The sequence below is a fragment of the Crotalus tigris genome, unplaced genomic scaffold (genome assembly GCF_016545835.1).
Source record: "Crotalus tigris isolate CLP2741 ecotype Arizona unplaced genomic scaffold, ASM1654583v1 scf7180000017853.129334, whole genome shotgun sequence".
In the NCBI taxonomy this organism is placed as follows: Eukaryota; Metazoa; Chordata; class Lepidosauria; order Squamata; family Viperidae; genus Crotalus; species Crotalus tigris.
In genome coordinates, this window is record NW_024096675.1 from 16,283 (window position 1) to 88,371 (window position 72,089).

Sequence of the window (72,089 nt, forward strand, 5' to 3'; positions counted from 1 at the left end):
GAAATACAGTTACAGCAGTTTCGTGTTTGGAACACAGAATTTTTGAAATTTCAAGCTCAAAATTGAAAATTTTGCACATTTAAAATTATGAAGAGATAAATTACCTGAGGGAAAGCAGCAATTGTCCAAAAATAATTTTCATTCAACTTCTGTATTTGATGCAAAAATGAGAGTCCTACATTTCTATAAAGTATAATTTAACTGAGCCATGAAACATATTGCAATTAGTAATAATGTTCATTTTCACAATAACCATAAGCTCATATGTTTGGAATTGAAACAAGTAGCAAACAGGTAGGATAAATGCAACACCATAGTATTACACCAAAAATGGAACTATCGATGAAAACTCCAAGATCTGTAGAACTAGATGTTTTAAATACCAGCCCTGCTGCACATGATAATTCTGATATTTATTTCTATGTCCTAGCTCGCTAGTTGTTTATTAGATTTTTATCCCACCTTTATTACTTTATAAATAACTCAAGGTGGCAAACATACATAATACTCCTTCCTCCTCTTATTTTTTCCACAACAATAATCCTATGAAGTGGTTTGAGCTGAGAGAGATGGACTGGCTCAAGTCATCAGCTGCCTTTCATGCCTAAAGCGGAATTAGAATTCACAGTCTCCTGACTTCTAGCATTGCCTTAATCACTACACCAAATTATCATCCACTCTCTGAGCAGTTTTTTGTTGAATCTTGACTATCCTGTATTTCACCTACACTTCCCTCTATTCATGGTTGAAAAATTAGGGCTGTCCTCTTGTATTTTTTTTTTCTTCTACAGTACTTGGATTCCTTTTCTGGTTATGATAAGAAGAGGGTATCTAACAGCATATTAGAATTTGAATCTCAGAAGAAGCAGATGAAACACATTTACCTCCTTTGTGTTTAGTTCTCTAATAAGGCCTATCTTATCCTGGGCAACCTGCAAACCAATACAATTAGTGAAACATTATAAACAATGTGTAAATTATTCAGTAGCCTACAAATGACATATACGATAGTTGTCATTAGCTACAATCAGCTCTAGTAGATGTAGCATGCAAGTTCTTTAAGTACAAAGGAGGAGAATCCATTAATTCTGGAACCTCTAACTGAAGGTTCATGTCTACAAAATACTATCTATTATCCCTAGTCTAAATCCAAGAAACAAAGGGTAAGTTTTATTTGTCAAAAAAAAGAACTTGTAAGCAAGGCAGTTCAACCTGCTGATTCTCTACACTTCAACAGCTCTGAGAAGCACTCCTCTAAGAGAACAAATTAATGACTAGAAGAGTCATGCAATAACAGATCTTTTATTGTATTGTGTAACAATACACAAAGAAACTTTATCATTACCTATAATATTCATACAGAAAGAAAAACATCTTTCTTACCCAATGCTTTTTGAAAAAAAACCCTATTTTTAAAACAATAACACATTATTTAAAATGTTGCAACAAAAAATAAAGACTGCAGATTTTGAAGTTCAGTGCTGAGGCCAGAGAACTGTTTGAGATTTCAAAAATGACAATAACAGTTCGAGATATATTTAAGAAATCTGCAGAAGCTGTTCACCCAATTCACAATTTCCTTCAGTTTTGAAAATCAAACCCCCCCCCCCATGGCGGCCAAGTTTGCTTCCAACAGAGGATCTCAGAGCTTGTAGATAGGGACACCGCTTTGGACTCAGTATACCTAGAACAAGCACTCTCTCCAATCAACAGTGTGTCCTACCTTCATGACAAAAATCAGAGGAACATGTTTTCTGGTTCCTGGCTAAAAGACCCAGGAAAATGTTAGATTCCCTACATACAGATCTGAATAGATTGTTGAATGGGCAATTCTCAGGGCTGCTGACCAAGCAAGCTATCTAACTGCCATTCAGAAGTTGAGTTTTTAATTCTAGCACTCTCCCAGACGATGCTTTGCTCTGCCTCTTTTAAGATAAAAAACCCCCATAAACCGAATACTTGATTTTCCTGTTACAACTCCGCGATTTAGTATGAAATCCTTACCCCATGATGACCGATGAAGACGTGCTGGGCGCGTTGCTTAGCAGATCAATTCTTAAAAGGATTTTTCCCCCGTTTCCTACGTTGCGAGTACACCCCAACCAGTTACAGGATTAATCCTGGCAGGTCTCTCCAGCCAATTTTCTGCCTTTCCAGAGTGATCTTAACGTGCCTTCTTCGGCCGGATTTTAAACACAGAAGTCTGCAGGCATTTGGGAATGTAGAAGAGATTGGGGGGGGGGGCTGGAGGGGGGGGGGAAATCGCAACCCTTTCGAGGGGGAGGAGGAGAATCGACCTAGGGCATCAACATGAATAGCCTTCCAGAGCCCGTCTTCTTCACCGAGCCCCCTGCATGAAGGGGGCCAGGGAGAGCTCCAGCTCCCTGTCAGGAGGAGGCGGATAAGAAGGAGGTAGTAGCAGAGGCAGCACCAAGCCAATCCTCCTCCTGCGGGGAGAAGGGGAGGCACTCGCCCGCCTCTAGCAGGAGGATTAAAAAAAAAATCCACAGCAGCTCGGGTACCTAAGCAGTTTATTGAAATGCCCGAGAACCACAAGCGCCCAGATCGCGGTCCGTCTCAGGTACAGATCAGGCTCTTGGGGCTTGCGGTGTGCGCAGCGCTCCGCGCCGCCCTTCCTTCTAACACCTCCGCCGGTAGCAGCAGCAGCAGCAGCGAGAGCATGGGGGGTATCGCTTCATTTTTCCAAGCAGTAGCAGCAGCCGGCAGAAGCCCCCTTGCCGGCGCTGACATCGGGCTCCGTTAGACCGGCAGCTGAGGCAAGGCACGGGCCACGCATCCCCTTTAAGGGCGGGAGCGGATGCGGGCAGAAGATGAAACGCGAAGGCAGTGGATACAACGCGGGAGGCGGCAAAAGAGCCGCGGTCCTTCCCACGGCAAGGCAGGGCAGGTCCCTTCAATCCCGCCCGCTTCTGCAGCGGGGCATCCTCTTCCTCCGTCTCGTGTCCGGCAGATCAATCATGCTCAGCAGCAGCCAAGCAGGAGGAGTGGCAGCAGCGGCGTTGGCGCCAACAGCAGCAGCGCCCCTTAGCCCCTCGCTGCAGTAGCGGGGCCAAAGCGCGGGCTGCAGCGGCAGGAGGAGGGGGGGGGGGCGGTTGCTTCTCCAGCACCTCGGACGCGGAGCTTCCCAGTCCAGGGCCGAGGCGCGCCAGGCGGCTCAGGTTCTCCTGCTCCTCCTCACACCTCCTCCCTTGCCCGCGCACACGCCACCGCGCTCGGCTAAGCCACCACTCGCTCCCTTTCCAGGTTCCCTCCGCAGGGCACTGAAGAGAGCGCACCCTACTCCCCCCACGCTCGGGGCCTGAGAGGGCAGGAGGAGCTGAAGGCGGAGCGGAAGGCGCCCGCTCTCGCTTTGCCTCACTCCGACCCTCCCACCGGCCCCCGCAGCCACCCAAAAAGGGGAGGAACGGGAGGGATAAAGGAGGGAGAATGGAGCCAACGATCTCCGCTTATTGCCCCACTCAGGCCCAGCACTCTCGGCGAGGGTGCACGGTGCAGTCTCTCTCTGCTACTCCGCAGCCACGGACCACAACGCGGTAGCAGCATTTGCTGATTCTGCCTCCATCCTCTACTTCGGGACCTTTAAATAGGATACGTCACCACGTTCCCCTACGCACTGTCGTCACACACTGCTCCCGGGGCTGACGTCATTGGGGTGCGGGGGGGGTGATGTCAGAATGCTACACGCCGCCGGAAGCGCTTCTATAATAAGAAATAGAAAAGAAGAATGCGGGGAACCAAACTAGAGGGGTTTGGTCCGTGTTCTACAACACACCTCCAGGAATTGGATAAGCTCCTGCAATTCGTCCGTCTGCCACTTCCGTAACTGTCCTTCAAAAATGTGTGTGCTAAGAACGATGAGACCTATTTTATTTTTTATGTAAAGTTCCCGAAAATGTACCCCCCCACGCACAAAAAAAATAGCAAATGCTAGAATAAGCTAAACTTGGGCTCAATCAACTTAGATGCTTACTGGTGTTCCCATTGTGAAACCCACTATTGAAATCTTAACTGTTTTATGCCACTTTGAAAATTTGAAAGAAAATTAACTCATATATACTTAAAATGAGAAATTTTAAGTCATTCAATGAGAATAACTGAAGAATAAGGAGATTCAGTGACTTTGGAGGAAAACATGTGAAATCACAATTACAAGTAATTTAGGAATATATTATCAATGATATTGATATTGTAACAAACAAATATTTAAAGTAAAAATATCAATCCATTTAAGTCTTTATAGTTATGATTTTTTTCAAGAAAACTCATCCAGCTAGTTGACAGGAGTCAACACTGACTCATTTTGAAATTTGTTTTTGTGTTGGAGCACTGTACGTATCTCTCAAATCTTTTGGCTTTAATTCTCTTATTCTGCTGTACTCTAATTCCCTCAGTTCATATATTGAGTAGAAATACAAACTACAGTGGTTCAACATTCAGAACTAAACAAACTACATTATGGCTCACTGCAGTGTGTGAATCCAGTCTATGGAAGCCAGTGGTTTGAGCTCTCAGATTCAAATCTGTTTGTAAAACTGATAGCAGAAGCCTTAGCCCATCACATATAAGTATCCTTTCAGAGAAAGGTGGGATGATAGAGCTTCACCAATATCTTGGTTAGGGTAAACCGCTGTTGTGGAACTTTTCCAGAAATCCTTCTGAGAAAATCCATTGCCTGATTGCTTTCAGGATGGGTACCTGGAGTATCCTTTTCCACCTACATTGTATAGCTTAGATAGGTTTTACATGAAGAAGATTGTCCCAAAGACAACAAGAACCCAAGCTATACAGGACATAGGTGATCACCAGCACCTTGTATTGGGCCCCAAAACTTCTTGGTGATAATTGTAGAAAGCCACAGAGATGGCCATGAGGTAAATATTCAGAAGCTATCATGTATTGTATGGTAAACAAAAAGGGCAGAAGCATTCAAATCAAATCAAATCAAATCAATCTTTATTTGTTCCTAGACCAGCAAATAAAACACAAGAGACACAATTAATTATGATAAAGGGAAAATATATTCTAAAATATCTGAAAAGAATTAGAGTTAATACTATAAAATATTGTGTGGCCTATAGAACAACTTTCTACTGGGGTCAGAAGCATTCCTTAAATCCTGGCAAAGGAAATAGCATTTAGAAGTGACTCAGACTGATTCCTCTATGATTCATTGTGGAATAAGAGGGAAGGGAAGCAAAGCATAAGCAAATTTGCAAGATTGTGTTACTATAGTCTTTCTCAATTAATAAAGTCTTCCTACAGAGTTCTAGTCTACCTCGTAGGTCTGATACCAATGCAATTCCTGAAGAACAGATGTTATTTTTGTAAACCCATTAAGGCCCGGCACCGAGTAGGCGGCTGTGATTTGTGCCAGCTGTAGGTTCTGGGTAATATAATAGAAATAGTTATAGAACTTTTCTACTGAGAAAATGTTTGACTCACTCAACTTTCTCTCCTTCATCTTTTGCACATTGTAATAAGCCCAAATACGGTCTGATTGATTTTGGCTTCACCATACACAGCTTAATGCAGTATGAGAAACCAGTTACTCTACTTCAGAAGTAACTCATAAATGACCAGACATCTATAGTTATAGCTTATCCACATGAACACCTTGATACAACTGCCCTACTGACCGTTTCTCAAGTGCCGGAGTGCTTGGCATTGTCCTGTATCCACCATAGCCCACTTTGGAAGGCAACACCACCCACTAAAAGTTGTGTTTTCTGCCTTGAAGCAGCTCAAGTGATGCTGCACTACATTTTATAGTAGGCAAAATGTTTGCATTCTGCTTGGCTCCTATGTAGTGTTGCAAGAAGTTTGCTCTCCTCTAGTACTGGACCCTGCCCTCCATGGCAATTTTTTTTTGTACTTATTGTATTTGTACAATTTTTTCACTTATAAAATAATGAAAAGCTGAGTGTTTTTTTTAAAAATCAGGTTAGATGAAATTGGCAACAGTTCTGCCCTTTTCTCCTTCTACCCAGGTTACAGGAAAAAGATAAATCAGGTATGTTTCCTTTCTTTTCTTGATTTACTAATCCAGGAATAGATACCTATGTATCGGTATCTATTCCAGGGTATATGCCAGGAGGGTTAAAGATGGTGAATTTGCCAACCAGTGGCGGTGGTAAAAATGCAGTCCTGGTAGAACATCAGGCCATCATGGGGTACAAGGCAAAGGAAGGGTTTGAAATTTGGGGAGAGTCGGCTTCTTTTCCAGCAGATTTACATGCAGGAGTCAGCAGTTGAGACTGCATTGTGGAAAAATATGTATTTCTACATATTTAAGACTGTTTCTTCTCTGCCATACTTTTATTCTTACAAAGAATTATCTGTAGGGCAGAAGAACAGACTGTATTGGGCTACTGAGAAATGAGTTTGAATTTCCAGTCTTTAACCAGAAGAGAGCCAGTTTGGTGTAGTGTCAAGTCATCAAGCTAGAAATTAGGAGACTTTGAGTTCTAGTGTTCCATACAGGATGACCTTGGGACAGTCACTCTCTGGCAGCTTTTGGAAGGATACAGTGGCAACATACTGCAGGGACTAGTGCAGGCACTTGACAAGAGTCAACACTGACTTGAAAGCACAAACAACAATAAGGACAATAGCAAAAACCCTAGAATTTCTAGATACATGCCTTTCTTTGCATAATCTTCTTTGTCTCTGAGCATCTGATAAAGAAGCCAAAATAAGCTATTTTGCAAAATCCCAAGTGCTTTCCTTTGACAGTTATGTCATTTACTTTTTATTAGAATTTAGACCCTATGTAGTTAGTTAATTTTATGTTTCATATTATTTTAAAATCTTGATCATTCTAACCTTCTTCCTCCTTCCTCCACATTCTCAGTTGGAGCTGCTTTCTATTTCTGTTTTCTTACCTACTTTGAGAATGGCCAATACACCTATTGGTACTTTGTACTGTGATTGTACTTTGCTTTTCAGAAGAGTGAAGACCTTCAGGGAAAGTTGAACTGTTCAGCATGTGTAAGTCTTAAACCTGAAATCCTGTGTGTCCATTTTAACAATTATGATCTATCCCTCAGGCAGTGGCAAGTCTACTCTGAAACAATGGCAGATGATATTCAGACAATTCTGAAATTATTTAAACTCCAAATAAATGACATAAAATTATTGCCCTGTGGATTATTATCAAGGTCCACCTATTAATTTGCATTGAGCCAAATGCCCTTTTGTTCCAAAAATAACTTTTGTAACTACTTTTTCTATCTGATTCCAGCAGAGGAATTGATAGGCTTTCTTTGTCTACTGCCTTTTCTCCCCTTTTTCTTTATCCAGAAATGTTTTCTTTAGTGGATATTCTAGTACGTCATTTAACATTTCTGAGACAATATCTAGAGATGCTTGTGCTCTTTATCTTAGGTCTACTGTATAGATAGGTATTACTTTGTTGTTTCTTCATCTTTAAACATTAATGGTGATGATGCAGTATTCCTACATCTAATATTTTATTTGTCTTATTATTCCAAAGAACTATACATCTAAAAATAAATTGTTATTGTTGTTCATCAAGAATTTACACACTGCTATAATAACAGCATAATAATGTGGAATTTATTCTTTCTTCAGATTTCTTGAAAATTCAATAATCGAACAGTCTCAAGGCTATACAATGGAAACCTTTTCAGCAATATCCAGAACTCACGTTATTTCAGATTTAAGAACCACACATTCCTGATGTGGTAGGAAAAAGGCTACATTGTTCTTATAAATGCCATCCAAATGGGAAGTAGAATTCACGTTATTCTTTTTAAAATTCTGATTACGTCTCAAAACCACATCTCATAGGAGCCATTTACATCACTATTTTTAAACCTTCATTCTCTGAAATGTTTCAAAGACAATAAAGTGGGAATTTAGCTTTTAAGTTTCAGCACAATTTGATTTAATGATCCCATTTAATTGCAGGTGATATATGCTTCTTGACTTTCATTAGGCATTCAAATCCAAAAAAATGTCTGGATCTCACCTATATAACCAAAAATATGCTGAGGTCATATTTGTTGTGAACATGTCCTTTCAAGCAACTACATTGAATAAGTGTATTCCAATACTTGTAACACAGTAGAAACAAATATTAATTTTAATCATAAAACAAATTACTATTTCCCAGTATTACTTCTGATGTTAAACATTGTAGGTTTTATTGTTTCTCTTTACTGATATTTATGTTGCAATTTGCTGTATTTCATCCATGTGAAGCCAGGAAAGAAAAATCTTTAGGAGAAGTTATAAAAATTATAGCAGATAAATATTGATGATTATTACTTCTTAAAAGTTAGTAAGCATGTTATTTGCAGTCTCTATGACTGATCTCTTTTCAAACCTCTGCAGGTTGATCTCTCACATAGCTAAAAGCTCCTTCCACTCCTTTTTATTTTACAGTCAAGTTGAGACTCCATCTTTTGCAGGTTTATTCCTTTTGGGGGCATGCCTATTAAGTGTGCCTCTTCTAACTCTCCAAGCCTGATCTGCAGATCCTTATTGTCATATGCCTATTACTTGGGAAATTGTTTTAAAATCTTTGTCACTCAAGACTCAAAGCTATATGGATATGTGAAACTTAGTGCATATTATAAATTAACATAATAAAATACTGGTAAAGCTACAAACAAATATTAAACATCCTTAAGGAAAAATAATAAAAATAATAAAATGATAGTGACTGTTACAAAATTCTTGAAAAAAAATTCATTAAAGATTTCATAGATACAGCAATCCTTCTCTTATGACAACTGAGCCCCAAATTTCCATTGCTAAAGCAAGACAGTTTTAAGTGAGCTTTGCCCATTTATGACCTTTCTTGCCACAGTTTTTAAGGGAATCACTGTAGTTGTTAAACTAGAAGCATGAGTTGTTAAGTGAATCTGACTTCCCCATTAGTTTTTCTTGACAGAAGGTTGCAAAAAGTGATCTCTACAGCGGTCATAAGTACATTCCAGTTGCCAAGCTGAATTTTGATCAGGTGACCATGGGGATGATGCAATGGTCATATGAAAAATGGCCATAAGTCATTTTTTTCAGTGCTGTTGTAACTTTAAACATTCACTAAACAAAGGATTGTAAATCGAGGGCTACCTGTATGTCCTATCCCACTTAAAAAGCAGCACTGGTAGAACTGTCATATGTTCATACATTATGTATTTTATTATTTATATTTAAGCTGATTTCTTAGATATGATGCAAGAAAATATTCTCTGTGATTTTTGCTTTTGATTTTTATTGTCCTCTTCTACCATGGTTCACAGCACATTCCCTCACTCCTTACATTAATGGCAGATCTTGGGGTTCTCCAGGGAAGCTGAACTACAACATTCAGTAACCCTCTCTTGACTGACTAAGATAGCTGCTGGAAGTTGTAATTCAGCCATGTTGTAATAGACCATAGCTATTTAAAAAGCTAAGCAGAGTTGGTCCAGATTAATAGTTGAATGGAAGCTATCTTGGATATTCAAAGCTGTTGGCTAGATTGACAGGTTCAAAAAAATTCCCAGGCACTTATCAATAATACCTGTCTCATTCCAAGAAAAGTATGTGTCCATGTCTATTTAGTTACTAAGAATTTAAATGCATTCAGGGGTGAACAATGTTACTACATGCACTGCAAGCTGCTTTAGCAACTCATCTAAACAATTAATCCAAGAGAATAAGTCCAGCATATATACTAACCCAAATTCTGTGCATCAAACAAATGCTTGTGTAGATTTTTAACAAAATGTGTTACTTATAGCAGCAGAAGTTATATAATATTTGCATGTCTGCAATAGTTCTGGTTAAAATTGTTCTTAAATTGAAGGAATGGTACCCTATATTACCACTCGGTGAGTGATAATTTTAATATTCTGTCATTATAGAAATCAAAACTGTCTTCCACATTATTAAAAATGAATGTTGCAGCCAAACTTTCAAAGGTAAATGTCCACCTGTGAGCTTCCAACTTTGTTGAAATGCAATTCCTAACTTCCTTTATTATTGTTAGTCATAGGGTTTGGCATTGTTGAGAATTCTAGTTCTAGTACATTTCATGTGATAAGCTGCCTGGGAAAGCCAAGGGAAATCATAAAAACAATTAAAAAACAAAAATTAGAATATTTCAGACATGTGATGCGACACTTAGAAAAATATGGCATACTCCATTTAATCTTCCAGGGAAAGATTGAAGGCAAATGAGGTCCAGGCAGAAGAAGAACATCATGGCTTCAAAATCTAAGGGACTGGTTTGGACAAAACTCAGCAGCACTTTTTCGTGCGGCTGCTGATAAAAACAAGATCGCCAACATGATCACCAACGTCCAATAACGGATATGACACAACAAGAAGAAAGTACATTTTAAAGATCTCAGCTTTATGCTATAAAGAAATCTATTCATATGTAAAATTCTGCTAAAAGTCCATCTTAATAGTTTACAGTCTTTCAATAAACATTTTAATAGATAATAGTTCAGCAGAACTATCACAAAATATCAAAACAAAGATGAAAGAGGCTTAGGCAGAATTTGTTTCAGAATTTGTTTCAAAAGTACAGTGGAACCATTACTATAAATTTAGGCAGTAATGTATATATAAAACTAGCTTCAGAACTATCTTCATCCTATTACATTGGCCTATCACCTGGTCAGGAAGGGGAAGTATGTTGCGAACTCCCATCGGTGAAAGAACTCTGACTCACTAGGTCTAGGAAGAGAGCCTTCTTGGCCGTTGCCCCTGTCCTATGGAGTTGAGGGAAGCCCCCTTTCCTGTTCTTCCAAAAAGATATCAAAACATGGCTCTTAGGTCTGCTTGATAAGCAGTTTACTTCCCCAACCATCGCAAAATGAAATATGACATCTCAAGAATTTTACCTTAGAATTGGCTCAAGAAGAAAGCCTATGGATAACATTGAAGTCAGATGTTAAAGCTGTGAGCCAAATTCTCTCGATGACTTCTTTCAGTAGCTTCATGTAGACGTTAATGAAATTAGAAATAGGATGGGACTCTGCAGTATCCAATAAACCAAAAGCCTTCTAATGCAATTTCCTGCAACTGACCATCAAGAAGCAACATATTGAAAGATACTGCTGTGTTCTCCTTTTTAAGGCTCTATCAGGCTGCCAGTGAAGAGTATAGTCAGCATGGTCAATGATGAAAAATAACCATGTTTGGAGGATGACACCATCTCCCCTAAGAAAATAATGGAACAAGGTACCAACTTCAAAATTAACAGACTATTCAGTTAATGTACTTATTCTTTATTGATTGTAAGTTTCTTGAGTAATTAAATTTATTACCCAACAATTATTATAAACTACACAATATTGTTATGTTGTTGCTATAGAAACTTTGATTTTAAATCATCTTCTGTTTTCTCATTTAAAATTTAGCACTCCTTAACACTTTTTTCGCACTGGTATTTTTGCCAACAAAGGAATATTTAGGAGCTTGACATTTCTGATGTGGATAATGCTATAATTAATTTCCACAGCAACACTGCAAATTTTAAAAAGTAGAAATATTAATCCTCAAATAAAATGCCCAAGATGATGTATATTTAAGATGGTAGCCACTTTAAGCTTTCTATCAGACCAACTTCAAGAAGGTTCTTCCTTCATATCCATCTGCAACTTTATGGAGGAAGTGTATAAGCTTAAAATAAATAAAGATCAAAATAAAGTGGAAAATTAATGCACCATAATGGACTATAACTCCAGTAAATGCACAAACAAACACATTCCAATAAACAACAGTGCAGGAAACTTCTCAACAGTTGGCACTTGCTTAGAATTAGATAAAAGTCAATGGCAAACAAGGGGGTTGGACTTAGTCCTCTTGTGGCTACATAGGGATTCTAGGCTCAAGCCCCTTTTCACTCCACCCTCAGGTTCTGCCATCCCTTTTCTTACAAGAACCACAGACTAGGCAATCACAGTTTAGCCTAGCATATTGTAATTAGCCAGACACTCATAACAGAATGGAAAAGGTTAACACGCTCTGCTATCTTATGATATGAGCTTTTTGACATATAAATTGTACTCGTGGATGATAGCCTTTTTAGGAAATGAATCAGATAGCAGTTTTCATACACAAAGAGACTCTAAAGCAGGGAGGTGGAAAGTTGAAGAAGTTAAACAAAAATGATGTGAAGTAGTGTGCTGAGGGAGAGAAAGAACAAAGACAGTTAGTAAACTAAGGAGAAATTGGTGAGTCCCAGGCAGCTAATGAGGTATGGGTTCCAAAATGGCTTAAAGCCTTCAAAGAGGAATTTGCATAAGGATCATTATGCAAGAAGGATGACATATAGTGTGGCATCTGTCTACTCTAAATCGATATCCAGAAGAACTGAATCTGAAGATAACAAAAAAGAAGGTTTGCTAGCCATAAGAGGTGGTCAGATAAGTTTTAACTGGAGCTCTTGATTTTAGAATGGTCTCAGCACTTATACAAAAGGACGGGGCTTTGATTGCATAGTTGTGAGTGTCATTGTGCCTTTTAAAATGCTCCTTCCCACAGAAACCCCTGCCACTGTTGTATAAAATATATTATAATCTCTAAAGTCATTACTGTTATCTGGCACTAGTGATCACCCAGGAAATAGGAGAAAAAGCATACTTCCTATTGAGGATACCCAATAAGCACACCAGAATTTAATTCTGAGTTCACATATTTAGATTGCTGTTAAAGAGCTATAGTCATCAGAATACTATGTCTTTCCTATTTTATAAGGAAATTTTTTGGCACAATCTAGCCTTGTCCTGCTATCATTGTGGTACAATCAGTTTCTTTGTCTGCAGTTACAGCATAATTCCAGATCAGTCAAACACAGACAAACTTGGAAATAGGTAGTCCTTGATTTACAACAGTTCATTTAGTGACTGTTCAAAGTTACTATGACACTGAAAAAAAGTAACTTATGACCTTTTTCACGCTTACGCCTGCTGGAGCATCCCCATGGTTAGGTGATCAAAATTCAGACACTTGGCAACTGACTTATATTTCTGACGGTTGTTGTGTTCCAGAGTCATGGGATCACCTTTTAAGATCTTCTGACAAGAAAAGTCAATGAGGAAGCTAGATTCACTTAACAACGGTGTTACTAATTTAACAACTGCAGTGATTTACTTAACAACTGTGGCAAGAAAGATGGTAAAATGGGGCAAAACTCACTTAACAACTGTCTCACTTAGCAAGAGAGATTTTGGGCTCAATTGTGGTGTTAAGCTGAGGACTACCTGCATTCCTGTAATTTTTTTAGTAAAGGAAAATCCTGGTTTGTCTTTTTTAGTTATTCTGAAATAGTTTAATCTGATCCTATATTTTGTGCAATATATACGATCAGATATTACAATTATTGTTTCAACTTCTACCTCTTAGAAATGTTTTAACATTAGATTACATTTCATAGCTTTCATTTTTTTCATGTAAAGTTCTGTTTCTAACCTTTCTCTTAAAATTAATTATAGAATAATAATGTCTTGGTTCCGAAAGATGAAACTCTTTAAAAGAATTTTGAGGCATTGTTTACCTTAAAGAAAATTTTATTCGAGAAACAAAGCATCAGCACTACATAGTTAAAGCCAAAAACCAAACCCCCCCTGGGCACAAAGCAGCAAATCACAATTCCCTCCTCAAATTAACAGTCATAAATCACATTCCCCAATTAGCTTGAAGTGGGGGCTTTCTCCCCAGCTCTCTAGCCCACCAAATCCTTATCAGCTCTGGTGCAATAACCTTGATTCCCACAGCTGAGTTATTGTTGTTATGAGTCACTGGACTCTCATCCACATCTCCCCTCCCAGCATCATCTAACTCTAAAAGCGAAAGAGAAAAGATGGCTACATTGTCAAAGTAAGAACATCCGATGTTAGTAGCGTTGACAGATGGTTTGCAGTATATTATTACAGAAATGTTTTCTGTTTTTTAAATAATGTTTTGTTTAAAGCTAAACTGATCTTTTGGAGTCCATCCCATAGTTCAAAGTAATTTTTAAAATTAATTATACGCATGAAGTTGATATTGACTCTTAACAACCACATAGATTTTTCTCCATGATAATTTGTCACTAATATGGTCCTTCAATCTACTAACCATGCACCTATTGCTACTGTAACTGAAACTACCCACCTTGCCTCTGATCATCCTCTTCTTCTTTTTCTTTAAACTTTCTCCAGAGAGCTAGATCTTTGTCTGATGCTCCCCTAGTACTATAATTTGAATCTTATCATTTGTGCCTCAAGTGAGAATTCTGGATTGATTTGTTCAGTGTTCCATTTTTTCCCCTTGTTTGTCCATGGTATTTTCAGGATTTTTTTCCAATATCAAAGTTCAGAAGGGTCAATAGTCTTTCAATCATGCTTCTTTGAAGTCCAACTTCTAAATATAATTTTCAATATTTTTCTCTCCCAGCTGATCAGTAAATAAATTAGTCTATAAAGCTATTTGCAAATATGTTTTCTGGCAAACTAAAAAAGACAGAGGTAACATAATGGGCCCTACACAAATTCTGGAGCGGAAGGTCCAGTACATTCTATTACACATACGACTTGGCTGCACGGCTACAGTTCCTAAATCTCACTAATCAAATGCAATAGGTAAATACACTACATAGAACAACATAAGGAAGTATTTCTTAATATGCATGCTTATGATTGTGCTGAAAATATTACAGCAAATACCAGTAGATGACTAGGTTCATACAGGTTCATACATACTAAATCATAATGTGGTTTGTTTGATTTTGGCTTATAGTGCATTGTGACATCAGGATGCAAATACAAAGAGCTGGTGTTTGCATTGTGGTATCATTATATTTGTTTCATCATTCTTTGGTCATAACAATTAAAGTGGATGCCTTTATTTAAGTTATCTATATCCAGTCACTGTACTTGTAAATCATGGTTTGCAGCATAGCATATGAGTTTATGTAACATAATGAGCCGTAATTGATTAGGTGAGAAACCAGAAGGCTAAGAACACCCAATATGCTAAATGAGACTAAATAAACCTTTCAAACTAGTCCCCACATCTAGCCTTCTGTTGTCTTCTTGTGTGCCAAATACCAGAGCACGGAAAGCCCTGGGCTCCAGCTGGTGTTTCTAAATGTCAGATCTGCCCATAATAAATCTTTCTTCATTCACAATTTGAATAAGAACAAGAGGCAAACCTGGTACATACAATCTAGGTGGCAAAGGAATGTGTGTGCCTTTTATGGAGATGTGCTGATTTGGATTTTAGGTTTTGCACTAGAATGACCCCAAAGCAGGAGAGATGAAATAGGGACAATCATGCAAGAAACTCTGCAGGTAGTCAAAGATACTGGCTGTGAGGCCTTATTTGCGAGGTTCAGTTTTTACGGTTACTGAGGGGACTGGTGAAATGTCAGCTTCAAATGCTGACAGGCAGTCAGTCAACTCAGGTAGACAGAGCACACAATGGGCATGAGTACTGTAGGTGAGGATAGAGTTAGATGCTGAAGGGGCAGTTCCTTGCAGGGTGCTTGGCCCTAAGACATCTTGCAGCTTCAAAGAACAGAGTGATGTAAATGAGCTGTGCTCACAGATGTAGCTACATAGAAGCAATTGCCAAGACCTGATTCTCTACTGGAAATAACAATTAGCCCTGTATTACTTATCCTTGCTCTACTTGTGGAGTCTAGGCTGTACAACTCAGACTAGCTTTGGAACTTTCTAGTGTTGAATCTTGAATTGAAATAAACTACCTGTTTCTCTGTTTGTCTTCTTTCTTTGTCTTGCCCCATTTGTCTGAACCTAAACACCATTAGTTTTCCACATCCTAACCCTGCCTCTTGTCTGTTATACCTATAGGACTGGACTGGGGTCTTTGGACTCTTGGCTTTGGATTCTTGAACTCTTAGTTTTCACCTATATTGGCTCTATGAGTACTGTACCCTAGCTACCATACAAGAACTTGTATTCCCTGTTTCTCCTGAAGTGTATATGCAAATACATTCAGTCTGCTTTTTTAGTTGCAAAATCAACATCAGACTAGTTTCATCTTAGATTAGTGTGACTGTTCAGTCTAGGAAAGAATAAAAGCTGGGATTGTTGTTGCTGTATTAGTTTCCCTGTTGCACAGTAGCATCACTATCCAAACTCAAGTTTTCCCTTAACCATGAAAGCCAGTGGGATGGCTTTGGTCAGTCACTGTTTCTTAGCTCACCTCACAGGGTTGTTGCTGTGGGAAAAATAGGAAGATGAAGGTATGTTGTATATGTTTGCCACCTTAAGTTATGGAGAAATAATAAAGGTGAGATTAAAATAAAATAAAGTAAATTGCTGGCCTCACTGGAAAGGTGATGTTGGGTGTCCCAGTCTTTTGTTGCTTGGGAAGTCCAATTTATCTTTCCTAGGAAGAGCACATCTCATATTCTTGGCCACTGGGGACTTGTTTTAAGGGATTACAGGGGATTATCCATCAGTCCTGCCTTGCAGCAGTTGAGATGAAATCTGAAAGTGGAGGACATTAGCATCAGTCCTTTTTTTTTTTAAAAAAAAATTTAAATTAATTTTCTGTTATTACAATTCATTAGTACTTAATGAACATGTTGTCTGGGTTAATTTTTTGCTTAGTAATAGAAGTCCTTTTTTCATGGATACATCATTGTCCAGTATTTATAGAATTTTCTTATGCAAGGAAGAGAGACCTATCAATCAATCCATCCCAGGGACTTAATGGATTAAAAGAATTTCCAAAGGGAAATTCCTGGAGTATTTATGAGTGATTCTGTAGAGTGCTTAGTTGACCTCTGAAATAAATGATTCACAATAGCTCCTTAGAATAGGGGTGTCAAACTGCCGGCCCACGGGCCGGACCCGTCATCTGGAAACCACACCCACCCCACTGTCGGCAATGGCAAAACTGTCTCGATACGTTGCGTGACGTCACGTGACGTTGCGAGTTTGACATGTCTGCCTTAGAAGATTGCTCCTGAACAACCTCTCCCTGTTTGCTAAGTAGGCCACACCCACCCTGGCCACACCTACCTGGCCCCCTGAGGGCAACCACAATGCTGATGTGGCCCTCAATGAAATTGAGTTTGACACCACTGTACTAGGGCATCTCTAACAAACAACCTCCACCTGTTTGAAAAGTTCTAGCCAAGAAGAACTCAATCCACTACCAGCTCATATTATAGGAAGCACTTCCTTATACCTAGCATGTAGTTTTAACATCACTGGTTTGGATATTTTCCTTTTTCTGTGTGACACCTTCAGATATTTAAAACTGCTATTGTATCTCCCCTTGGTCTTTTTTCCCTGAAGGCTAAACATAATAGGTTCTTTTAATTGTTCCTCACAGGACTTGATTTCCAGGTCCTTCACCATCTTGATAGACCTCCTCTGAACCTCCTCATGTTCCAATTTGTCACTAGTTTTGAACTGATGCTCAGAACACAGTATTTCAAAAGGGGTCTCACCAGGGCAACATAAAATGGAATAATGACTTCTGGTGATCTGGACTCTGCTTGTATTAATGTACCCAAGATAGTACATTTTAAGTAGCTACATTACACTGCTGTTTAGCTAAAAAGATTGCCCAGATGCCTTTTATATGAACTGTTGCCAAGCTTGGCTCCCTGAAGTCATTTACTTACTTACTTACTCACTCACTCACTTACTTACACACTTTCTAATCTAAGCTACCCAACCCCCATGCAATATTTTAAAATTAAAAAGTCAAAAAAAGTAAAAAGGTCAAAAAATAAATTGTGAATGACTCAAAGAAAAAAATCATATAATTCCACCCATCCTATTCCCTGGTCAGGAGTGGGATAGATCTGAGGGTCTCTGGCAGAAGGGGGTGGGACCAGGGCAAGTGCACAACCTTCATCCTGCCCCAAAGTTTTCACTAACTTCCTGAACATCATTAGTTTGAGCCATCCAAATCTCTAGGGAGTATCATTCTAGATTACAGGCACTGTGACAGAGAAAACATGCTTCTTCGCTTCCCCCAAAATAACACTGATTCAGTATTTCTTTCTGTTAAACTACTTCCTATTTATTTCATCCCACTAAGACACCTACTGTATTCAGTAATGGTATATAGAATTTACAATACTGTATGATTTGATCTTCTTAAGATGTTTATTTCTAAGTTGCTCATTGCTCCTGTTGTTCATCCTAAATGCATTTAGCTATGGTAGTTTGTTGTCATTTGCCAAGGGTAAATGACTTAAAATTGTTGCTAATTACTGTGATTTGTGCGAAATATATTATTTCAACATCAGTAAAAAGTGATTCAAGGCCTTCTCATATTGGGGCTGAGATGAAGGCAAAGCAACAGGGACACAGAATAGAAATGTTGCCAAGGGATTGGGGGAAGAATCCAGAGAAAGAAATATTTTGGGGAATATTAAAAAGGCAAAATATATTTCTCCAAAGGAATAATGGAGATCTTTAAAAAGGCAGAAACTTCTCTCTCCCCCCCACAGCCAGAAAACTCAGCAGAAACCAACTTTTAGAAATGCCAATGTAATAATCCATTCAGGAAGGTTGGAGCCAGGAAGCTAGAAACTGATATTAGGAAGACAAAGACCCCTAAAATCTACATACCTCACCCAAACTGTTAAAGACATGACCTTCGGGGACATAATAGGATTAACCCACCAATACCAAAAGGGCACACTCACTCAGGTCAAAGTACATGACACAGGAAATACAAAGCCTTGTTAGAAGTAAGGTCTTCATCCTGGTTCATCCAAGCCAGGAATAAATAAGCAAACATGGTGACTGCTTTGGGAAGAAGGTTACAGTTTATTGCAGAAAGATGGTTCTTCAGGAAAGTGCAGAGGAGAGAAGGAGGAGAGAAGAAGAGAGAGATTGAGCACATGGGCAGTAGGTTTTTATACCCCCTCTAGCCTTGTTTGGAATAGTTTCCTGTTCCTGTGGCATGAACCTTGAGTCTGTTTCTGAGTGTTTGTCTAGGCCTTGATATCTGTGGTTTAATTCTATTATCATATCCTGCTTCCCAGGTGATGGGGCTGATTCCTAGAGTTTGGGTGGGGTATGCAGATCTTCTCTTTTGTCTTCTTGATTGCTCTGGCTCCAACTTTCTGATGGTTTTACATCTGCATTTGTATAGGGCTAAAGTCTTGCTTGGGGCAGAGAGATAGATTTGGGGCCAGGTTTGGTTTTAAAAAGTCCTTTTGAGGAAAAATATATTTTTCTGCCCTTTTTAATATTTCTTCTCTGGGCTAACTTTCATCAGCCTCAAACAGGAACAGGAATCACTTCAAAAGCCCAAGAAGGTATAAAAACCCACCACTTCCAGCTACATGTGGTCAGCTTTCCCAGAACTAGGCTCCTGTCTGGCTTTGCTCTTCAATAAACTCCAACCTTCTTTCTAAAGCAGTCTCCATTTTGTTTATTCCCAGCTTGGACTAGACCCTGATGATTTTTCTTTCAAAAGGATATTGGCACTTTCTGAACAGCTTTATAGAGTTCCTACTCATCATTCACTTACTTACTTAACCACGTGACACATTTCAAAACAGTTGATGAAAGATATTAGAAAAAATATCAATCATTATAAACCTTATCATATCTCTGAACACGTGGAACCTATTTCTCAATAATTGCCTAAAATTGGACTGAAGTTCAGCAATCTTGCCATTTTGAAATGAGTGGAATTTTCTGCCCAATGACAATTGTAATCTGTATCTTCAAGAACTAGTTTATTCTATCAGAGTAGTGGGTCTTTATGTCGCTCCCAAACGATAGTTATTTAGATGGAAACTCATGCTAATCTCTTGTAAGGCAAGTCAAGAGAAATCATTCTCCAGGAACCGGGAGGGTACAACCGCCTCAGCAGTCCGATCCCAGTGCTTGAACAAGGGACCAAAGGCGCATGCGTAGAATCGTATGTCAAATAATTGCGAAGAGCGGGGAGGGAGGTTACCGAGGCTGAGCATAAGCGTGGGGGCTTTGGAGCACTTCCGGTCGGAGCGCTTTGGATCCGGGGTAGACCAAAGCCTCAGCCATAGAGATGGTCTTGTTTAAGGAATTTCCGGTTTACTTCCGGCGAATTCTACCTGCCTTTCTCTTTCTCTCCAGAAAGGAAGGGAAGAAAACAGAATAGGCGGTTGGCCTCGGAAAGCGGTGGGCCTCGACCCTCAGCCGCTCCTTTTGCCCTCCTGAATTCTACGCCCTCGTCGGAGTAAGTTAAAGCAACCTTCGCGCAGGTTGTAGCCCGGAGCGGAAGAGATGAAGAGAGCGCCTCTTGGGCTTCTTCTTGGCCGAGCGGGGATCCTGCTGGGTCTTCCTTTTCAAGCGAGCGGACTCTTGGGCCTGGAGGGCTTTTAAGAAAAGGCAAGAGAGCTTGTTTCTAGGCCATTGGTTAGGATGCCCTAGGGTCCCTGCCAAGGCGAGTAACTTTCGGCGGGGCATCTGGGAAGAGAGAAATCTGGAGAAAACCAGCCTCAGAAGTGGGGATCTTCACGAGAGTCGGGGGTTATGATGCCTTGGCAATTCTCGGTGCCCTACACCACTTATTGTTATTATTAGGAATAACAAGTCACACGTCAATTCATGGTGGTTTGGGTATAAACGATACTTTCCTTTCAGGTACAGTATTCTCCTATACATAGGTTATGTCGTCTTTACAGTTTGGCAATTACTTCTAGATTGTCTTAAAAGGAGATGGAGGTATATTTCAACCTCACCTGAAGAAACTCTTTCTAACTTTGCAGACTGATTCTTTAATCCAAGAAAGATTGGAAGGTGAAGGTGAATGCTTTGCCAAGCCAATACTTGGAAACTCCTGAAAGTTGGTGTGCTGCATCTTTGATGAATTAGTGCAAAAAGGGTATCTACTAGCTTCTCCTGCATTTTTGGTTTATTTATTTCTGAGGATGTCTCATTTGGAAAGATTTGGTTCTTCTGGATGTTAATGGAAATCTATAAGAAAATATAAGCAATTTTTACTTAAGAAAAAAATTAAAAATACTGTTGATATATCCCAACAGTAAATGTCAGTAAAATGAAATCAAAGTGATTTGGGAAAAGTCATTTATAGTAATGGTATCTGGTAAGGAAGAGTATTAGTGTATTTATTGTTTTTAACCTCAGTTGTATGCAACTGCATAAGAAGGCTTTATTCTTATGAACTTCTCCACAGTTCATCTCCTATCAGTTTGTAAAATTTGATTTTAAAGTTTTCTGAATTGTTAACTATCAACAAATTTATAACAAATTCAATAATTTCAGTATGTGTTATGTAATTAAATATTTCTTTTTGTCTGACAATTGTTTGATAAATTTCAAATGCTATAAAAGAGAATAAAAATATGCTCCCCTTTTCTAATCCATTGTCCGTCAAACTAGCAAACTTCAGGGGATTTCAGTTCCTGTAATTCCCTAACAGCTTGACTATTTGTTAGCTAATCTGGGATTATGGAAATTGAAGTCAGGACACCTTGAGAACATGGGTTGGGTAAGTGTTTTTACACTATATACAAATATATGAATCTCATCACATTTCCTTTGTCATTTTTAAACTTATAGAATAAGTGATGTTCCTGCATAATTGCGGCAACCCCTTGATAATTTTGATTATTTTGAGATGTTATGATCAGAAATATATTGGAAGTCATTTCTACTCTTTCTTGAGCTGGCAAATTGCCAAACTAATGGCCTTAATGTCCATCATCTTAGAACATGGATGTCAAACTTGCCGCATCGTGTGATGTGTTGCGATGTACGTGACTTTTTTTGCATTGCCAGAGCTGGGGTGGGCAAGGTATGATGCAACCAGCCCACGGGTTGGCAGTTTGACACCCCTTTCTTAGAATAAGCTTTATTGAAGATGAATCAAATGAGAACAGTTACCAAAGGGAAGCATTACTTCATTTAGCCATTTGTGTACGGTGAGTGGGTCGGCAAGCATGCAAATGCAAATTATTTGCAAAGCTGTTAGCACTACAAGTTCCAGAAAAGGTAGTGAAAATAAATACATACCTCCTTTCCCTCATCATGGTAGAAATTATAATCAGCTGTTAAAAGTTCAAAGATATTAAATCAATGACATATAGCATATGGTCATCTTGTTTTACACCTGGTATCCCTGCTATTGGCCATGCAACATTGGGCTGGTGGGAGTTGTATCTCAGAATAAGACAGATCCATGAAGGCAATCCTGTTAATGATTCTTCAATGTAATGCTGAAATTGCCAGGCTGCTGGAAGACAAGCAATAGGAAAGGCTCTTGCTTCTCTGCCATGTTTGAGTTTTTGTGAGCAGTCCTTAACTTACAAATATTAGTTTTTCAAAGTTATATTGACACTGGAAAAAGTGACTTATGGCTGGTCGCAGCATCCCCACAGTCATGTATTTGATGATTGTCGCAGCATCCCCATGGTCATGTAACCAAAATTCGGATGCTTGGCAACCAGCATGTATTTACAATGGTTGCAGCATCCTTCGGTCATATGATTATCATTTGCAATCTTCCCAACCGGCTTCTGATAACAAAGGGGGGGGGAGCTGAATTTGCTTAACAATTGCAGTGCTTCATTTAACTGTCAAAAAAAAAGATCATAAAATTGGGAACAATTCACATAAAACCACCTTTCTTAGGAACAGGAATTCTGGTCCCAGTTATCCTACATCGAAGATTACCTGTAGTCTATTAAAGTTCTGGATAACATATATTGTTTGTATGAACTATTTTCAGTGCAGTATATTTTAACTGTTTGGTTTATTGCTTATTTTTAATTTTTTGGCAACTGCCTTGAGCTATATAGTAAATGGGCAGCCATATAAATTGGTAGAATAAATAAATAATATCAACTTCATTACAGATTTCTTTTGTATGCAGTGCAGATTATTTTTGATTGTGTTTCTGATACATGCATGTGCTAAAGAACTGAATGAAAATATATTTAAGATCTTGCTTGATCATATTGATTACCATATGCTATTTTCTCAATTTCTATAGTAGTTTGATGTCTATTTTGTAATCAGTTAGAGACTAATATAGTTGCAATTCTTTAAGTAGTCCTTTTATTTTTGGTATTATTATTCTGGATATCTATGAAAAATAGAAATGCAGCTTACTAAAGGGATATTATCACTGAAGGGATTGTATATAAACTATAATAAAGGGGGTCTGCTTTGACTTCATACAAATATAATACAAAAGTATTTCAATATTAATAAGTTATAAAATATGCAATATTATATAACTGTATAATTATATAATACAATATTATACCATACATGTTAATAGAAGTATTAATACCAAAAATGGTGAATATTATGTACACTTTTTTTGCTAAATATTAATGTAAATGTTTTGAGAATATATTTGTCAAAAATCATATCACTTTATAGTAATTATGAATAGAGTTTTTTTACTTCAGTTTCATTTAAAATTTATATAGGTAGAAGAATACATGTTCACTTATAGCACAGAAGAGCATGTTCCCAAATTCTTCCACTTTGAGTCGTCCACCTTTTCCACTAGAACACCAACGATATAATCTCTTCATTAATCTTCCAGTAAATGTACCTCCAGTTGTCTTTCCTCAGCCATTTCGGAGTACAACGTAAGTTTGGTATCATTTTAATACGAAGTTTATCAGATGTACATTTTCAGAACAAATCATGTGGGGTAGCACATCTTGAAATGTTGAAAATGCAAATCATTATAGAGAAGTAATTTTATATATATGTATATTTGTCTGTTTTAAAAACTGCATTAGAAGACAAAGTTGTGTAAGCAGTTTAAATAGTTTCTGATTCTTTTATAAAATAGTTAATACTTGTAATTCTAGGGTAGATACTGATGTGTTAATTATTTAAATAACAGTTTCACTGAATATGTGTGTGCAAATAATGTTTGTTCATCTAGCAAGCATTTTACAAGTAGGGAAATCCGATTGTAAGTCACTAGAGTTGTAAGTCGAGGTATCCACATGACTGGAAGTGATATTATGATCTTTTTTGCAGTGGCCATTAAGTGAACCTTGTAGTCGTAAGTGCAAATCTTTTTAAAAGGGGATTTTTTGCTGGCAAAAACCATTGTGAATCGTGGTCACATGATTGTGCAATGCCACAATTGGTCATAAAGATGACTAGTTGCCACGTACCGCACATGCAGTCATGTGATCATGGGGGGAGGGTAGCATGACCATAATCAACAGCAGGGAGTGCTTCATGGGCTGTAATGCACCTGTTCTATGGCTATTGTAAATGTGAATGATCAATAAGCAACTGGTCATAAGCTAAGGACTACCTATAATGGAAAAAGAAAATGAAAAAACAAAAGAAGAAAAAATAATAATAAAAGCGTGAAATAAATGGATTAGAGATTTAGAAGCATAATAAAACTGAGTAAATTAAAATAAATTATTAGAGCAACTTTAATACAGTTCTGGTTTTAAGAGCTTGGTAAGTTTCATAAGCAGTAATATTGCACTTTAATATCCTTAGAACTCTAGTGAATGGTACTCTTTCAACCATCCCACCTGTTTCACCACCACACTTTGCCTGTCAAAATGATAATCCATCGCATGGATCACCTACACCTATGTTATTCCGGCGCAGAAAGTAAGTAAGATATATAAATGTGACAGGAAGAATTTATTATATTTATAGAAGTTGTGGAACCAATGGCTTGTTCTGTACTTGCTTTTAACTTAAATTATTGTATTTTTATTTATGTATATATCCCGTTTGGAAATCAAATCAACAGCTTAATAATGTATGAAAATGTGCTGGGCAGTGATGAGTTTGAAAATTTTAGTTTCCAGTTTAGATTAACGATAGCGTGTGTCATATGAAATGAACAAATAATTAATATTGCCTAGTAAGTTTGAAACTAGCAGATATCATAAGGTGAGCCTCACATTTCATGTGACACTGGGTTAAAGATGAACAACCTGAAGCTGCAGAGTTTCCACCATCTCCAAAGATTGGAGGCAGCCCATCCTAATCTCTTTCCAAAAATTGCCACTGAATTATCATTTTTAATACAACAGAAGTGAAACATTAATTATCATTTTTAATACAACAGAAGAGAAACATTAAATATAAGTTACTTTGAAATGAGAACAAATTTACTTCTAGCTAGAAGTAAATTTTAAAATGTTTGAATACAAATAGCAATGGAAATTTTCTGAATTTACTGAGCTAAAAAAAGTTCAGAAAAAAGTTTAGAAAAGTTTAGAGACTCAGCGCACACTGGGACTTAGATATGATGTTACTGAACTAGATCCAGTGTAAATGGAGTTTTATCACAGAACGATTCTGCTGTGAGAATTTTTTTCTTCCCCTGCATTCCTTGGACTTAACATCCTCACTGTTCTGAATGTGTTCTTGGATATTCAAAGTACATAGGGAATCTAGGTTAGTTACAGGGAAGAGTGGTGGTAAATTGATTAAATGTTTTTCCATTCCATTTGTAAAAAAGTTTTGATGGCTCTGAAGCTATCTCCAAATAGAAAGTCCTTCCATTTTTAGAAAACAAACACTAAATCCAAGCCTGCTTTATTTTTAACTTGGTGCTTACTTTACTGGATAATGGAGGTCTCTCATGTTCAAAATCTGGAGATTTTCCTCATTGTTATATGTTTCCGTCTGAATGGGATTTATTTTTCAAATGGCTGTATACAGTATGTGTGGCTTGCTTTGTGTTTCTTGTCTTTCTACTTACAATATCAAAAATGTCAGGAAAAGAGTATCAACTTCCCAAAACCACAAGTCAAAAGTGGTTAATCACTTATTATACTGTGGGAAATACATCAGCCAAACTGTATAAGAGGAACCTGTGTGTGGTTTTTTTTTTTTTAAATGTGTATTAGTAAGATAACAGCTTCAAATTATATAATACAGCCTATATTTTTGTCTAATTTGGATGATAGTAATAGCAAAAGGAAATATTTAGAACATAATGTAGGTTAAAGTGCAGTTTGTATCTAAACTTGATACTTTCATCAAAAAGCTGAGAAAAGAAAACTTTGGCTTCGATTTATCAGCTTGTATTCAAAATGTAGCTAATTAAAAATATTTTTCTTGCTACAGTGTTTAAAAAGTATCTTTATGTTTCTCAAATGCTTGTGCTTTATCTGTTACATTATCAGCAACATGTACATGGCATTCAAATTAAGTAACTGAATGATTTGATTGTTACCACTGTGAGATATCCAGAATATTTTTTCCAAGGATTCATTTAGCTTTTAATTGGCCATTTGAATGCCAAGAAAGCCAAACACCTGAACATTCACTTGGCTGCAAATCTGTTCTTTGCTTTGTATCAGGGATTGTAGAGCACTAGCATTTTTATCTGCTACTAAATCAGGGGTGTCAAACTCAATTTCATTGAGGGCCGCATCAGCATTGTGGTTGCCCTCGGGGCCAGGTGAGTGTGGCCAGGGTGGGTGCAGCCTACTGGGTGGGCATGGATGCAGTGAGTGTGGCCTACTGGGTGGGTGTGGCCAGCTCCACATCATTCACGTCAAGGGTGCCTGTGGGGGCCTGGGCAGGAGTGGGACAGATCTGAGGGTCTCTGGCAGAAGGGCATGGGACCAGGGTAAGTGCCAAGGCATGGTCCAATGGAGGAGCCTCACTGTTCCTCTCAGACCATGCCGGGGGGGGGCTGGATGCTGGTGCGGGCTACCCAGAGCCCTGGGCAGCAGAGGTCAAGTGCCCAGCCTGGCCCTTGAGCACCCACAGCACGAAGCCCAGCCCCACTTCCTCAAGGCAGCTGCTCAAGATTCTCCTGGTTCCTTGCTGTTTTCAGACAGCCTTGTGGAGCTAAGATTGAATGCATAGATGGCCACCACAAAATTGTACATTGGCTCCCAGCTGGCCTGGGCCAGGGCTAAGGCAGAGGGGGCCATTTCCTCATTGTTTCCAGGATAGCTTCGCGGGCCACATGAAACCACTTCACGGGCCGCATCTGGCCCCCGGGCCGTGTGTTTGACATGTCTGTACTAAATAGACATGATCCATAATATTCTTGCTCTGAAATTTCACTAAAGATCACCTTAAATTACTGATCATCTATTTTCAGGGGAGTATTCCTTTTACATAACATTGGTGCATTTTCACTTTTTCTGATAAGTAATCCTTGTAATCTCACTAGAGGCCTAATGGTTATTATGATTTATTTGTGGGCTACTGCTTTGTCTCCTAGCGTCACATCAAATAAGCTTTTTTTCAAAGAGAAGCATCCACTGAAATCTTTGTATGGGCATAAAACTTATCTTGTATGCGGTGACTGCTGCTTTGTTTAAAAAATAATGGCAAGATATCCTGTATGAGTGGCAGGAATGTTTCTCAGTATTTCTGGAATTGAAAGTATGTGAATCTTTATTTTCAGACCACAGCATTCATAATTAACAAGATACTTGCTTGATTAGTATTAAACAAGTGTGTTGCTTATTGTGAATATTGTAGTTTAAAAATAATAAAATCATGTCAAACTTACTGAGGCTGTTGAAAGCAAGATGTTTTGTAATACACAATTGTTGCTTTCATATATAAATATTGTGAAATGAAATAGAGGTTCTTTTTTGCCCAGATCAAACACTTTACTGTCTGTACAATCTAAACCTACACAGACACTTTCTACATTTTGAATGGCTGTTGTGGTAAGTTTTTCCATCTGTTCTATCTTTCTTATCACCCTTATCACTGGGTACACATTGGACACAATTTCTCACTAAAGTACACTTTATAAAATGTGAACTTATTCTCTTGGACAAGGAGTATTTCAAAAACAGTATGGTTTGTGTAAGATTGTCTTCATCAGATCAAACTTTCAGTAACAAAACTTGTATGTATTTAATCTAGCACTGTTTTCCATGGGGCACAATTGGGTTTTCTGTTTAAAAGAATTTGGCAAATCCTTATAAAGCATAATGCACAGTTTTGTTGGAATATTCACGTTAATCAGAAGTATTTACAATTGAGGTTTTTGTTGTATATTTTAAGTGGAAAACTGGAATAATCATATCTTTTATGTTTTTAGGAGGTTGAAAGAAGAGGATGTTCCTTATGAAGTAAAGCGTCAGCGATTTCATTCACCTCATCGTGAATTAACTTCAGCTAACCAATTAGTGCCTTTAATAGAAGATCATAGATATTCATTCTCTGGATCAATTTCTTCGCCATTATTTCAAGCACATTACATCTCAGATTTAACAGGATGTGTGCCACCATTACAAGAACCTTCCTTTAATAATGCTATAGAAGCTACACTTCCTGTAGCCAAAGATAAGGTAAGATTGAAAAGAATATTGTTTATAATATTACAAAATAAGTGTTATAAGCACAAAGTCTCAGGTTGGCTTGAAGAAGAGGGAGTCAAGCCATTCTCCAAAGCCCCTGAGAGTAGGACAAGAAGCAACGGATGGAAACTAATCAAGGAGAGAAGCAACCTAGAACTAAGGAGAAACTTCCTGACAGTTAGAAAATTAACCAATGGAACAACCTGCCTCCAAAAGCAGTGAATGCTCCAACACTGGAAGTTTTTAAGAAGAGACTGGATAGCCATTTGTCCGAAATGGTGTAGGGTTTCCTGCCTGAGCAGGGGGTTGGACTCGATGACCTCCAAGGTCCCTTCCAACTTTATTATTGTTGTTGTTGTTATTATTATTATTATTATTATTATTATTATTACTTCTTCTTACAATTATGAATCAGTTTATAGAAACTCCACATTTCTATAGATGTAGAAGAGAAAATGCATTTTCTTTAAATTAGAAACTTGAAAATTAAAAAAATATATACTGTCTTCCTACAGAAGCTTTTTGTCCCCTTCAGTAGATTAAACACTGCCTCCAGTCCTAATCAAAGTGGGAGGAAGGAGGCTGTGTTTCATGCTGCATTAATCTTGTCATCCAGGCTAAGAACTATTACAGTAGCAAAGGTTTTCCACTACTTATTGCTGTATAGCAGTAATTTTAAAGGTAAATCTACCAGATTATCCAAAATGAGTATTCAGTTAAAACAAAATCCAATTTGCTTTTGACTGTCTCCAACTTCCAAGAATAATTGTTTCTTGTGCTGCTTAACTTCATAGACTTGAAATAATCAATCTCACTCATCAGGATCTAGATAATTTGTTATTTGCAGACAGATCTAGTATGAACTAGATAAACAATGTGGGATTGATGACTTTTTATCCTAAAAAGGTCTATGTTCAATAAGAATTAAAAAAAACATGGATTAATATTTTATATTAAATATAAGTTTTATATTTTTTATTCATAAAGTTAAGTCAGCAAGTACTGGAGTTATTTCAAGCATGTCAACAACAAACCTATGACTTGAACAAAAAAGAGCTTTGCCGTACTCAACTCCAAAGGGAAATTCAGCAGATCTTTCCAAGTATGTTATAATTCTGTATATTTATTATTCCGTACTTAGATTTTTGGTGTTTGAGTTCTTTCAAAAAAGAACACAATTTTTAAATTATTTTTGCCTTGCAGATAGTAGGCTATTTTTGGTTGGATCTTCATTGAATGGATTTGGTACTCGTAGCAGTGATGGTGATTTGTGCCTAGTGGTTAAAGAGGAGCCAGTAAGTACAGGAAAAATATTAAATCTCAATATCCATATGTTTTTTTAAAGAGAGAGTACTGAAAGGGAGATAAATATAGAACAACAAGTAAAACTAGTTTTTAAAAAAATCAAATTTAGCAATAAGGTGCAAGTTGAGCGTGTGCAAATTATTCATTGAAAATAGCTATTCATTCAAATGAGTATTCTAATATTTCCATGTAACATTTTGGGCAATAAAATAGAAAAATAAAAGCAATGTTAATATAATATAATGTAATGTATTACCCTGTCTTTATTGGATATACAGTATAAGAATTCTCCATAGTTATGCTTGCATGATTTGTATAAATTTTCTTGTTTACCTAATGGAAATACTTTTCCATCTAAGAAAAATAGAGAACTGCCTATTACAGCCATAACTTTTTTAAGATCACAAGAAGGACACATCCTTCGTGCAGTTTTTTCTGTAACAAAAATAAGACAATTAGTGGGGTGAGCTTTGCAATTTTAAAGAAGCTGTGTCCTTGCAAAAATGGAAAATAAAACCCCACCAGATAATTTGAAAGAAATCACTTTAAGTTAAAAGGGTGGCTTGCTGCATTACATGCTACATTAGTTTTAATAACATTTTTAGAAGGCATTTTACATCAGTAGTAAAAGCCACTAATAAGTGACTTTTGAAACAATAATTATGCAAATACACATCATATAGAGAATTCAGTTCATATGCTAAGAACTACTGCCTAACTACTGGTTCTGATTTAATTCCATTTGTCTGTTTTGTTGTTTGGATTTTTGAAATAGTGTGTGAGTGTGACTAATAGTTGGAAGCAAATTTGGGAGGAGACTGAAATACCACTTAAATGATTTATATAGTCATTAGCCTTATTTTGACGGAGACATTGATACTATTATTAACAAAATGAAATGCTTGGAAGAATTGAGCCCTATTCTCTATTTACTGTTGCTCTAAACAATTGCTGTAATCCCAATACAATTGAATGTGGCAGAAATTACCTTTCTTGAATGACTCACTTTTATAAGCTTCTATATTTTGATACATGAAATTATTGCGTGTGTGTTGGGAATTCTAAATGTATTGCCCATAGTTCTAAATTTCCTTGGGACTTCACATGATGGAAGAAATACCGCTGGTATAGTAGCTGAGCTTTAGCACATGGGCTGCTCTAAGCCTTGGACATCTGAGCTTGTTCCTGCTATCCTGTAATGAACAAAGGGCTTTCTTCTTGTGGGTTTACTCCTTTTCTTTCTCATTTTATGCATTCATTTGATAAAATGTTTCCACTTCAGAAACTACATGTCCAAATAATTCCATCTTCAAACATTATTAAACATCATTAAAACATTAGTGATTAATTTATTTCAGATGAATCAGAAGACTGAAGCAAGACACATACTCAGTGTTCTCCAAAAACACTTCTGTAGGAAGCTTTGTAAGTTCTAGACTATGTTTAGTGAAATGAATATTGTTAATTTGTTTATAGTTTTCATTAACAGAAATACACTCAATGTATTCTTGAGTTAATGACCCTTATTTGAATTCGAAATATATTTCTTGTGTGTGTGTGTGTGTGTGTGTGTGTGTGTGTGTTGTCAGTAGCATGTATTTTACAATTTAAGAACATTTCAAGAAAACATATTTTTGATGAAAATTTGTATGTTATATTTCTAGGGAAGTAGAATACAATGCCTTACAGCCAAAGTAAGTGGTAGATATTACGATAGGATAATATGCAGATTAATTTTCTGGTGTTTTAGTAAATGAAATTTCAAGCTAAAACAAGTTTTTAAACTCTGCCCATTTCAGGTACAATCCCAAAGACATGTTTTGGAGCTTACATAAGATCATCACATTTTTTCTGTTCATTAAAGCAGACAATCTCTTTTTTTATGTCAGTTCCAGAGAGAAGGCGATGCTGTCTTAATGAATTGAGTCATTAAAGTAACATGTATTTACATTGTCTCTTAAGGCAGAACCCTGTACAAAATCATGTTTTTATGAATAGCAGGGATGCACTGAGCTCTCACAAAGTTATTTGTACACACAGACACACACACACTTGTACACTGTACAGAGTCTCTCTGTGAGGAAATTGGCAGTTTCTAAATTAGATGGATAGTCTGAAGCACTTCTGAATATTTTTTAAAATATAAGCAATCCAATTCTGCAAAGTTAATTTGCTATATTTATTTATTGATATTTCTATCCTGCTTCAATGATATATTCTTTGATAATCAAAAAGCATACAATTATAACAATTACAATAATGATTAAGTTAAGAACCCTAGTCAGTAAAATACAATAGCAGCAACCCACAATATCTAAAGATACAAAGGTCTAGCAACAGAATATAATTTCAAGTTTCCTTTTAATACTCAGTCAGGAAAATATCTATTTGGTGACTAAGATTCAATGATTTGATGACACATAATCCAGCAATCAAACTGAATGTCAGCTGAAAGGGAGTCATCTGTTCATATAGAAAATCTCTATAAATTGAATAAAAATCCTGCCAGAAATGATGTAGCATGGCCTAAGAAGTTCTGTGCAATAAAATCACTAATTAGATTTTATCTATTTATTTAATTACATCTGAGCAACATGAAACTGTATAGGAAATATGTTCTGATAAATTTACTGCTGCAAAATAGCATTTATATTAGATGTTACAGGAGGTTTTTTTTGTTTTCTTTATAGCAGGCTACATTGAGAGACCTCAACTGATCCGAGCGAAAGTGCCAATAGTAAAGTTCAGGGATAAAGTCAGGCAAGTAACTGCAATTACCATTATTTTTTTTTCATATATTACCATTTAGACAGGGTGAGCTTACTAGTATGGGACATGTTTCTTAGAGTTTTCTATCCATCTGCCATTTGTTTTCTCATTGGTACAGTAATGGTGACAATCACTTACAAATATTACAGTGAATAGCGCTATTCAATTATTTCAGTGAAGTTTAAATATACTTTTTTCTGATATTTTATCTCTGTACATGCTTTTATTAGTAGAGAAGTGGCTGAAGTTGTAATGATTGATCTAGTTCAGGGGTGTCAAACTCAATTTCATTGAGGGTTGCATCAGCATTGCAGTTGCCCTCGGGGGGCCAGGTGGGTGTGGTCAGGGTGGGTGCGGCCTACTGGGTGGGCGTGGATGGAGTGGATGTGGCCTACTGGGTGGGCATGGCCAGCTCTACATCGTTTGCATCAAGGGTGCCTGTGGGGGCCTGGGCAGGAGTGGGAAGATCTGAGGGTATCTGGCAGAAGGGAGTGGGACTGGGGCAAGCGCCAAGGCATGGTCCATTTCTTCATTCCTCACAAAGGGTGACACTTCCCCAGCATGCACCCAGAGGGCAGGGCTGACGCGGCAGGGTCTGGTTCCTCGCTGTTTCTAGACAGCCTTGTGGAGCTAAGACTGAATGTGTTTCAGCATAGACGGCCACCACAAAATTGTACATTGGCTCCCGGCTGGCCTAGGCCAGGGCCAAGGCAGCGGGGGCTGTTCTCTCACTGTTTCCAGGATGGCTTTGTGGGCCATATGAAACCATTTTGCGGGCCGCATCTGGGCCCTGGGCCTTGTGTTTGACACGTCTGATCTAGTTCAAACAATAAAGCTAATTCCATTTACTGTTTTAACAGAATTAAAAAAAAATGGGGAACTTGTGGCCTTCCACCTACTACTAATTCCCACTAACCCAGTATCATGGCCAGAAATACACTGTCCTGTACAGTGAGAGCAGACTAGAGAGGGAAACTATGTAGCAAGAAAGCTTTAGGGTGCTGGATGCATAACCTGGTCAGCCAGTCCCTGAGACAAGCCCAGAGACCATTGCTGCTAGGCTGATCTTTTCTGTATTTCAGCCTATGTGTGGCAGTCAGCACCTTGGTTTTTTGGGTAGTGGAGAATTGATGGACTATAGAAAATGACTTGAAAGGTCACCATTTCGGTTTTGGAGAGCAAAGAATTGGTATATATCTTTCCATTATCAATTATTTTAATATCATGTATTTATATTTGGTGAGTCCTGGCTGCTTGTGTGAATAAGGAAGAGATTGTGCTACCACACCTATTCCCCAGTATATCTGTGTCTATGATCATTTTACCAATTAAATGTTTTTCCTGCTGTTGCTCAGGAGTTTACAGGCTTGGCCAAATTATCAGCAGAACAATACACTGAGCGTATTGAACATTTTGGCTATTTCAGAGTTTGCAGGATTTCCTGATAGTCTCACTAGCAGATTTTGTATCTTTCTTATAACTTGCTATTTCTCAAAAGGTTTGATTAGCAACTACGATCAATGCATTGCACTCACTTTAATTATATTCAGTTGTTCAAGCTCTTCTACAATTCATTAGAATCTGTTTTCCCAAGACCTTGATAAATGATGTGTCTGCTTCAATAAATGGCTTCTTAAGGAGCAACACTTAATTGTTGCTTGTTCTCAGCAGTAGCACATTTAAAGCTATAGTGCCTTTGAGCAAAAGCCAAGTGCATTTCGTTTACCACTCAGTATCAGTGGTCCAATTGTGCAGTCTAGAATTCATAGGCAGAACAAAGAGTATCTAAGATAGGCTGCCACACATGCTAATTTTACTATAGACCCCACGTGCTTACAGAAATAGTCACTTACTTCAATACCTAAAATACAGTGTTTTGCAACTGGACATGAATGGAGGACTTCATGATATATTTTTTCTCCATTATGCTTGTGTACATAATCAAATAATGATGTTGACCAAAAAGGGAATGCAAAGATACACTTAAGTGGACAAAACACTGATTTTTTGATTTGCCTTTGGAATGCCAGGCTTTCCAATACTATGCTTTTTCCAACATGGGGGCATCCCTGTCCAAGTGCTTGAAAGAAAATGTCATTCCTAGTGAAGTGGGAAAATCTAACATCCTAATAAATATATGGAAGTTGTTGCTCAACTCCAAATAGGCAGTACAGGGAGCATGCCAAAGAATTAGAGGGTTTTTGGGTTGCCAAATGTTGAAAAGACTATCTTTATTTTGTGTATATGTACACACATACAAAAGGTATTGTTATTTTACTACGGAGAATTATCTTGAAAATGAGGTTTTTCCATCATTGTTTTTAATGTAATTTAATTTGGATTTGTTTATATAAGTACTGGTGCAAATTAAATTTGATTTTTCTCCTAGCTGTGTAGATTTTGACTTGAATGTAAACAATGTTGCAGGAATAAGAAATACATTCCTTCTGAGAACCTATGCATACAGTAAGTAGTTTATTGATTGTATCATGGACTGGATTCCTTTTGGTATCCTTACTTTCTTTGAAAACTGAGGATACTCAGTACCTAAGATGTTTGGGGCCATACATGCAAACTTGAGAGAAACCATTGTACTGAAAAACCAAGCAAACATGATGATGGTTGTAAAAAACACGTCAGAATTCTGATACAGGTAGTCCTCAAACTTACAACCATTCGTTTAGTAAATCATGACTTCTCCCATTGACTTTGCTTGTCGGAATTCCCCTGGGAAAATCACAAATAGTGATCACATGACCCCAGGAAGCTGCAACCATCATAAATACATGGCAATTATCAAGTGCCCAAATTTTGATCATGTGACTGCAGGGACGCTGTGGCAGTCATAAGTGTGAGACTGTTGTAAGTCACTTTTTTTACTACCATTGTAACTGAACGGTTGCTAAATGAATGGTTGTAAGGACTAGAATAGCAGAATGTGGCAGGTAATATAACAGATTTTTTTTTTTGTCCCAAAATGCTCATAATTCCTAAATTTAAGTAGTATTAGGGGATGGCAAAAAAAGGTTTGTTTCTGGATAAATAAAATTTCCTGTGAGAGATTTTGGGTTTTAGCTGTTTTAGCTCAAATACTTTGGCTGCCAAATGAGAAGAGAGGATTCATTGGAAAAGACACTGATGTTGGAAAGATTGAAGGCAAAAGGAGAAGGGGACAGCAGACGATGAGATGATTAGATAGTGTCATTGACGCAGCAGACGTGTGTTTGAGCAGACTATGGGAGACAGTGGAGGATGGGGGGGGGCTGGCATGCTATGGTCTATGAGGTTGCAAAGAGTCGGACATGACAGTGACTGAACAACAACAACAAACCTTTAGTTAAGGAAAAGTATTTAGAGGTGAAGCTATGAAAAATGTTAATGATAAAAGGAATAGATTCTCATAGATAGGAAGAATTTCAAGTGTAATAAGTAAGGGCAAAACTATTTTAAAAAAAAATCTGTTAGTATACACAACCCTAGTAATGATACATGAATATGTACTCTAGTTGAGATGTCAGTCTTTTACACTGTATATGTCCATTGAATAACCATGTAAGTGTTCTGTCTGTCAAAATTTTATTTCTTGTTTATAGTTGAGAACCGAGTACGTCCATTAGCGCTGGTTGTAAAAAAATGGGCAAGCTTTCATGGTATAAATGATGCTAGCCGAGGCACTTTAAACAGCTATAGTCTTGTGTTGATGGTTTTGCACTATTTACAAAGTAAGTACTTGGTGAACTTTTCAAATGATTTTTGCCCTGAATATAACACTTGTCAAATTGTCTTCTTAGAATCAGTTGTTAAGAAACTGCTAGCAATGTCTCTAGATAAAATACTTGCTTTTGCTTTTACTTCTTTCACTTATGCCATGTTTTTGATGTATGAACGTTCTTCTCTGGGAAACATGCATATTTATGAAAAATACTGAAACAGTCTGTAATATAAACAGTTCTTGCTGTTTTGTAAATACAGTAGAGAACAAAATTTTAAAAATCAGTCATTAACATTGCTTTATTAACTGCTAACATTAATATTAACTGCTAAACTTTAATAGTTAACATGAACTATTTTAACGTTCTGCTAACTGACTATATTTTAAATGGATTTGAATATTTAAAAAACAATTGCTGCCACAAATTATTGTAATTTTCTGTTTCAAGCTTTGTTTATCAGGAATTCTATGATGAACAAAAACTGAATGCATGAGGATATACAGTGTAACCATCATTAAATGTTTATTACAGACAAGAAAAGCTTGATCTTATGTGTAAATTATTTCAAGAAAAATATATGTGCACAGATCCTGAGCTCATTGCAAAAAAGGATAAGATGAAATTATGCTAATCATTCTCAGATTCTGTTTGTAGTTGTGTATTTTAGCGATGGTAATTATAATTAGTCATTAGGGAAATAAAAATGGGGATTCTTTTTTAAAAAGTTATATTTATATTACTGTAGAAACTTCTCTTAGAGATTATAATGTGATAAGCTATTACCATTAACTTTAAGCCATACTTTATACTAGTATATAAGTAGTCCTCAAGATAATCAATGGTCACTTAACGGCTGTTTGAAATTATGACCTCCAAAAGCTACTTAGAACTATGTTTCGAAGTTACGGCTGTTGCAGTGTCCCTGCAGTCACCCTTACAATTGATCACAGGGATGTGTAGCGTCCCCGCCTTCCCCCTCCCATCCCACACTGCTGGTTCCCTGTAGGCCTTGGCCTATTCCCCACAAGCCTGTTACCCAATGCACATTTACCTTTTGAAGATCTCCAGACTTCATGATGGGGAAGGAGGTCAGGCCACTCATTCCTGGGCGGAATGGGGCTGACTTTCCCCAGCTGTTTCACCATGGCTGACTCTCTGCATCTAGTTTGCCACAGGACAACTCACTGGAGGACAACCTGCCACACGACAATTCAATGCGGGATAACTCAAGAGAAGGCCAAGTAGAATTGGAACTCACCCCAGCCTTGAATACCTGTAACTTGAGAAGGTTCAAACCCTAAAAAGCAAGACAAGACCCACTGTAATGGTCCCTTTCTTGAGTTATTCTATGTTGAATTGTCCCACAGTGAGTCAGATGTGGTGAGTCAGCCAGGGCGAGTTGGCCAGGTCAAGATGGCAGGGGCAAATCAGCCATGGCGAGTTCTACCTGGACCATATGGCCACCTCCCAGTCATTTTCAGCATCTCCGCAATTGCCTGGCCCTTGCCTACATGGCAGTGACCCAGAAGTGGATGCTGTTTGGCCACATCCACAAGGAATTGTGGGTGCGCTGAAAATTATGGTTGCTTCCAGAAGGCAGCTACACAGCCAGGGATGTGTGGCCTGCCCTCCATTCCCAAATGACTGGAGATTTTCAAAAGGTAAATTAGGGAGAAAGTCTGCGGCCCAGTGGGGTGGGAATCAGGCCTAAGGTCTGCAGGTAACTGGTGAAAGGGTGAAAAGGCCTCAGAGACCCAGTGTGAAAGAGGAAGGCCTGCAGAAACCTGGTGGGAGAGGGAAAGGCCTGCAGGGGCCGATAGGAAACAGAGTATAAGGTGTCTCAGGGATGGGGGACGCCTGAAGCAGGTGGACCTGGGTCTCCATTTTAAGTATAACTGGGGCTCCTGCACTCCTAAAGCACTCTGTGCTCTGCTTAACCTGCACATTTGTTTAACAGTTGCATCAGAAAGAGAAAGGGATGGGGTCATTGAGTGATACTATCTCACTTATTGGGCATCACCACTTGTGACTGTAATGGGCAGGCTCCATTATAGCCATATCTTGAGAACTATCTGTGGTATAGTAATTATAAAGTACATATTTGTTATCATACAGGTATCAGTCCAGCTATTTCATGTATCTGATGAAGTTCACAAAAGCCTTTGCCTTATAATAAAATCATTAACCAGAAAAGATTACTATAACACTCCTGAGTTTTGGCTACTATAATATATCACAATTTTTTGCCTTTAATCTAATTAATTATATTTTTTCTTTAAGTATAAATATAAGCATTGAAGTAAGACATTGATGGGAAACTGAGCCTTCTATAGACATACTTTGTTCATTTTCCTTTTGAGACCAATTAAATATGTTGATGCTCCAAATCATAAATTCTCTGACCTAGTGGAATTATATAGTTCACTCAAGAGTTTTGCAGATAAGGAGAGAAGGAGGGAGGGAGGGAGGGAGAGAGAGAGAGAGAGAGAGAGAGAGAGAGATATTCACTGATACATTCTAGAAGAGGATCAATTTGGACAGATTGGCTTTTTAGTCAAAGAGTTATAAAATTGCATATAAAATAGGCCTGTTCTTTCATGAGCATTTTCAACTTGGGAGTAAGGAATTGTTGCCCATTGCATGCCCTCAGGATTCTGATAGGTATTTTTTTTTAAAGATGTACAGGTAACCTTTCAAAGATCTCTGAGCTCCAGAACTCATGTTGGGGAAGGAAGGCAAGCTGCAGCATACCTTGGTGTCCTTGAGCCATGTAGTGTGGTTCCAGAAAGGGTGCCATTTTCAGAGTGGCCAGAATTCATTGCAGTCGCTTCTGTGATGAAGCCATGCAGCCCAGTCCTTCTCTAACACAAGCTCTGGAACAATTCATTGGGCTGCTCCACAAGTGGCATCTGCTTCTGGGATGAAGCATTTGTCCTAGGGACACTGAGAACAGAGCGCCCTGCTTCCCCCCTCCCTGTCCCCAATGCAAGCTCTGGAGCTCCAGAGATCCTCAAAAGGTAAGTGCATGATGGGTGATGGGGGGGGGGTCGGATGGAAAAAAATGGATCTAGGGCCCAGTGGGTGAGAAGTAGGCCTCTGGTCTGTGGGGTCTTGAGGGGGAGGAAGATGTGTCTTGGAGGGGAGAGGAGGCCCTGGGAGGCCCAGTGCAAGTGGGTTTGGCCTATACTAGGCTTCTCAGGACCTCTCCCCTGTGGTACCCGGTTCTCTGCTTTACAACTTATGCGGTGATCTAATGACCGTATCACAGAGAATTGGGTTGGAAGATGTTAAATAATGTGATCATATGGTCACTTTGCTTAATGACCATCAAAATTTGCAACTTTAATGGACAAGCTCAATTATAGTTATGAGTTGAAGAATACCTGTAAATAATTAGAACACAAGTTTTTATTCATTGTTAATATTGATAGTGGCTATTTTTAAATAAATTACATTTTCCATTCATTGAAAGCTAGATATTATTCCAGATATTATTGAGAAAGTAATTTACACCTTAATCCAATGTTGATAAATTAGAACTGCATAATCTGCAAAACCTAAAAACATTAATGTTTATAATTAAATAAAATGTCTTCAGTGTTGAAAATTTCACATGTCCCTCGATAAATTTATATTACAACTTTAGCTTAAATGAGTGTCATATTCTTGAATGTTTAATCAGTTTTCTCACACATGTATGTAGGTAATATGTTTAATTTAAAAAGCTAGAAATTTGAGTTTTGGGATAAGCATTTGATCCTAAACTTTCAGTTCACAATACTAGTGTAGCTGGTATGTTGTTTTCTGTGAAATATATGAATCACAGTGACTTTAAACTTTTTTTTTATAGCCCTACCTGAACCTATCCTTCCATCCCTCCAAAAAAATTACCCAGTAAGTGCTTCTTATAAATTACTACATAATATGTTTATTAAAATGATTACCTTCCACATGAATGTTGCTGTTACTTTGGGATGACAAAATATTAGACCATGTTTGTTAGAACTCCACAATGCTCCAACATGTGTATAGAAAGAAAGCAGACTGACACATTCATCCTTTTCAAATACAAATAAAATTTTAAAAGCCAATTCTGATTATGACATTTGGCTGAGAAATATGAATTACAGTATTTATTTCTATAAGTTGTATGCATGCCTTTTTTGTTAGCTGTGGAAAAGGCAATACCTACAGTTGGATTTCTCTTCTTTCAATGTCTTATGCACTATTAGATTTGTTCCAGAGGTTTGGGGAATCTCCCTGGGAAGATTTGGGAGGCATATGTTGGGAGAAGAGTAATTGGATGTACACCTATGAATCTAGATTGTATTTTGTGTTTAGAACTGCAGCATATTATCTTATGAATTTTGAACTGAATACTTTATTAGACACACAAGAAATTTGTCTCCAGTGCAGATGCTCTCAGTGTACATGCAGGGCAACAGAATAATGATAATCATCATCATAATAATATCAATAAGGGGGGAGTAAAGAAGATAGTAAGAAAGATAAATAATAATACTACAGCCTACTACATGGGTAAATACACATAGAGATGATCCATTCTGCATGGCAGTACTGTGTTATCTCACCTTGCCCTGATGGTAATCTACCTTTTAATGTTTTACAGGTAGGCCTTGACTTACAACAGTTTATTTAGTGACTGTTCAGACAACAGCATTGAAAAAAGTGACTTATGACCGTTTTTCACACTTACAACTGTTGCAGTATCCCCATGATCACTTGATCAAAATTGAGATGCTTGGCAACTGACTTATATTTGGTTGCATGTGATCATCTTGTGACCTTACAAGCAAAGTCAATGGGAAAGCCAGATTCACTTAACAACCATGTTATTAACTTAACAACTGCAGTCATTCACTTAACAACTGTGGCACAAAAGGTCGTAAAATAAGGCAAAATTCACTTAACAAATATTTCACCAAAAAATTGAGCTCAATTGTGGTCGTAAGTCGAGAACCACCTGTAATATATTCACTTTGAACTTATTTCCATAATGATTTTTTGCTCTGCTTCTGCCCAACTATTTTTTAAACATTCTTGTGAAAGTGATGTTGCTGATAAATTTTGATGCTGAAATATATCAAAACATTGATATAATAGAAAGATGTAAACTAGCATGCAGGACACTAAGAACAAAGTGGGTGATTAAAGTATGACAGTTGCATAGAAAATGTGGAAGCAATTTAAAACTAACTCTGCTCCTCTTATATCAAAATAACTAATTAAAAGTTCCTGATTTCAGGATAATGCTTGGTAAAGTAACGTAGTAGGGTCACTCATTTTTATTTTATGAAATTGTTATTGAAATAAAAAGTTGAACAAAATTTTTCATTGAAATTAATGTATAGTATAAAGGCTTTTGATATTTAAATACTTAATTATTAAGGTTCACCGTATTGGAATATTTCCGTTTTCAGTTATGTTGAATCATTAAAAGATCCACACTATATATGTTTATAATCTCAGTGGAAAAAATGCTTTTTAAAATGCTGGACATGCACAGTTATATATCTAAAACAAGTAACTGCACATTATTAAAAGACTGTAAAGATCAGTGGATAGTTTTTTGACATAGCAGCATTTTAAAAAAGTAGTTTTAGCTGAGATGTGAGAATACCAACTCTTAAAGTAATATTTAAGATCAATAAAACAATATTTGATTTAGCAATTGCAGTTTGCAGTTATACATGTCTTTCTATATAAATATTTTCATACTGCAATATATTTGAAATGGTATTATGTCACCTGTTTATCAATTAACACTGCTTATTAATATGTAAGGATTAGAGGGCTTTGGATATAGTTCAGAATACATTCTTTGGATCATACAGAAGTATGAAAATGGCACCTTGATTCACTAAAACAACCATGTCATTTTCCAGACTTACATAGCTGCTGCAGAAGCTACACATTACAGAAATCAAATGTGGCTGCCTTTATATGATGTTGGGTTTGTGTTTCCATGGTTTTGAACCAAAGCATTGCATAGCCAAAGCACTGCACAGCCGTAATAACTGGACTGCTTTAAATATAGTTTATTTTGGATATTTAGCTTGGATCAGTCTGCCGATAGAATAGGACTTTCAAAATTAATCCTACTGAAAGGACGGAGAGTTTTTTTCAGTACAAACACCAATTAAAACTGGATGTTATCCTCCTGGGAATTTTTCAGTGTTGGATAAAATCCAAATAGTGTATGCCCTCAAGAAAATATCTAAGAGGCATTAATTGCTAATGCATCGTTGTGTTTAAATCAGCATGTAGGTCTACTTAGAATTGAGTTTAGAATTCTGTTCAAAATCACAGGGAGCACTTCTTGAAAACTACTTCTTTAGGCATGTTTAACCAGAAATAAAGCAACAATTGCTAATATAGCTCTATTTGAGAAGCAATTTGTGACTGTAATATTATACACATCTGCTGAGATGTACATTTTAAAAATTCAGAAGAACGGTCCAGTATATTTTGTATATTTATCAAGGGGTAAAGTAGTGTGAAAATATTGCTTAGTTGCAAAAATCATGATAGCACCTTTAAGTAAGCAAATGTTCCCAAGGACTTTTTTGTTGCAAGGTGCCTGGAAATGACCAGATGCCAGAGCACTTGGGAGCAAACCACAGAGGAAGCAGAATCAAAGGTAAGGGACTTGCTGCATCAGATGCTATGTGGGACACTTTGGGAATTGCAAATGCCAGATTAGGTAAAGACTGGAATACTTTAATTTAACTCATTGTATAATTTAGCTTTGTCCATAATCTGGCAAGATTACTGAATAATCGGTGTTTATTTAAATGATTTGGCCTTGTATATGTTTTCTTCATTTATTTTTTCTCCTTAATGTGGTCATTGGCATTTCCTGGGATAGTTTTCATATTGCTCCATTTTTTAGGGGCTTTTTTAAGCTTTAAATTTGTAAGCTGCCCAGAGTTACCATGTGATAAGATGGGCAGCCAATAAATTAAATAATAAATAAATAAAATTTAACTTAACCATTTTGCATTAATAACTATAGAAATTCATGTTGTCTTTGTTGTAATCACTGTATGCTCCTGTGTTAGTCAACATAACTAGTTTAGAATATCTGGTGTTTTCAGCAACAAAAAGCAGAAATTATGTCTTTCTGCCAAGGGATGGATATTGCTTTTTTTTTTTTTTTTCAAAATGGCATTTTTACATACTCAGAATTACACAAGCATAACAGCAATTTGGAGAGTTTTTTTTGGCTACTGTGCTGTTAGGAACTAAAAGGGTCTTTTAAAAAGAGTTAGGTACTGCAAGCAAGACTGCAATGATCCATTCAACCAACTTGAAGTTATTTGTTTGGATACACTCGATTTGGGCATTCAAAATGAGATTTCCCTATGAGTATTCCCAGGAATACCTCTTCCCTTCCCCACATCAATATTACTCAAATTACATTAACTCTTTCCATCTACATACAGTACATAAGGTAGATTTCTTAAGGAGAGGGCAGGCTTGTGTGATTGTTCTTGCTCACATGGAAGTCAGTCACCTGAAAACTGAATAGAGCTACATATTTCTGGTTTCTGATGTCTTCAGGATGAATTTCTGTTTGATCCAGTTTGATTAACAGAAGTGCAGTGCTTTAGTATAAGGGTGAGATGGTTTAAGGAGGAGGGATTTAGATGCATTGAATTAGATTAGGATAAAGAAATGTCAGAGGACATTGGGTGGGCTATTTCAGGAAAAAGAAGGTTGCTAGTGTCAGTTTCAACTTTTGGTCTGGGGAATCTTGGCTTAAACTGTTGGTAAACACCAAATTTATATGGACAAGACCATGTTTATCTATGAGTTGGGGGGGATGAGTAGGTGGACCTGGTTTGTGTTACCCAGACATGATTTGGACAGCTAATATTGCTAAAAACTATTCTCCTGGATTTCAGGTTAATAGCAATTTCAGTACCAGGCTGGGAAGTGGAGATGCTGTGGTTGACCTTCAAAGACATTTGTAGCTAGGGACTCCTGCTGAAATAGTAGGCATATATGTTTAATTTAGCCATGACTTTATGTTAATTTAGGGTTTAGTTTAGTTATACTTTATATACATATAACTAAACTGAGCTATATAGGGTTAATCTATATGTTAATTTAGGTTTAATTTAGGCTGCATATATGTTAATTTAGGCCAGGGGTGTCAAGCTTGCAACGTCATGTGACGTGTCATGGCGTATCGCTACTTTTTTTCCATTGCCGGCAATGGGGTGGATGCGGTTTCGCTATAATGCATCAGCCCCGCAGGCCGGCAGTTTGACACCGCTGATTTAGGCAATGGGGACAGTCTAGGGATTATGCTGTTATGCTGATTATCTTGCTATCTGGGATAGCTTCCTGGGCTCTGGACTTGATGCCAAGACTGGGTTTGGAGTTCTCTTACCTGTTACTGCGGGATAATTCCAGGTTTCATATATTGGGTATTTGATCCAAGAGAGACCAGGTTTTTATAGTAATTGTGGGTTTATTTCAAGTATTAGTTAACCGGACATGCATATATACTTATTCGTAAACTTCTGGGAATCCTAGATTTGTGTTGGATCAGATTTGTTTTGTATTAAATCTGGAGAAAAATGAATTGCAGATCTGAGTTTAAAACATGAGCTATTTCTATCACATGAAATTTCTGATTAGGTTCTACGAATTGTCACACAAATTATCTCTTCCCCTGTTTTGCACAAGTGCATTTTTAGCAGTTACAAAATTATGACTCCATTGAGGCTAAGGCTTTATGTTATAACCACTGCCCCACCCCCAGTCTTATCAATTGAAATGTTCTTAATTTGACTGTATTGTATGCCTCCTTTGGATAGGCATTTAACTAAATGCATTTGCATTTTAGAAATTTACAAAGAAAGGCAAATTTGCATCTTGGCTTGGCTAATTGCTGTCATGATTAGTGCTATGTCAGAGCTCACAGGGTGGGTTTGGGTAATAATTCCCTCTGTGCAGCCCATTTTATTGTTTTATTATGGAGATAAAAGGTGGTAGCTGCATTTATACAAGCCTTAGGTTTTGAAGAGATACAGTGCAATATAATGCAAAAAAATTACAATTCCCCCACCACTTCCTTGATTTGTATTTTATAACAACCTTGAGCATCTAAAGAATGCTTCTTACTACGCCCATTTCTCAAAATGGCGAGGTAAATCCTTCTGAATCCCATCAGAAGTGTTTAAACAAAAATACCCCTCTCACTACCACATAGCAACCTGCATTATTTATATATTTGGAGATTCATGAAATGGTCTGTTTAATCCTTCTGAAACTGACAGAATCTGTGTCTCTAACTTATGTAATCTAAGTGAATAGGGGGTTTTTATTACACTTTTCTATCAGTTTTCCCTGAGGGGCCTCAGTTACACTATTTTGTGTGGAAACTTAGAAATGGGATTATTTGCACTTTTTTAGAATGCAAACTGGCACAAAATGCAAGGAGACTCATGGAGGTTTCCTGTATATTTGTAGAGATTTCCTATATATATTAAAGGAAATTTATTTTTCTGGCCACCACAGTAGAAGAAACTGTTCAGCTTTACTTATCTTGATAATTATCAGCTTCAAGAACAGCTGCTGTTTCCATTGTTTAAAACATATATATTGAGATGCATTTAGCATCATGTGTACTTCCTCCTTGAGAGAGAAAAATAAACCCATGCATTCTGTACATCAGACAGATATTAATGTCCATTTCTTCTATTGAAATTGCTTGGATACATTGCCTTATATATTTTTCTTCATTGTATCTTTCTGAAGTTCATGATGTTTTTTTCTAAAGTGATTGACCAAAACTATGATTTTTCAAATTTATGGGTTCATAAAACAGTAATTGGTGACATGGTATATCTTTTCACCACTTGGCAGAATAACATAAATAAATGGCTGATGCCAAAATGATCAGTTGTTAAGCTAGCATATTATAGATAATTTTATATTAATCGCCAAGCAGGAATAACTTATGGATGATCACAAGGTCAACAATTTGGTGTTGTATCCTTACTTCAGAATGGAATGGCATAGTGAAAGGAATAGCTCTACAGCAGAGCAAAGATGTTTATATGAAAGCAAAAAATCTGTTTTCAAATTTAGTTACCTTCTTTCTTTGTTGGTCTTGGCTTTATCACTCCTTGCTGTAGTACATTGAGATTAGTGAAGAATGTTTCAGAAGTGTCAGAAGACATAAAGGCTTTACATCTAGAATGCTATGTAATTGATTAATAACATTATTCAAGTAATTGCTTAATTTTTCAGTTCAGCTGAAACAATTGTTATGAACATTTGATAACAACTTTGATTTGTTACATGCAAATGGACCAGAATGGTAAAAGTCTAGAATTGATCCTTCCTGTCACTACCTTTTTCAGAAAAGCTTATATGTGTAAGATTTAATTGAGGATTGATGACTGCAAGTGAAATATTAGATTGCTCAATCAAAATAAAAATGCATTTATTGCCTGGGAAACATATATGGGTACCTATATGGCACAGGACCAGGTTTTTATTTATTTTATTTTGTTTATGTATTTAATTTCTATAGCCACTCAACACAACCAAGGGACTCTGAGCAGGACCACGTCTCTATAGGAACACCTACCTGTCCTACCAGATCAGATAGGATGACCATGATCCTACTCCTTCCTTTAAACATTATCATCTTATGGGAAGTGGCCTTTTTCCATGGCAGTCCCTGCCCTGTGGAACATCGTTCCCCCTGAGGTTTGGCAGGCCTCTACCTTCCAAGCCTTCCAAAAAGCACTTAATATTTGAGTTTTCCCCCAGGCGCTGGAATAGGGTGAAGCAGAAGAGAGGATTTAACAAGGAATTGCAAGTGGGAGCTTAATTTTGGTGCTAGATTTTTAATGTGTATTGTTTTCATACATATAATTTGTTTTTATTATTGATGTTGTTTTAATTATTGATTGGGAGTCACCCAGAGTTTGATATAAAATGGACAGCTACGTAAATGTTTCAAATAAATATTAAAGCTTTAGCTACCCAATACAGAAACTAAATATTGCAAGAGATTCTTAAACTATCTCTTTCCTCTATTTTTCTTATCCATGTTTTAAGCATGTTATTTAGTTTTATTCAAATCAGAAAACAGGATATTAAAGTTTTTATTTTAATGCAGTTAGTCAAAAGAATTAACTGAAGCAAAATCAATAAACAAGCCATCATCACTTTCTATAAATATTTGTCACTTGTATCCTACTGCTCTGCAGAGAAACTCAGATGCGCATATATGAAGATTTCTTGTTAGGGTGGCTGCTTGGTTGTATTCCAGCACTTTGCTCTCCTGTTCCATTTTATGGGACATTTTTAATTATCTGGCAGCATGACAGACCTTTTCCTTACTTGCTATAAATTAACAAAAGAATTAGATTAAATGTGTACAATTTTCTTTGCATTAAAAAAAGAAGTAATTTAGGTTGGCAGGTAATGGTCAAATGCCTGAAGATTTAGGAAATTTATGAATGGCAGAATGATAAGCAAAAACAACTAAAAGCTGATATACCAAAACTTTTAGAAATCTTTCAACTTCTCTCTTGCACAGACTTTGTACTTTTTTCTACAGTGTTGTGTAATATGAAGATTTGAAAAGAAGCAGGCAATAACCTGCTCAAAACTATTAATATTACTTATTTTGTAGACGAGAGGCTTGCACATTGAATTTTTAAGAGACTGATCAAATTGGCATATTAAAGTAGGAGTTCTATATATGAAAAGAACGTATTTACTTTTGAAAGTATCTGAACAGATTATATACAGCATCACTTCTGGTCCATAAATAGGACTTCAACCTCTATTTTTGTTTCTTTGTCTTTACAGGAATCTTTTGATCCTACTATGCAGCTACATCTTGTACATCGAGCACCATGCACCATCCCTCCTTACATTTCAAAAAACCAATCTACACTTGGAGAGCTATTACTAGGTTTCCTGAAATACTATGCTACAGAATTTGAGTGAGTGATCAACTTTTCATTTTAACAACTTTTCTGGTTGCTTTGTTCTACTCTGGTTGCAGTTTATAGATGAGTTCCAATTCTTCTCTATTATCATTTAAGGAGCAAAGGGTTCCTTTTTAGTAGCTTGTTTATAATGGAAAAAGAAAGCTGGATAGAGATAAGTTAAATGCTTACGTGTAGAGACAGGCTTAAAATGTATGACATAATCTACTAGTTAGATTTGGCAGTCTCTAGTTCACAGTTGTTCAAATGGGTACAAACCATATTTAAAGGAGCTCTGTTATACTTATCTAGGTAGATGGTAATGATGGTGACACAATTATTTGGTATTATCTGCATTGCTATTTTATCCTGCTTTTCTATATCTAGAGAGGTACTATATCTTCTCTTGTAGTGTTTAAGATGGACTCATTAAGATCTGGATCATTCTCTCTGGCACTGTGATACTGGAGTTCGTTTGTTTTTTCCTTTAAGGGTATCTTATTTTGTTCTGGTGCTCTGTGCTTCTCGCTGCTATTCAGCACCAAGTGCCATTTCTTAATTCACAAGGCAGTTTTCAGTGAAAGGATTCATAGGAGTCTTCTCCATCATTGACACTTTATATGTGGATTTCAGCTCCCAAGATTCCCTGGTCAATATGGCCATTGTTAAGAATCCCAGGAGATAGTTCATACATGTTGAGAGCACTTAGATTAAGCAATGCTGTTTCAGAATGAAGTTGCTGCCTGATGTTGCTATGCATTTAGTTAATTGTGATTTCTTCATGGTGATTTGGCCTTTTGGTTAAGTTTGCAGTATGTAAACCTGAACTGTTTGGCAGGATTAAAAATAACATCATAGCAGAACTGGAATTAATTGTACAGTGGCATCCGTTAAATACAAAGTAAAACATTGAAGCATGATGATTTAATTTTGCTTTCTTGTTGCATTTGAATCAAGTTACATGAGCTGTGTTTCTGCTGAGTTACATGTGGGTGTTTGGAACAAAAACTGTTTCTAGTTCACTGCCATTCTTTTTATTGCCTGTAAATAAATTCTGGAGAATAGTGTGGGAAGTGACCAGTATTTTCCGAGATAGTTTTAAGTTTATAAACTCCTTGGAATTTGCAACATTCATCTGTGCTTTGCATAGGTGATACGAAAACAATGAGTTCTGTCCCCTATAAGGATTTTTATCAGATTTGAGGGAGACAGCAGTCTTTGCACTGCTCAAGTTTCTAGAGAAGTCAGGAGGGTAGAGCATGTGTTACATGAGGCTAACAGAAAGTGCCCAGGCCCATACAGGAGATTTTTCAAAACAGGGATGAGAGCAGAGCCAAGCTCCTTACTTTGTGTTAGCTGCTGGTAAAATTAACAGACATGCTTGGCCACTTGAGCCTGACAGCTAACCAGCCTACAGTCCAGACAGGACAGTTACTGATGCCACATCTTTACAGGAGAAAATGCTCTCTACCTTGTACACAAAGCGATACCCTACCCCCTCCCTGTGTTAGTGGGATAGCGAAGTTTTCATCCTTTTAAAACTGATCCAGAAAGAAAACAGGAAACTGGCAACAACTCTCAGACCCATGGATTAAAATCTGGATTTTCCAGGAAAAAACTCATAAAAACTAGAACAAATGCTTTTGAAGGAATTCATAACAAGTTTAGGGAGGGATTTGTATTAGATATTGGTGTTTTCATTTCTGTCTGCAAGTACACCAGTCATGTATATTTCAATATATTATAGACATCTTGGGTTGTGCTTGAGGAAATAGGTACCTTTTGTGATTTTAAAATAATAACTTGAAATTTCATTCTATTCTTTTTAAAGTTAGTTTTTAATTTGTAATACATCAGATCAGTGGTTCTCAACCTGTGGGTCGGGACCCCATTTGGGGTCGAACGACCATTTCACGGGGGTCGCCAAACAACGTAGTCCGCCATTTTTTTCCCCCTTTTCCTTAGCTGCGCTACTCCCTTTCATTCTATTGGCTTTTGAAAGCCAATAGAATAGACTCTCTTGAATAGAGTCTAATTCTATTGGCTTTCAAAAGCCAATAGGAATTGTCCAGGCTGTCTCTGCCCTGCTGAGCCCACCAAAAGTCCCATTCTGCAAACGGTGCTGCACCAGTTGAGTAGTCCTCAACTTACGACCGGTTGAGTAGTCCTCGACTTATACCAGTTGGGAGTCACGGCATTAAAAAGGTTGAGAACCACTGCATCAGATTGTACTGCTTGGAGCATTGTAATGCAATTGGGCCATCACCCAAGGAAGGGCTGAAGCACTTTTTACATTCAATTTTATATGGACAGGAAATGGCATTATTGGAATTACACCTGGATAAGGGAGTAGACGTCTGGTGGGGAACTTGTTGGAAGATACATGATGGCAGCAGGATCTGCCATGTTGCATTACTCCAAAACAGGTCTCCCATGTGAAGATTCAGAGGGTTTCTAAGATCTATGGCCATCTACCTTTTGGGTTTATAGTTTTATTTTTAAAACGAAAGTATTGTCTTGTCCCTTGTACACACAGGCATAGGCATTTGTTCCCCTATTTTCTAAACATCTCTAAACTTGTTTAGCAAAGATAATAGAGGCTTGCATATACAAATGTTGTTTTTATTTCCAACTTGTGGGCTTAGATTAGAATGGGAGGGAATGCTTTAGAGATCTCCTGTGTGTTAGTGGGAAGAAATTTTTATCTGCCTACCATCAGAAGACTTCTTGAGGGACAACTTGTCACATTCCGAAACTGTTGTACCTGCAACCAGGTCATCCAGTCCAGCCACCTCAGTATGACCCACTGACCACTTCAGTTAAACAAAATAGGATGCTTAATTGATTATATAGAGGCCTTTGATTCAATCATAAGGTGCGGACTACACTTAGAAAAAAGGGAATCTCAGAATATCTCATTTTCCTCCTGAGAAATTTATATTCAGGATTAAGGGACAGTTCTCCCCTCCCTATAGTCCGATCTGATTTGAATTCAGCAGCCTTTTAAATGATTTATTTCCTCTTCCTGGATGCAACAATTGTATTTCTATTTCTAAGGGACGTAGATAGGAACTTGTGTTAAAGTCTAACTTTTCTAGGATGGTAGTCCACTCTAATATTTAAAAATCATTTCCCAATGGCTTTTACATGAAACCTATTACATTTTATTCAAAAATTTTAGACAACTATTTTCCCTTTCTGTTTGCTAGTTGGAACAATCACATGATTTCAGTTCGTGAAGGCAAAGCTATTCCAAGACCGGATGGTATTGAATGGAGAAACAAATTCATTTGCATAGAAGGTAAATTCTACATCCTTGTCATAATTTATGTTTTCTAGAATTGTAAATTGTCTGCTGATATAAAGTAATTTTTTAGTTTTTATTTAATTTTTTAGAATTTTTAGTTTTGCTTCTGGGTGAGTGTAGCTCTGGGACTCATGGGCATTACATTAAGAGTGAGACAAGGCTTTGCACCTTTTTTTTTTTCTTTTTGGTCCCTTCAAATCAGTTTTGATTGTAGGCAACTGCCTGGACTAGTCCTTAAAGTTTTCTTGGCATGGTTTTATTTCAGAAGTGGTTTGCCATTGCCTCCTTCCTGCTAAGAGAGAGTGATTGGCCGCAGCTGGTTTTATGCTTAAGGCAGGATTAGAACTCACAGTCTCCCAATTTCTAGCCCGACACCTTAATCTCAGACCAACTGGCTCCTTTGTACCTTTGTTGTACATTAATTTGCTTGATTTAAACTGCCCAAAATAGGAAAAATTGGGGATGTTTGCAGACAGATGCTGAGAGTAATATATAGGCCCTAGGCTGCCTACTTCTATATTACATGGACAAGGTAAAAGGAACCTCAGGCTTATATATTTTTTCTCTGTGTGTGGTTAGGAATTTAGTATTTTGATTTGTGGAAACCACTGTTTACCATTTCATTAAACAGGCTAACTATATTCCTCTCTGTTAATTTGTTTTAAATAGTAATAATGTATTTATCCAAAATAAAAACAGCCCTCCACTAAAGAAAGTTAGAAGCAATATATATCATATGCCAAATTTTAATGTGGGAAGAGAACATTCTGGAAAACTCTGGAATGCCCCCCTTTCCTCCAGACTATATTGAATCAACTTGCAGTTCCTGGGGTGGAAGTTAACCCTCCAAATCAGAGGCAGGTTCAGAACACCCTTGAATTGTTCTGACTTCATAGGATTTACTTCTTGAAATCACATCAAGCCATTCCCAGAAAACACAGAATGGGAAGAGGTTCAGCATTATCCCAAGGGATATTAAATTGAATGGAGCTACTGGTTATAAATAATTTCTGAAGACCTTCCTGGAAAGCCATGTTTTCACTATTTATAGAAGGCCTTATGGGTGGCACTATATATGTACAACACTTTTTAAATGTAGTTACATTTTTGTTCTACTTTCAACTGTTGAAGTGGGGAATTTTGTTTTTGCTAGAAATGTCTTTTTAATAATAAATTAGCAAAAAAATTTAAAACATTCTAAATGTGTATTAATTAAAAATCTGTCTTTAGGGATAGATGTAATCAAGGGATATATAATCAATTGATAAAATGCACGGAAAAGGATCATTTTGATGTTTCTTTGCAAAGTAAATTAAATTTAAAAACAGCATTGTGAAAATAGTTTGAAATAATGTCAATGATTCCAACAATTTTTCATAAGTGTATAGTTAGAGAACTGCTACTTTATAGATAGATAGATAGATAGATAGAGATAGATAGAGATAGATAGATAAACTGATATGTAAATATAAGTAAAATTATACATAATTCAATTTTTCCAGAACCTTTTGATAGAACAAATACTGCTAGAGCAGTACATGAAAAACAGAAGTTTGAAGTTATCATAGATGAATTTCAAAAGGTAAAAGTACATAAATCTAATAAAACATTTTATTTAAGTTAATTGTATGTAACAATTGTTCCAGGAAAAGATTTGTCTGTAATAGACACAGTGTATATATCTATTCTCTTCATTTTTTAAGACTGCTTTTCTGTACGTTGCTGACAATGACACAACTTCCATTTCCCAAACAGTTACTCCAATATACCTGACAAATACCTTTCAGTGTTGCAATTTTCTTTCAATATAGTCACAGTAAATTCCTCTTTAATATACTTGTTTTCCTTAGATTGACTCTTAAGAATTGGTTAAGTAATTATTATGGCATCTTGTTTGACTATAGATTGATTTTTATTTACAAAGCGAAGAAATGTGTGAAGGGTTGACAATGAGGAATTCATTCTGTCAGTAATCAGTTAGTCACAATTTTGCCTTTTGTTCATGTCCCTCTTTTCTCCTGTGTTCAGTGGGCTGAGAAAAAAATGACTGGCCCAAGACATCTTACGTTTGAACTTCAAGCTGAGTTTTCCTAATGCGAGGGTTAGGGTTGGGCAATAAGTGATATCACCCCTAAAATCTGAATTTCTAAATTGAAGTACTTTTACTGTGCAGTTCTGAATCCATAGAACTGAAAAGTTCTTTGTTTTTGAATTGCATTACAGTTACAATTTAATTGTCATGTTTTCCCGAAAGTAAGGCCTACTCCAAAAATAAGACCTAGTTTGATTTTTGCGTATGAGCCTAATATAAGCCCTACCCCAAAAATAAGCCCTAGTTTTGGGGTGAGGCACACACTTAAAAATCAAGCTAGGGTGGGGGTGGTGTGGATCTACCCCATGTGCCATGCACCCATTTATCTTGCAGCCAGGCCTCTCCTTGCTGGCCCATTTCTTCTGTGGCCTCTTCTGCATTTCGCAGTCACAAGCCTTTCCAAAAGGCCTGTGCAGCCAAGAACCGAGCTATGGATTCAATACATAGCTCGGTTCTGCAAGACCTCTGCAGCCAAGAATTCTGAAAGGCAGAGGCCTTCCAGAAAGGCCTGACTGCAAAATGCAGGCCAGAATGCACCTGCAGAATGAAGCTTCTTCTTCAACCCCAGAAGAAGTGGACCTGTTGGGCGAGGCTGTCGGTGCCGGAGGTGAATAAGACATTCCCTGAAAATAAGACCTGGTGCCTCTTTTTGGAGGCAAAATAAATAAATAAATAAGACCTGGTTTTATTTTCAGGGAAACACAGGTACAAAATTACATTTTGTGTCTGTTTTGATTGACTTCTAATCCATTTTGGGAAGATTAGGGCAGGAAAAGGCTATAATATATTTAAAAAATCCTTTCCTCCCCCTTTCTAAAAGTATTTTAATACAATATGAAGTTTTGCTTCTCAGAAACCATAAGAGTTTTTATTAATGGAAACATTTAATGCAGTTTTATATATCTTTGTTATTATTATGAGTACTAATATTCTTTTGATGTTGTTGTATGATTTTAAAAGTATGACTATACTATACTAACAGAATTGTATGATCTGTTCTCTATCCTGTAGTCATGGCAGAGGCTGAGAGACAGGAAGGATTTGAACTGTATACTGCCTGTAAGAGGAATTATACAAAAAAGATGATGGGCCTCTGTCTCACTAACTGGACTTTTCTGCCCGGGATGTGATTTTTCTCCCTTCCCTGCTGCACTTTTTTTAAGAAGAGAATTTTCTTTCAGGTTTTTGGTAGGAAAATTTTTTGTAAGAATTCAAAGAAGATTGCAACCTTTATAACATTAAATCAATTTGAACACTGGCGTCTGGAGTTATTCAATCAGTGACCAATAAAGAAACTACTGCTGTAATACGAATTTTGCAAAATCTGTTGCAGTTTGATTTCCTGTTATTATGTATTGTAGTAGTTTATGCACCCACACTAAATACTGAAACAGAAAGATGAATGTATGACAGCCAGCAGTGATAATAAAAGATATAATGGTGTACTTTTCCATAAGAGTAAGAAGTACAAGTCAGTAGGCCCTGCTTTACAACTATTAATTATAATATGCACTTTAGCTCATTCCAGTTTTAATACCATAGTAATAAACACCAGCTTTTAAGCAATATTAACAACTTAGTCCTGATTATTCCTATTGATCCAGGCTGATTCTCATTGAAATCATGACTTGTATTTGGCCTATGCTAATTGCATACAAGAATCTATTTGATTAGATGTTGCTGTATACAAGAATGAAAATCTTCACAAAGAAATGTAAATATTGAGAAATATATGTATTTTATTTTGATTTGATTTGATATTTCCCAAATATGCAGAATTTTATCACAGGTAACATTCAGTAACAGGAGGCCCTAGCTGTTGTCTGAATTAGTACATCCCAAATATGCAATTATTGCTTTTTTGAAGAATTTCTGTCTATGGAACCTTAGTTGAAATTTTATAACTAAGAGTTCACTAATATTTAGGCTGTAGTGTCAGATTACTATATTCTAGTGATCATGTACTGTAGTGCCTTCCTGAGGGAATAAAAATAAACAAAACAGAAGCCTAGGTACTGCAGATCTGAAATTTTTGTCCTTTCCTTTTTACAAAATGAAGTAGCAAGAGTTTGATGCTCCTTTCAGACCAGCAGTAGCTTTAAACTATTATGAAGCAGATGGAAAGCAAGCACAATCAAAAGTGATGGTCCCCTTAATTGCATTTCTGATACAATATGAAAAAATGAAAACCTGCAAAGGTTGTACTGCTGCCTGTACATCCTAGCTATATAAAATTCTTGCATCACAATAAATGTAAGAAGTGTACTCTGCACTTCCTCATGCTTTGCTCCAGGATGTGGATCTGCCCTGAGTCAGGCTCTCAACATATTCTTTCTGTATCAATAATGTATTGATGATTGCTAATCGTAACTGCTACAATAACATTTTTTTAAATTTTTGTTTCTGTGTAAATATTAGAACCGCTATATAACTTGGGATTTAAAACCTTAAATTTTAACTTTTTTTCTAAAACTTCTTTTAGATCTGCTGTAGCACAATTTGTGCCTCTTATATTTATTGCAGACCAAGTAATATGTTAACAAATAATTACTTTTCATTGGTGTCAACCTTGCATTTTTTTTCTTTAAGTTTAAACGTTTTATTGTGTTAAGTGGAATAAAGTTTCTCTGTTGAAAATAAAGTAGTTTTGTTATACGGGCTTGTTTTCTTTCAGTCAGCTGTTTAATTTCTTTTTCCTTTTCTTTCCCTAGCTTAAGCTACTAAAATAATTTATTTAGCCTTGCACAATTTTGTCATTTTTGACCTTATTATATTAGAACATTGCCCATTAGATTTGTGCAATCCTTGGAGTTTAGCATGCCCAATGGCACAAACTTACCACCTCTATGCAAAAAGTTGTGACTTTTTCTCAGTTTTGGGTGATGGTTTTAAGGAGTTGCACACAGATGTTAAATTTACATCCTTCTGCATCCAAAGTGCTACACAGCCTTAATGCACAGCTAAGTGCCACATCTTGATACTGAAGTTCCATTTTGTATTGTGAATGCAATACAATGTGAAATTAGCTAAACCTGCAGCTTTAGCTAATTTCACAAACCCTTAGAGCAATTCCACAACTCTGGGCAAATCAGTCTAGGAAAAAAAAAAGACCTGCCAGAGTGTTCTTTTGTAAGAGTTACCATTTTCTGCAAGTAAGGGATTTTTTATTTTCAAAATTATGGCCTTACTTTTATACAACATTGTGCTACCTATTCAGTCTCAATTTTGCAGAAAAAATACATTTCCAAGAGTAAGAAGCATAATGTAGTCATAGGCTTGAGCTCAGCACAGGAACAACTTTTGTAGTTAATGATTTGGAAAGACAATTTGAATTATAACATGCAGTTTATTTTAGATAGAAGATATAGGCAAAGGAAAAATATTGATTGTGTATTTAAATTGATCACATGATCTGGGCTCTGCCAATCTATTTCAAAAACCAAGAGCCCCCAAAACAAGTAGTTCTTTGGACCGATCTTAGGGAAAGAATTGCAGCCTAAGTGTCCACCCTGATTGGTGATCTGTTTTGGAAAAGACTCTTTATACCAATATGTCATTTGATACACTACTCAGTATCATTTGTGTTGTTTTTTTTAAAATGCAGTTTTTTATTTCTTTTTTTCACAAATGATACTGAGTAGTGTATCAAATGACCTATTCACCAACCCCTGCCCCACTCCCACACCTTCAGGACCAATGATTAAAATATATAAATATAGTGAATCCAGTTATTCCCCCATATGAGTAATTCCTCTCCCTTCTGTCACATAAAAGTGTATTGGTAACTTTTTTTTGAAGAACTCGAGAAGCTGTACACAAGGTTGTGGAGATTTTGGATCTTTGTGTCCCACTCTCTTTTCTCTGTATAGCGTCATGCTCATGCCTGGTGGAAAGTTGGAAATTGTTGCCATTTCATGTGTTATGTACAATTCCTCAATGAAGCAATAAATTCAGATAGTAAGAAATATGATGGCTTTTAATGTTTAACCTGGCTGGTTACCTAATTAACAAAGCTAGACTTGGATGAGCAGTCTTTGTTGCAGTTCATTATTCACTTTACTGTTCTATTTCTGCATCTTTTCATTTTCCAGAAGGAATGAGAGATGGGGACTTAGAGTGCATTCAGCAATAGCTTTAGCCATCAAAATGATGGGATGTTTTAGCTGGACATAAGCTAGAAGGAACAACCAACTTGAAACTCCCAGATTCCATATTGATTCAAGTTCAAAGAACCAGAGAGAAACCTAGGAGGAAAGAACAAATAATTTTTAGTTGAATACCCAAATGTACCTGGCCTGAGGAAAGAATACCATTAGCCTCCTAATTGAAGAAAGTGATCAATAACAAGGCTCTTTCCTCAAGAATGAAGAATCTCACCATCATTAACAGCAGCTTCAATTGACACTTTCATATTGCTTAGCTACAACCAAATAGGACATGGGAAAATGAAACAGCTAGCAAGTACCTATGAAGACTGGCCAGTTTCAGTAGGTTGTTGATTCATTGCTGAACAAGGGGAAATTAATGAGAAAGTTTGGGGAAATGTATGAAGTTTTAGGAAAGGCAGGATATAAATGGCAATAGCCTCAATCCAACGAGAGAATTTGCAATGTTCATTTGAGGTCAATTGATTTTGATATATATGAAAATTCTATGATGTTCTGTGACTAAAGCAGGATCAAGATCAGTGACTTGAGCTGCCTTCACTTTAGACTGTTCTGACCCTAGAAACAAGGTGGTGTTAGGACCCAGCATTCAGTCCAAGGTGGCAGTAGCAGTTTGTTTCAACTTTCTGTTCTATTTAAAGACTACTCCTGAGTCAGGAGAGCCACTAAGCTGTGGTGGGTGACAGTTTGTTTCTGGCACTCTGGAGAATATCAAGTAGAAGGAGGAAAACATAGCAGACAAACTACCTGGGGAGAAATGGAGGCGGACTGCGTCTCAGAATGTGATGAATCACTTGATATTTCTGTGGAAGATGAAGAGGAGGAAGAGTATGGATCACAGGGTGAAGAATTTAATAACAGGTATTGTTCTTCAAAGAAAATAAAAATCATCAGTGCCAGATTGAGAAGTTTTGGGAAACGGGACAAAGAGAAAGAATTTTATGCAAATGCACTAAGCATTAGTGGAAATAAAGTGTGAAGAATGAGGGGGATTTTCATGGTAAATATAAATGCAGCCGGTTGTGTTTGTCTGCACCAAAGGCATTTTTCTATTTAAAGATCTGACTTGAGCCCCTTGAATTTGGCTCCTCCTCCTCCTCCCTAGCTGGGTTGTCAATGCATCTCAAACAGATTTACTCTAAAATATACATGTGTACAGGAGAAAAATGACAGAGAATAAAAAAAAAGCTTGAATTTGTTCAGTGAAAATTATGAGGAAGTTGTGGGTAATGAAATATAGGAGAGATGTTTGAAGTCAAAGGATCAGTATCTTTTAGGGAATGTTTCCATTTGTGTTTGGAGTCCGTAAACCGATTACTTTCCAGCAAATTGTGTATGGCTTGCTTAGCCAGGTAGTATCTGAGCACCACCACAGTTTTATGGAGGGGTTTGAAACATACAACATTTTTAGCATTTAAAGAAAGATAATGTTTAGAAAAGAACATTGAATAAATGGGCTTGAATCATAGATATAGATTCTAACCAATATCTAAAAGAGAGGTGGGCACCATATTAATATGCATATTCTGTATTTATACACTCTGCAAGGCACATAATATGTAAAACCAGCACTACCAGAACTGTGATGGGAGGATGGGTAAAAGGGAATTATAGAGCTGGAAGACTTTGAAAGTCGTATGTTCAAAGTCCTGTTCAAATTAGGAATTGCAAAGGAATGTACAACTATAGTCTTCCTGGCAAATGGCCAATCTCAGTTTAAATTTTTCTGTTGTGACTTTTCCTTCTCTGCCTATTACCATCAGATAAACAAACTTAGCTGCTCTCTGTAAGAATTTGTTGTTATTCCTTTTTGTTTATTAAAACAATTAATTCAGACATAGGTTGCCAAGCATATCTGCAGATCTTTTTTGAATTATTTTAGACCATGAATAACCTGGGGCATTTAGGGCATTTAGCTCAAATACGTGCAGGAACCAGAAAGAAAACTGGTGATCCGGCTTTCTAGGACATTCCTTAAGCTCTGGGGCTAACCTCATGAAACTGTAGTTTCAGACTATAGCCATAGAGGGGAAAAAAAAGAGTATTGAAAACTAATCTGGAGTAGTATACTGATCTTGTAGAACTTTCAAAACTTTGAAAGGTTATATTTGTCACATAAAAAAAGATATTTCTGGCAGCTTTATAGCTTTAATCTCAAGGTATGATAAATGTTCTAAATAATGTGAAATATTACTTCCATCCATGGAATTTAGTTGGAAGAAAGAGTTGCATCTGTAAATGAGTTAGTTTAAACATAATTAGAGGAACAATTGTCTGTTCTTCTGGTTTCAGGATGAATGGCTTCAAGTAGGATTAGGCAATGAATAATTGTATTTAATGATTTAATTAATTTTATGAGAAATGATGAAATTAAAACTCCTTTTAAAAAAATAATTATCAAATGTGTAGCATCTTGAATAAGTGAAAGGAAACTACAGATTTTTTGCTGAGCAGGTAAACAATGTAAGAGAAATGTAGGCTCCTCAATTATCATGGCTTACCATATTTACTATTATTCTTGTAGAAATAATTTATATTAACAATAAAATTCTCTGAATTTTATTAAAGAAATAAATCCCAGTAAGTTGAATGACATTTATTTTCAGGCATGAATACATAGATTGAAATCTATAAAGTGCACAAAACTTTATATAGCTATTCAGAACGTTAGCAGTTCACTACAATTTCTATCTGTATAGACGTTATAATAGATTAAAATATAATTATGAATTAATTTAATTTTTACCATTACTGTCAATTTTTTAAACAAAAACTGCTACAATCATTTTAATTGTAGCCAGTAAGTTCATAATATCTCATTGGTATTAGTTTACTAAGGATATTGGGCTCTGCACTATAGATACATAATTTAATTAGCAAAATGGATTCTCTGTGCATGTGTGTGTAGCTTCTGCAAAGCAGTGCTTAATGGAAATGACTTGTGTTGGTTGCTAAAAATGTTGGATGTTTCTGGGAACTCGCCCAACTTTGCTGTATGCTTCTTCCTTATAGTAATAAATGCTTTTTACAAAATCTATCTAGACATTTATCAGCGGACTGAGAAAAAATTGAGTTAGAGGCATAAGAGCAGAAGACATATAGTCTGCTATTAATCTGGGACTGCTAAAAGATTCTTAAAATCCAGTACAGCCGGTCCCTGCGCTGAAAGTAGGATTTTATTTTGGGGAAAACAGAATGGAAGCTTTCAAAACCAGCACTTCCTCTGAGCCTCTGAAATAAAGTTTAATACCTACTTGTTTTGTGATCATTCCTTAATGCCTTTTCTATCATTTGCTGTTTCTGGGGGGAATAGAAGAACCTAACTGCAGTAAGACACAATTCAATTTTTGTACAGATGTGGTAGGGGACAGAACAGTAATTCAACAGAGCTATGCAACATACCACTGATACCTCCCTGGACACTCATTAAACTACTTGCACAGATTCTTCTTATTTTTGAGCTGATCAGCTGCAAAGCAAAGGCAGATCTCTAGTGAATTGTATATGAATTCCATAGACATTTTTAAAGAATAAAAATGGTGGCAGCTGAATTGTTTTCCCAGTTAACCAGAGGAGGAGGAGGAGGAGGAGGAAGATAGAGGCTAGAAGTAGCGATGAAGGAGTGATGAAGGTGATGAAGGAATAACTTTATCAATGGTCTTATATGCTGATGTTTATGACAGATTGTGGCCATCAAGGCAGAGCTTGCATAGAAATTTCTGATGTGTCCATTAGCTGAAAAGTTGGGTATACTGAAATCAATACAGGAATTCTTTCTGTCAGAGGGAGAATGTCTGTCATTCTTTCTCTGCAAATATTACGCAATAGAAGATAGTTATTACACTGCCCATCCTCTGGTTTCCATGTATTCTGAATTCCATGCCTAGAAGTTTTGATTGCATGGAACTTTATATCTGAAGATGTCCAGAGTCAGAATTTACAAACACGAACCTGTTGATGTTTTCTCTGTGTAGGAAAGCTTCAATCTGCGAAAGAAGGTTGCCTTTTAGAGAATGATATTTGAAATTTTGATAGGGCATTTGGCAAGCTGGCACACTGGTCTCTTCACATTCTCTGGCACTGTGGTTTCACTATCCTAACACATATCTCAGTTATTGACCCAGATCCAATCCCAATTTTGGAGAAACTGCTTTATTCTTTTGTAGGTGCTTGCCTCCATCCTGAGTGTCAAGGACAGCCAGGTCCATATAATTGTGTGCTGGGAAGTTTGGCAGCACACTTGAGGACATCTGCCAGATAGCCAGTTTGATATAGTAGTTAAGCCCAGGCTAAAAAACAGGAAACTGTGAATTTAGGTTCACCTTAGGTGTAAAAGGCAGTTAGGTGACCTTGGGCCAGTCAGTCTCTCTCAGACAACATACATCACAGAGTTGTGGGGAAAAGAGAAGGAAGGTATATTTGCTGCCTTGAGTTACTTATAAAGGTATAAAAGCTGCATAATAATTAATTAATTAGTTAAATGAATCAATAAAATAGCCTGAAATTGATAGATTGCAATGAGGGTGGTCAATCTGTATGACAGAAAGCACCATCTTAGAAAGTGTGAAGATTTGCTGCTATTATTGTACCTAGTCAAAATTTCTTCTAATTAAGCCAGAATTTTTTCATTATTGTGGAAATAAAAGGCAGGAGTCCAGATGCAGCATCTTTCTGCATATATCATTATAAAAATATTAGTACATTTGACCTCTGTTCCACATTAAAAATAAATCTGAAACTCCAAAGCAGACCCCCATATAATTTTACAAATCTCCAAACCTAGCTTGGAAATTTGCCTGGCCTTTTTGTGAAAATAAACCTAACATATCAAAAAGCTGCCAGGATGGAGAGAATCACACCTGTTGTGTGTATTTGTAATAAACACACTTTTAATTTAAAAAAAATTACCAAGAACAATCTATTGGAGAAGGTGCTGCTGAGCAGGAAAGCAGGGCCAAGCACCTCGTAGAGCCTATCAGTGATAATTGTCCTAGCGTTTTCTTTAAAGTGGACTCAAGGAGGACTGAGTCACAGGATATATTCAACCTGTGTATTCTCCAGCATCACGAGTGGAGAATCCACCAATGGGTTTTGCTTGTCTTCTGCTCGTATAGACTAAGTCAACCAAATCGCCATGCCTCCTCTTCCTGAGACCACTCCCAGTCTCGACTTAGTCTCTAGCTCATAAAGACACAGATTTTGGCTCTAGGACAGATCTACAGATCAGGTTGTATTTTTTTTATCTTTCTTTCAAGGAGAAGCAGGGGAGGGTGAGAGACGAGCAAGCAAATCCCTCGCTGCCATTTTCAGCTGATTCCAGCAGCCGTGAGCATTTCTAATCAGTTTCAATTGACCGGAGGAGTGCAGGAGTTTCCCTCAGCCCCAGGAGTTTCCCTCAGCCCCAACTGAGTGCCGGAGAAGCCGGGAGACGAGCAACCAATTTTTTTGCGGCTGTCCCCAGCGGGACTCAATAGGAACAGGGGTTCCCTTTTTTTTCCGCTCAGCTTCAGCGGACCGCAGGGGTTTCCCTCAGTCCCAGCTGATTAGAGGAAGAAACCGGTCACCATTTTTGGTGCCGTGTGGCTTCGGATCGGGGGAAGGGCATTTCCCCTCAGGGAATTGAGCCATTTCTGTTTTTCTTCTACTCAGCCAAACATAGCAGATCAATTTAATCCCTGCTCTTATCTGAGCAAGCCGCAGAGAGAGAGTCCTCCCAAAGGCAGCCATTAAGAACAGAGGCAGCCAGTAAGAACAAAGGACTCGTGGCCGCCATTTTTGGTGCGAGTTTTCAAACTCCAGTCAAATTGTCAGGGAAGCCAGCACAGGCAAACAAACAGTGGGCTGCACATATCAGCCTCTCCATTCAATCAGCCTTATTAGAGATAAGAATGGAGGGGGGAAGAGGGAAGACACGGGTCTTCTCTTCCCATCTACAGCTTCCCATTGCAAATCAAAATGAATTCACCTGACTACTAGCAGACAGCCTTTGCACATAGGACCAATCCCCACGTCTGGGAGAAATAAAAAAATTAATTAAATAAATATTTTTTTTTAAAAAAAGGAAAAAAGAAGGAGAGAAGAGAACAAAGGGAGGAGGCTGTATCATATCAACCTAAGTTCCTTGCTCAAACCGTGTGCGGGTTGCATCATTAAATTGAGCTTGCCGCTAATATCTTTCGCAACAGAGTGCTAAATTGAGAGAGCAAGAGGCGTGGCTGTTCATTATCGACTGATCCACTCTTGACTGATCCCTATCATAACCAGGTTGCTCTGTGATCTAAAGAGGCCTAACAGCAGGCCCGCACTATGAGATTCCTCCCAGTTCCCATGCTGAGATATCTCTAGTGCTAATGGCAGATGCCATTGCTACACAGTCAGCCCAGAATTCCTCTGTAAGCCCTCCAGGTCGCAAGAGACCCAGGTCATCCAACCAGGCGAAGGATCAAGACCAAGCAATATCAGGCAAAAGATCCTCCAAGACCGCTGATAGGGAGGCCAAGAGAAGGCACCAGGCTCTGGAGAAACAATTTTCTCGAGTTAAGAAGAGACAAAACACAGCAGAAGAGGATCTAATTTCTCCTGCTTACACAGAGGATGAGATTTTTGGCCCACAGCAGTCTGTTCAGGAACCTCAGCAAACAGAGGCAGAGACAGAACAGCCAGGATCCCCTTTAAGCGAGGGACCCGCTTAACAGTTTCTCACCCAACAGAAGGGACATGGCCCTCAGACAGTCAGGGGGCTCTATCAGAGCACCTACAAACCCTCATATCTCAGGCTGTCATGCAGGCCATGGTTTCTACAAGACACCAGAGGTCCAGAACCGGGTCAGTCATATCAAGGGGACGATACAACCTCTCCCAAGAGGAGGACTCTGCATACCAGGACTCAGTCTCTCCTTCTCGCTCCTCCAGAAGCAGAAGATCTCCCATGGGGGACTATGAACACACGGACCAGGGACTGTCAGAGGATGATGACGTATCCCCTGACCCTCCACCATTTGTAGGCCTCTTCAATCTTACATTATTCAAATCCCTGTTCCACAAGGCCAGAAGCACCACAAAGGTTAAAAGGTCAAAGGTTTCCCAGGAGGGACATTCCGAGTCCCAGGATATGAATAACAGAGTTTTTACACAACCCACCTACACACAAAAATTTATCCCTTACCCTTCTCTCTTCTTTGATACAATCCAAAAGAACTTGGGGACTCCGGGGTCTTTTTCTCCAATGGGGGGGACAGATAAAAAGCTGTTCAACATAGATCCGGCCTTATCGGAGGTAATAGAGGTCCTGGCAGTAGATGAGCCACTGGCGGCCCTATTCTCCCCTTCCACAGTATTGGGGGATATGGCAGAGGCTCTGAAGTCTGAGGACAAGAAGGAGGAGCTCACCTTCCACAGAACACCAGGCCTCAGCGTGGGTGATCAAGGCAGCCACATCTAACTCCTTTTTTGCTTGTTGCTCTGGCTGCGACAACTTCAGGCCAGGATCTCCCCGGAGGAGGAAAGAACTCACCATGACTTGAGAAGATTAGTGGCGGCAGCTGAATTTATGGCAGATTCATCACTACACGCCGCAAACTATTCTGCCAAGGCAATAGCATCCAACATCTCTGCATGCAGATTATTGTGGCTCAGACAATGGTGAGCTGACATCAAGGCCGTACCGTACCCTACAAGGGTGGCTTGCTTTTTGGTGAGTTCCTCAACCCATACCTGATAGAAAACAAGGATAAACATCAGGTCCTAGGTCACCTCTCAAGAAGGACAGAAAGGAGGACCTCCTCCTATCCTCACAGACAACCCTTTTGGTCAGAGGCAGGCTCAGAGCCTACTTCTTTTTCCCGTCCCTGCTATCAGCCCAGATCAGACAGACAGGGTGACAGAACCAGTAACAGAGACAAATTCAGACAACAATACCAGGCGAAACAGCCCTTTCGAGGAACGGGGGGCCGTCCCTTTTGCAAATCCAAGTGACAGTGGGGAGGACTCCCCCATTGGTGGCAGGCTAGCTCTCTTTGCACACAGATGGCAGGCCACCACCACGGACCTCTGGGTCCTAAATACTATCAGATTTGGTCTCTCACTGGAATTCATCTCCAAACTCCCAAACCATTTTGTCCCTTGCCCATCGCCCAAGGATCCAATCAAGGGGAACCTCATCAAGGAGGCCATCCAGCACCTCCTGGACATCCAGGCTATAGAACCGATGCCAAAGGGTCAACAGGGACAGGGATTCTACTCCATCTTATTTTTAGTCCCAAAGATTTCGGGGGAGGGGGGGTAGATAGCAATTCTAGACCTAAAGAGTCTAAACAATCACCTGGCATACAGAAAATTCAAAATGCAGACTCTCCAATCAATATTGGTGGGTGTCAGAAGGGGAGACCTTCTGACTTCCATAGATCTGACGGAGGTTTACCTCCACATTCTCGTATTCCCGGAGCACTGAAGGTTCCTCAGGTTCTGCCATGCAGGCCAGCATTTTCAATCAGGGCCCTGCCCTTTGGACTTTCTTCAGCCCCCAGAGTATTCACAAAGGTTCTAGCGACTCTCGCTGCACACCTACGAACCATTCCCGTGCGCATCCAGTGCTACCTGGACAATATTCTTATCCAATCCGCCTCAGTCCAGATGGCACAGTCAGATCTGGCTCTAAGGGCTCTTCAGGCTCACAGGTTCCCAATAAACTTCCAAAAGAGTCAGACAGTTCCTTCGACCTGCTTCCTTCATCTGGGAGCCATTACAGACACTCTAAAGTGTCTCCAGAGCATCAAGACAGCATTCAGACCTTGGTCAGGCAGATCTGAAGGAAACGAATCACCACAATGGCCACACTCTCACACCTGCTGGGAAAGATGATTTCATGCTTAGCAATTATGCCCTGGGCACGACTAGACTCCAGGCACCTACAATGGTTCCTGCTTCCGTTTCAAAAGATAGGAACTGGTTCCTCCAACCAGACAGTAAGGGTGCCACCAAAGGTTCTGAAGTCATTCCAGTAGTGGTCGTCCCCATCAATAAAAAAGGGACACATGTTCAAGGAACCCAACTGAGTCATACTGATCACAGATGCCAGCCTGTTCGGCTGGGGAGCACATCTACAATCACAAATGGCTCATGGCCAGTGGTCCAAGGAGGACTTAAGACACAATATAAACTGGTTGGAGCTCAGAGCCATACACTTGGCTCTCCACCACTTCTACAACACGGTGGCAGATCAGCACATGCTAGTGCTCATGGACAATGTGGCAGCAAAAGCCCATGTCAACCGACAGTCCAGATCCTCATGACCGAGGCCCAATTGATGAGAACATGGGCAGAAAACAACCTAGCCTCTCTCAGGGCCGAATACATACCAGGAGAGGCAAATCAACAAGCGGATTTTCTGAGCAGGGCAACATTAGACCACTGCATCCAACTCTCTTCAGGGAGGCGTCAGAGAGGTTCGGCCATCCAGTGCTGGACCTATTCACCAGCCCCAGAAATACCCAGCTCCCAAGTTCTTCTCCCACTTCCCGTCATGGGGCGCAGAGAGAGCAGACACATTCCAGGGACACTGGCTGAAGGGACTGCTGTACGCCTTCCCACCTCTCCCCCTGATGCAGGCAACCATCAGGAAGATATTGCAGGAGCAAGCAGAGGTGATACTCATCACGCCACACTGGCCAAGATGGCCGTGGTTTGCCGACCTCGTAAGTCTTTTGGTCTCAACCCCATGGAGGATTCCCCAAGACTGAATTTCACTCAGCCAAGGGACTCTACAACACCCAGAGCCGCAGTGGCTCCAACTAGCCATCTGTCACTTGAATGGAGCCTCCTAGAAAGGGAGCCCTATTCACAAAGAGTCATCAAGATGATCCAGGCCTCAAGAAGGCGTTCAACCAACAGAATTTATGACCCCACATGGAGAAATTACTGCAGTTGGTGTGAAAAGCAGCAGCTAGATCCCTTCAGGATTACAATCCCAGGGGTCTTAGACTACTTGTGGGAAGAACTTGACAGGGGCTTAGCACCCAACACAATTCGCAAACAGGTGGCCACCCTATCCACTATACTCAGATATGGCAACTCTGAGCCACTGGCCAAACACCCAGTGATGCGATCTTTCATAAGGGGTGCAACAAATAACAGATCTCCTGTGGTTCACAGATATCCCTCCTGAGACCTAACTAGGGTCTTACAGACCATCACCGCACCACCATTTGAACCTATCCGGGCATGCACCTTACAATACTTAACACTTAAGGTCGCATTTCTCGTTGCCGTAACCTCGGCGAGACACATCTCAGAGTTGGCAGCACTATCAGCTAGAGAAGATCTCTGCACATTTCACAAGGATAGGGTGGTCCTACATCTGGATCCTTCATTCATTTCCAAGGTCAATTCCTTATTCCACAGAGCTCAAGAGGTAGTGCTACCAGATTTTTGTCCTCAGCCCTGTCACGATTTGAAAGCAAGTGGCACACCTTAGACGTTCGCAGGGCCTTAAAGCAGTACTTAAAGCAGACTGCTCCCTTTTGCAAATCTGAGGCTCTATTTATATCCTTCCATTCACATTCTAGGGGTCGAAGGGTCACTGCTTCCACAATCAGCAGATGGATCAGGAATTGTACAGCAGAAGCATATCGGGGGCAATCGCTTTCAGTCCCTAGACAAATCATGGCCTATTCCACTCGCAGCGCTGTGACATCTGCAGCGTGGACAACTCAGGCACCGATTGAGGAGATATGTAGGGCGGCGACATGGGCGTCGCCTTCCCCTTTTATCAGACACTACAGGTTGGATAGGTTCGCATCGGTGGAGGCCTCATTTGGCAGGAGGGTCCTTCAAAGTGTAGTGTCAGAGAGTGGGACACAGGCCCAGACGGCTTCCCACCCACAGGGACAGTGAGGCTTGGGTATGTCCCATTGGTGGATTCTCCACTTGTCATGCTGGAGAAGGGGCATTGTCTTACCTGAACGCCTTTTCTCAGCATGACAATGGAGAATTCACTCCCACCCTTAGGGCCAGTCAGGTCCTGTGCTGGGAAGAAAGTGAGCCAACACATTAAATCATAGTCAACAGCTTCGCCTCAGTCGAGACTGGGAGTGGTCTCAGGAAGAGGAGGCGTGGCAATTTGGTTGACTTAGTCTATACGAGCAGAAGACAAGAAAAACGTATTGGTGGATTCTCCATCGTCATGCTGAGAAAAGGCGTTCAGGTAAGACAACGCCCCTTTCCTAAGATGTCTTGATGTAATGCTATTTTTCAGATATGGCAACAGCTAGTATATTGCTGCTATCTGTTTCTGCCTCAGGGATGTATATAGGAAGATGCTCATCATACTGATGTAAGAGGAGACTTTTGGGATAATTCCCTGCAAACCAGGATTTAACTCCTATATTTACGTATCTCCTAATAGATACCATGAATTACTGGTATCAATTCAAATTCATCTCTTTTTTGTTTTAAACCAAAGTGGCAAATTGGAGGATTTCCAAGCAATTTCTTCAATATTTTGTCTATAATGACTTTCATCATAGGAGGTGCAGGTCCAACTGGGCATCAAGCAGAACCTCTCCACCGATAAGCTGTTCCATGGTTTCAGATCGTGAACAATAGTGCTGAAGCATCAGCGTTTTTCTATATCATATGTCATGAGGTTGTTAGGTTTGTTACTGAGGAGAATGCCTGCTTGGTCCCACTTCTCAGATCCTGGTTTCCTGAAGTGGTAGCTGGATGGTATGATTATATAAAGGAAATATAGAAGGCATGATAGCAAAAGTCATGCTTGGAAGGCAAGTGTTGCCTCCATGATGAATACAGTGTTGTAATATAATCTTTTTTTCTTTTTTCACAGTAGGGAGAGGGATTTGTTTGGCAGCCTGATTTATAGGGGAAAAAAGAGGCTTAGCCAAATGCAGGCAGTGATTGGCTAAAGGTTTCCAGAGCTTTGCTATTGGTCAGCAAGTGCAAGTACCCATTGACTGTTAGTTCTCAATGAGTGTTAGGTACTCACAAACAAGTAAATATGTGTGCTTGAATTGGATCATTTTTTTCAGATCTAGAAATAGTCACAATTGGTCAATCTCTGCTGTATTTTCATTATGGAATTATATAAGACAAATGAAAGAAATACTAGAATTTCCCTAAAATATAAAGTCCACACATTTTTCTCATTTTCAGTTTATATATGGTTTACTCTTTAGTTTTTAATTCAGATCACATCATTTGTAAATATCACTATAACATTGAAAAATAATATTTGTATCTTTTCCTTTTCACTATTATATTGGTTACAATACACCCATGAACGTACATAATTGCACACATACATGTACCCACATTAAACACACAGAGGATGTTTTCTTGTTTAACTCTAACAAACTCTCACTTAGTCCCCAAATAAATTAATGTAGTAGGATAAAAACATTTGAGGTAGAAATCTGATGGCATCAGTTTCTTGAGTTGTGAAGTCTCAAGTTCAATTTTTGTTAAAATAATGAATGGACAAATAGAATAGCATTTTTTAAAAATTATGGCTTTACATAAACTTTTGTTGTTGTTGTTAATTGCGAAGTCGTGTCCGACCCATCGCGACCCCATGGACAACGTTCCTCCAGGTCTTCATGTCCTCTACCATTTTCTGGAGTCCATTTAAGTTCACACCTACTGCTTCAGTGATTCCATCCAGCCATCTCATTCTCTGTCGTCCCCTTCTTCTATTGCCCTCAATCTTTCCCAGCATTAGGCCCTTCTCCAGTGAGTCCTTCCTTCTCATTAGGTGGCCAAAGTATTTGAGTTTCAACTTCAGGATCTGGTCTTCTAAAGAGCAGTCAGGGTTGATCTCCTCTAGGACTGATCAGTTTGAACGCCTTGCAGTCCAAGGGACTCACAGGAGTCTTCTCCAGCACCATAATTCAAAGGCCTCAATTCTTTGGCGCTCAGCCTTTCTTATGGTCCAACTTTCACAGCCATACATTGCAACTGGGAAAACCATGGCCTGCACTATATGCACTTTTGTTGGCAGGGTGATGTCTCTGTTTTTTGGTATGCTGTCTAGATTTGCCATAGCTTTCCTTCCCTTAATTTCTTGGCTGCAGTCCCCATCTGAAGTGATCTTGGAGCCCAGAAAAATAAAATCTGTCACTACCTCCATTTCTTCCCCATCTATTTGCCAGGAACTGAGAGGGCCGGATGCCATGATTTTGGTTTTCTTAATGTTGAGTTTCAAGCAACTTTTGCACTCTCCTTCTTCACCCGCATCAAGAGGCTCTTTAGTTCCTCTTCACTTTCTGCCATTAGAGTGGTATCATCTGCATATCTTAGGTTGTTGATATTTCTCCTGGCAATCTTAATTCCAACTTTTGTTTCATCTAGCCCTGCCTTTCTCATGATGTGCTCTGCATATAGGTTAAATAGGCAGGGTGACAATATACAGCCTTGCCGGACTCCTTTTCCAATTTTGAACCAATCAGTGGTTCTGTGTCCAGTTCTCACTGTTGCTTCTTGACCCGCATATAAGTTTCTCAAGAGACAAAGAAGATAGTCTGGAATTCCCATCTCTTTAAGAACTTGCCACAATTTGTTGTGATCCACACAATCAAAGGCTTTAGCATAGTCAATGAAGCAGAAGTAGATGTTTTTCTGGAACTCCCTAGCTTTCTCCATGATCCAGCATATGTTGGCAATTTGATCTCTAGTTCCTCTGCCTCTTCGAAATCCTGCCTGTACTTCTGGTAGTTCTCGATCTACATACTGCTGGAATCTAGCTTGTAGGATTTTAAGCATAACTTTACTAGCATGTGAAATGAGTGAAATGGTGCGATAGTTTGAACATTCTTTGGCATTGCCTTTCTTTGGAATTGGGATGTAAACTGACCTTTTCCAATCCTGTGGCCACTGTTGAGTTTTCCAAATTTGCTGGCAAATTGAGTGTAGCACTTTTACTGCATCGTCTTTTAAGATTTTGAATAGCTCAGCTGGAATACTGTCACATCCACTAGCTTTGTTGTTGCTCAAATTTTCTAAGGCCCATTTCACTTCACATTCTAGGATGTCTGGTTCGAGGTCAGTGACCATTTCATTGTGGTTATCTGGGACATTAAGCTCATTCTTGTATAGTTCTTCTGTGTAGTTTTGCCATCTCTTCTGCCTCTGTTAGGTCCCTGCCATTTTGGTCCTTTATCATGCCCATCTTTGCATGAAACGTTCCCTTCATATCTCCAATTTTCTTGAAGAGATCTCTGGTCCTCCCTATTCTGTTGTTTTCTTCTATTTCTTTGCCCTGTTCATTTAAGAAGGCATTCTTATCTCTTCTAGCTACTCTCTGGAATTCTGCATTCAATTGGGTGTATCTTTCTCTTTCTCCTTTGCCTTTCGCTTCCCTTCTTTCCTCAGCTATTTGCAAAGCTTCCTCAGACAGCCATTTTGCTTTCTTGCATTTCTTTTTCTTTGGGAAAGAAATGCTACCTCTTGTACAATGTTGCGAACTTCCATCCATAGAT

At 38.2% G+C, this 72,089-nt stretch overlaps 2 protein-coding genes across 6 annotated transcripts in view; both read left to right on the forward strand.

The window, feature by feature from the left end:
• Positions 1-20,015: 20,015 nt before the first annotated feature.
• Positions 20,016-56,081, forward strand: TENT2 (terminal nucleotidyltransferase 2). Of its 5 annotated transcripts, XM_039343447.1 has the most exons (16): positions 20,018-20,190; positions 20,723-20,838; positions 23,414-23,578; positions 24,465-24,581; positions 28,006-28,255; positions 29,252-29,366; positions 29,468-29,559; positions 30,928-30,994; positions 32,260-32,329; positions 34,728-34,804; positions 35,932-36,060; positions 39,902-39,945; positions 47,917-48,053; positions 51,248-51,339; positions 52,848-52,927; positions 54,449-56,081. In XM_039343447.1, the coding sequence occupies exons 3-16, from the start codon at positions 23,451-23,453 to the stop codon at positions 54,521-54,523; spliced, it is 1,473 nt and encodes a 490-aa protein (XP_039199381.1). In that variant the 5' UTR covers positions 20,018-20,190; positions 20,723-20,838; positions 23,414-23,450; the 3' UTR covers positions 54,524-56,081. The 5 variants fall into 5 exon arrangements, with proteins under 5 accessions (XP_039199382.1, XP_039199381.1, XP_039199378.1 ...); XM_039343448.1 differs by lacking the exon at positions 20,723-20,838 and having other exon boundaries at positions 20,016-20,597; positions 32,263-32,329; XM_039343444.1 differs by lacking the exon at positions 20,723-20,838 and having other exon boundaries at positions 20,018-20,597.
• Positions 56,082-58,264: 2,183 nt separating this feature from the next.
• LOC120308023 (cardiomyopathy-associated protein 5-like) overlaps positions 58,265-72,089 on the forward strand; it is a 47,178-nt gene continuing 33,353 nt past the window's right edge. The window contains exon 1 of the mRNA XM_039343442.1: positions 58,265-58,464. Coding sequence (XP_039199376.1) covers positions 58,361-58,464 — 104 coding nt within the window. The 5' untranslated portion in view covers positions 58,265-58,360. The remainder of the gene's footprint in view (positions 58,465-72,089) is intronic.

Excerpts from the sequence above, each read along its gene's own strand:
- TENT2 (XM_039343444.1), top strand. The coding sequence starts at position 23,451 with ATGTTCCCAAATTCTTCCACTTTGAGTCGTCCACCTTTTCCACTAGAA. Across the intron at positions 30,995-32,259 it reads ACACTTCTGTAGGAAGCTTT|CAGGCTACATTGAGAGACCT; the intron begins GTAAGTTCTAGA and ends TTTTCTTTATAG. Across the intron at positions 36,061-39,901 it reads GGTTTTGCACTATTTACAAA|CCCTACCTGAACCTATCCTT; the intron begins GTAAGTACTTGG and ends TTTTTTTTATAG.